Source organism: Dermacentor andersoni, chromosome 7 (assembly GCF_023375885.2).
Source record: "Dermacentor andersoni chromosome 7, qqDerAnde1_hic_scaffold, whole genome shotgun sequence".
In the NCBI taxonomy this organism is placed as follows: domain Eukaryota; kingdom Metazoa; phylum Arthropoda; class Arachnida; order Ixodida; family Ixodidae; genus Dermacentor; species Dermacentor andersoni.
This window is the reverse complement of record NC_092820.1, coordinates 103,907,909-103,979,997: the sequence shown is the minus strand read 5'-3', so window position 1 is coordinate 103,979,997 and position 72,089 is coordinate 103,907,909. Positions and strand designations below refer to the sequence as shown.

The 72,089-nt window shown below is 47.1% G+C and overlaps 2 protein-coding genes across 3 annotated transcripts; one reads left to right on the top strand and one right to left on the bottom strand.

Moving 5' to 3' along the window:
- Positions 1–39,067: 39,067 nt before the first annotated feature.
- LOC140219589 (uncharacterized) lies at positions 39,068–40,527 on the top strand. Its single transcript, XM_072289491.1, has 2 exons — positions 39,068–39,082; positions 39,343–40,527. The coding sequence occupies exons 1-2, from the start codon at positions 39,068–39,070 to the stop codon at positions 40,525–40,527; spliced, it is 1,200 nt and encodes a 399-aa protein (XP_072145592.1).
- On the bottom strand, positions 40,508–50,620 carry LOC140219480 (uncharacterized). 2 transcript variants are annotated; one of them, XM_072289288.1, is made up of 5 exons: positions 50,159–50,620; positions 49,696–49,897; positions 48,478–48,611; positions 46,803–46,867; positions 40,508–42,817 (listed from the first exon to the last, which is right to left on the bottom strand). In XM_072289288.1, exons 1-3 carry the CDS (start codon positions 50,369–50,371, stop codon positions 48,589–48,591), a joined length of 438 nt encoding a protein of 145 aa, XP_072145389.1. In that variant the 5' UTR covers positions 50,372–50,620; the 3' UTR covers positions 40,508–42,817; positions 46,803–46,867; positions 48,478–48,588. The 2 variants fall into 2 exon arrangements, with proteins under 2 accessions (XP_072145389.1, XP_072145390.1); XM_072289289.1 differs by lacking the exon at positions 46,803–46,867.
- Between the last annotated feature and the right edge of the window lie 21,469 nt (positions 50,621–72,089).

Sequence of the window (72,089 nt, the reverse complement as noted above, 5' to 3'; positions counted from 1 at the left end):
TACGTCACGGGCGCCACCTTAATTTTTTTTCTCCTGGATAGATGGATGCAAAACTGCAGTGAAAGCCCTGAGGTACGCGACTTAGCGCGCTGCGGGCGGCCCCCACGTTGGGACAGTCAGGCCATGCCCGACCGCCGCATCGTGGGCCCTCTGCACATCCCATAGTTGCGCCCCGGCATCGGGGCTCTTGATAGCGGAGAACCACTTGTCCTCATCGATTTGTTCTGTGCCTCGTAACGAGGGACAACGCCACAGCATATGGTCTAGGCTAGCGAAGTCATTGCAGTGCCTGCAAGAACTAGTGGCATAAGCATCGGGATAAAGCTTGTGGAACAATGCCGGGCTGGGATACGCGTCTGTTTGCAATAATCGGAGAGTCAGTGCCTGCGCTCTATTTAACTTCTCGTGAGGAAGGGGAAAGTCTTTCTTGCCGAAATAAAAGTGGTGCGTCATTTCATTGTATGTGATCAGTTGATCTATGTTCTCCACCACTGCGGACCGGCGTTGGAGTTCTCCGTGGTCGCGGAAAGCGAGAACTCGCGCCTTGGAGCCAGCTCGTTGAGGCTTGTGGGGCCTCCCATGATGGATCCCATGTGAGCGGGGAAACACGTTAGAGTGTGGGTGGCGATGCTTTTGCCGTCGAGGATACGACAAGCTTCCTTACACACTGCGCCGACGCTGAAGGCGCGGATGGCTGCCCTGGAGTCGCTGAAGATATTGACATGTTTGTCGTCCAGGAGGGCCAAGGCAATGGCCACTTGCTCGGCCGCACGCGACGACGTGCTTCGTACCGAAGCGGCGTTAATGGTCGAACCCCTGTGGTTGATCGACGCTACCGTGAAATTGTTGCTGTTGCCATACTGGGCCGCGTCAACGAAGCAGGTGCCGCCAGGGAGTTCTGTCACGCGGGCGATGGTGCATATGCTTAATCACAAAGGTTGAAATTTACCGCCAGGCTGTGCAAAGTGTCTGGGTTCTATGTGAATTGTCCTTAAAGCAATACCACTACATTTCCCCCATTGTGGGCTGCTTTTTGAGAGCTGAAACGCCATTTCAGTTGTTCTTTAGTAGGAGCTGTTTCATTTGCCACCATATACCTTCCTTACAAGACGGGTTTCTATGGAACTCCTGATTTCGAGCCATGAAAAGAAATTGCTTGCCTGAATGTTAACGAAAGTAACTATTTCTTGAATTCCATAATGGCAGCTAGCCAATCAGTGCCATAGCAAAGATATTTGGTTTGCATGATGGAAGGTCTCAGAACAGTTTCAACTAACATTTCAGCAAAGCGCACTGCAGTGCATTTTCCTGTCAGATTTGTGGGTGGGGTTCACAGAGGCCTTAAACTGCTCCTCAAGTCACTTGAAAATGCTTCTCATGAAGTTCTTTTCAGTGTGTCACAAGTTTGAATTAAGGGACAGGCATTTTTTAAAATTAATTTTCTCAGCAATGAATGTATCTTTTGCTGCCACACAAACGTCAATGAATTGGGAATGTGCCACAAAATGGGCTTCTCCTGAGAACAACAATATGGATGGAGTTGATTTCAGTATCCCTTTAACACCCTGTGATTGGGTTCAGTGAAGTTTTCATCCAAGTAACAAAACACTAGGCTTGTTAAAACCTGATACATGTGATCATTTAGAAAAGGCTTGGTAGTTGCTTGCTTTGCACTGAACATGCACTGAAGATCACTGAAATGCGGGCCGTAAAGGAATAGAGAGAGAGAGAGAGAGAAGGGAAGACAGAAAGGCAGGGAGGTTAACTAGACTGAGTCCAGTTTGCTACCCTACACGTGGGGAGGGGAATGGGGAGTGAAAGAGGGAGAGAGAGAACTTAGGTATAGGATGTCTACAGTCTGGCACTCAAGTCTGTTTCCCTCAGGTAGCGAAAAAGCGCTCGAACTGCTTTCTGGGCCATTGAACTATGAGGCCAGGCCCCCAAGATCTTCGCTTCCGTAAATGGCCTGTCATCCAGTCTATTTAAGGCACACTGGAGAGTCTCGCGTTGATTATCGAAGCGAGAACAGTGGCACAGAAGGTGACTGATAGTCTCTTCACACTTGCACTTCGCGCACATTGGTGAATCCGCCATTCCAATACGATAGCTGTAGGAGTTGGTGAATGCTACTCCTACCCACAGCCGACACAGCAGTGTTGCGTCACGTCGTGGAAGGTTCACTGGTAATGTAAGTTTCAGTGATGGGTCGAGGCTGTGTAAACGACACTTAGAGTTCTGAGGTGTATGCCAGCAACCTAACGTGATTGTACGAGCGAGACTGCGAAGCTCTCTTGCAGCGTCGACTCTGGATAAAGGTATAAGGAGTGTCGGTGAGCCAGCCTGGGCACGTCGGGCAGCGTCATCGGCGAGGTGATTACCAACGATGCCACAATGTCCCGGCAGCCACTGAAATATGATATTATGTCCTCTTTCAGAAGCGCAATGGCAGGTTTCGTGGATTTGTGACACCAGCTGTTCATAATTGCCACGTCGTAAACTTCTCAAGCTCTGGAGGGCTGCTTTCGAGTCACAAAATATTGCCCATTTGTTGGGCGGTTCTTTTTCAATGTATTCGACAGCAGCGCGAAGAGCGGCCAGTTCAGAGCCTGTAGATGTCGTTACGTGTGATGTCGTAAACTTGATGACGACCGATTGAGATGGTAGAACAACGGCGCCCGTAGAATTTTCCGAGACGGAACCATCCGTGTAAACATGAATTCGGTTAGAGTATGAACAATGCAGAAGTTCCAGTGTGATCTGCTTGAGAGCCGCGGTGGTCAGGCTAGCTTTCTTCACTATTCCTGGAACAGCAAGGTACACAGGAGGCTTCTTCAAGCACCACATAGGGGATGGCGTTCTTGTTGCGGGTGAGTGCCTCAAAGACAAAGAGTGCCGGTTAGCCGCAATTGATCTGGAGAACGCTGCCCTGGGTCTTTTCTCAGGCAATCGAGCGAGATGGTGGTCAGGGACTCGGGATATATGGCGAACATGCACCCGGAGCGCGTCGATATCTATATAGGTCCTTATTGGGTGGTCTCTAGCGGTGGCAATTGTTGCCACGGTTGAAGCACTTCGAGGTAGCCCCAGACATGTTCGAAGGGCTTGGCCTTGAATGCTCTGTAGGACATGGATGTTAGTTTTGTTAGCATTGGACAGCACTGGTGTGCTGTATCGCAAGTATCCCAGGAAGAGCGTCCTGTATAGTTGAAGCATAGATGCCACGGATGTGCCCCACGTTTTACCGGCGAGAAACCTTAGTATGTGGGAGATAGAAGTAAGCCTCTTCTTCAAATATGTGATGTGGGGGCTCCATGAAAGGTCTCTGTCTATAATAACGCCTAGGAATCGGTGAGTTTTTGCGTAGGAAATTGGTTGGTGGTCAATAGAAATGGGGGTACCAGGTCATGGGCTTGTGGGTAAAGGCGACTAAGGCGCACTTCTCGGTCGAAATGCTGAGGCCTTGCGCACGCAGGTACGATGATGTTAGGGTCACTGCTTTTTGGAGCCGTGCACGCACCTGGAGACGTGTAACTGCCGAGGCCCATATGCATATGTCGTCAGCATATATAGAAAGGTTTACTGTATGTGGTAGAACGTCGGCAAGGCCAAGGATTGCAAGGTTGAACAAAGTGGGGCTAAGAACCCCACCCTGAGGGACGCCACGGTAAGTGTAATGGTCAGCAGTTCGGCCATCTGCACTGTGCACAAAGAAGGATCTTTTGAATAGATAGCTCCGAATCCACCGAAACATGCGTCCACCTATTCCATTATTTTCCAGGGCATCAAGGATGGCTTCATGCGTTACATTATCATAGGCGCTTTTCACGTCGAGGAATAGTGCAATCGATATACGCTTGTGGTGTTTTTCCTGTTGTACAGACGAGACTAGGTCGATGACGTTGTCAATAGAGGAACGGCCTCTTCTAAAACCAGCCATGGCATCGGGGAATACGTTGTGGCGCTCAAGATACCATTCTAGGCGGGTGAGAATCATTCTTTCCATGACCTTCCCAACACAGCTGGACAGCGCAATGGGTCGGTAGGACGCTAGGTCAAGTGGCGACTTTCCAGGCTTCAGGAGTGGTATCAAGCGGCTGGACTTCCACCGCTCAGGAACGACGCCATCATTCCATGACTGGTTATAACATTCCAGCAGTCTGCTTCGGCCATCTTCACCTAGGTGGCATAAAGCAGCGTAGGTGATGCCATCTGGTCCTGGCGACGATGAGCGCCTGCATGAGGCCAGAGCAGCGTCCAATTCCTCAAGTGAGAAGGAGACATTCAATTCTGGGAAGCGTGTCGCAGGAACTTCACCCAGAATTTCACTATTGATGGTGACCACACTGCCCGCAATCTTCACACAGAAATCTTCGGCTATATCGACCTGTGAGCGGCCTTGATGGAGGGCTAGGGCTGAGAATGGGTGTCGTTGCTGTGGAGACGAGCCAAGGCCGCGCACCGTCCTCCATATGATAGACAGAGGCTTGCGGGGGTCAAGTGATTCGCAGAACGTCTTCCACCGTTGTTCCTCCAACCTGTCCATACGACGTTGGATTTTCTTCTGTATACGTCGAGCGACTCTAAGGTCATTAATTGACTTCGTGCGCCTGTATCGCCTCTCGGCTCTTCTGCGAATCGTTCGAAGTCGCTCAAGTTCCATGTCAAAATCCGTACGTTTTTTCGCAGATGTAAATGTGTACTTAGACGATTCCAGTACACTTGTAATAAGGTTTTCAATGGTGCCGGTAAATCCTTCTTTGCATGCCTCTTCCACCTTTGTCTTATACGTTGACCACCTTATACATGCTTGTCGGGAAGTACAAGAGGAGAAGCTTCCAAATCCATTGATAATTAAGTAGGTGGGAATATGGTCACTACCATGAGTCTCGATGTCAGAGAACCATCGAACATTTTGACCAAGTTGCCGTGACACCAAGGTCAAGTCTAGGCAACTGCTATAGTTCGCACCACGCAAGTACGTCGGACTGCCATCGTTCATAATGCAAAGTTCATGGTCGGAAGCAAATTCCACAAGTTTCCGGCCCCTGGAATCTATTCTGGAGCTTCCCCAAGCCAAGTGATGAGCATTAAAATCTCCTGTGATAATCCAGGGTCCAGTAGTTGCCGTCAGGATGTCTCGCAATCGGTCGCCGTCGAACCGACTATATGGGGATATGTAGGCGCCGATAAGGGTGAAGGCCACTTTATTCTTTGTAATGCGGAGACACACGTATTGGTTTCCATCATGAGGCTGCACTGAGTGGGGGATGTAAGTAAGTTCTGTACGGATGTAAACAATTACTTTGCTGGGTTGCCCGCACGTTGACGCCATGAAGGCTTCGTATCCAGAGAGTCTTAGCGCTTTCGACACGTTCGGTTCACATATTACCACTACAGGAAATCGGTTCGTGAAAACGTATTGGCGGAAACATGAAATCCGTGATTTAAGTCCTCTGGCATTCCACTGGAAAATTGTCGCGCTACGCACTTCATCACGGAGTGAAGGCAGTGGAAGAGCCATTGTGCTTATGCAAGATTTGCAAGCACTGGGCTCAGGGCATCCAACACTTGAACTGCGCTTCGAGCTGTTGGCGTATTCGAGTTGCCCACAAGCGTGCGAATCGCATTTATCAAAGACTTGAGCATTGTTACAATTCGGCGGTCATGCTCTGTCAGCTCATCTGAGTGAGGGGTGGAGCATCGTGGTGCCTTTCCTTGTTGGGGTTTTTCCACAGGGCTTATCCTTGGCAGTGGTGGCCATTCCTCATTCACAGCAGTCTTTTCAGATGCTCCGTTATCTATACACGGTTTGGAAACATTCTGCACTGAGGTCGGAGCAGATTCAACAGCAAGAGGGTGTGCGGCACGCGTATTCTTTGTGCGGAGAGCAGAATTCCTTGATGAGCGTCTGCGACGAGAACGACGTCGCCTGACGTCAGCAGCTGCTTCACGATGGGTCGACCGGTCCCTAACCATTTTCTTCAAGATGGAGAGTTCTCGCCTAACTCTAGGACAATCCTTTGATGAGGCATCGTGGGGCCCTTGACAGTTCGGACACTTATAAGTTTTTGCCTGGCAGTTGCCTGCAGAGTGTTGTGCTGCACAGCGGGAACATATAGCAGACTTTCCACAGACGGCGCTCACGTGGCCGAATTTCTGACAGTTTCTGCACTGAAGCGGCTTGGGAACAAAGGGCCGGACAGCATGTCGAAAATGACCTACCTTCACATGCGATGGAAGGCAGTCACCTTTAAAGACAATTTTCACGCATCTGGAAGTTCCGAGACGGGCCACCTGTAGTATGTGGGTCCCATGATTGGCAGGCTTTATCAAAAGTGGTAAATCCTCGCCTGAAATGGCCGCATCAATGTCATATATGACGCCTGTAGTAGTCTCTTTTCCCATTGGGATGATGGTACGGACGTTCATGCCACCGAGAACAGTGACAGCTCGCAGAGAATCTAACGCCGACGCTTGGGCGACGTCTACCGCGACAATATTCTTCCGAGGGTTGACTCGTACGTCCTCAATGCCATTTGGCAACAGTCTCTCGAGTTCAACCGATGCAACTTGCCTGTTGAGGAACCTCATGTTGTCGGAGGGTAGCACAGGTAAGAAAAGGATGGTGTACTTTGGCGAACTTTGCGGAGTCCTCATAGTAGATGTGTCCACAGAGGCCCCAAGCATCCGCCGCTTTGCTTTCTTACTCAGGACAGTCACGTAGTTGTCGTCGGAGCTGTCGTCGCCCTCGGTCGAGTCTATCAGGGTAGCCTCGCTGTCGCTCGAGAGGCTGTTCCGCTTCCTTGAGGCTGCCGACGCGGGCGCCGCTACATCAGGTCGGAGTGCGGGTGGCTCCACTTCCATTCCCGTCGGGCAGGGAACAGTGTTCCCCGGAAGAAAGCGAAAATTACCACAAAATACTGGTGACGGAGAACAAACACTCAGCAATAGGATCACTTCGTCGTCGTCCCTCCCCGCCGTAAAGGAATAAAATTTCGGGGTGGTTGGCGGGCAGCAATCTTGCTATTTCTTTGAAGAAAATACAGATATTTTCACTGCACCAAGTGTAACGACATTCTATCGTTGCTTTAGAAACAGTGCAGGTGCGAATACTGACAGGGGAACAAAGATAGAGTGCACCAAGAAAAAGCAGTATTGCCTCTCTCCAAAAGTTGCTGCCCTCATCACATCGTTGCCAGACTTCGACTTTTAACTGTTCTGAAACATTAAAACTTTCTATATCAATGTTTTATGGTCACATTGATAATGCAACTAGCCTGTTTCATGTCTTTTGACTTGTTGCTTGTATTTTACTGCTTCATGCAGTACTAGTGTCAAGCAAGGCACAATTTGGTAATCTGCACAATTTTCTTTTGCATATACTTGGCATTAAAGCTTCGTGACTGGTTATATTCATCGTATTAATACTTTCTATACTGTATTTATGGCATTGTAACACTATTTTGATATTTATTCTTATTACAGTCTCAAATTGAACATACTAAGTCGAGTGCATCTATGTTTTATGGTTACACTGTGATAATACAACAACTTGTGGCATGCCTTATGCCTTGTTTGTATCTCGCTGCTTAATGCAGGACTAGTCTCAAGCAAGGCACAGTTTGCCCAAGTCAGTTTTCTTATACATATACTTGCCGTTACAGTTTAGTGACTGGTTGTATACATTGTAGTACTGCTGTCTCTATCCTATTAATATTATAATACCGAGACCGATCAAGTTGTCCAGCGCTGTTTATTCCACCAAAGGCAACGCCCCCAGCTCACGCGCGAAGAAGTCGAAGAACAGTGAAGATGATGATGGCTATGTACAAATGAAAACGACGAAGTACGTTAATAGTGCTTACACTAACTTCCCCCCGTCATGGAAGCGGCCAGCCTGGCCGCAGATTAGAGATTATCTAAACGGGGAGTGAAGGGCTTCATCCGCGAGACGTGAACAATTTCAGCATTCCGGCGGCGCCGGTCAGTGACGGAGTGTACTGGGCGAACGAGATAGTTCACTGCAGATGTTTGCTGCACAACGGTGTATGGGCCAATGTAGCGTGGAAGGAACTTCTCACAGAGGCCTGGGGTGCGGACTGGAGTCCAAAGCAGGACTTGGTCTCCAGGGTGAAAACGTAGGTCACGGCGTTTGTTGTCGCAGTAACGCTTGCGCTCAGCTTGGGTAGCTTCTGTGCTTTGCCGGGCGATTTGACGGCAATGTGCAACTCGGGCAGCGAAATCTTCCGGAAGCGACGCGTTAGGCGAAGAAGGTGCGAAAAATAGTTCTCGGTCGAATATGGTGGAAGGAGATCGTCCATACACAAGGAAGAAAGGGCTGTAGCCGGTAGTTCGTTGAATAGCAGTGTTATATGCGAATGTCACAAAAGGAAGAATTTTATCCCAGTCAGTGTGGTCAGGACGGATGTACATGGAAATCATGTCAGACAGCGTACGGTGGAAGCGCTCAGTAAGGCCATTGGTTTGCGGATGATAAGTGGACGTAGATTTGTGGACGGTATTAGTGGCTCGAAGAACTTCCTCGAGGACTTGTGAAATGAACGCCTTGCCACGGTCACTGAGAAGAACGCGAGGAGCCCCATGGCGCAAGACGATGGCGCGCAAGAAAAAGTCGGCGACCTCAGAAGCGGTGCCGGATCGCAGAGGGGCAGTCTCGGCATATCTTGTTAAATGGTCGACCGAAGTGACAATCCAACGGTGACCGGAGGGTGTCAACGGCAAGGGACCATATAAATCAATGCCAACAAATTCAAAAGGTGCGTCCGGGCAAGGGAGAGGTTGTAGTAAACCGGCAGGAGGGGATGTCGAGCGTTTGCGGTGCTGACATGACGCACAAGAGGCAATGTATTTGGCCACCGTTGAGGATAGGCCAGGCCAGAAGCAGCGGGTCTTTATGCGGTCGTATGTCTTGTGGAAGCCTAAGTGGCCAGCCGATACATCGTCGTGAAGTGCCTCTAATACCCGCAAACGAAGGCAGCGAGGTAGAACTGGGACCCACCGGTGACCTGTTGGGTGGTAAATGTAGCGGTGTAGCACGCCACCTTGAAGGCGGAATTGTCGAAGTTGGCGTCGCAAGCGGCTGTTGGGCGGTTCGGCGAACCCACTAAGGCGATCCATGAGAGCTCGACAGTAGGAGTCGGCCCGCTGAAGCGAGACGAAATCAGAGCGTGATGAAAGCGTAACTTGGTCCAGGGATGTTATCGAGAGTTGGTGAGAGGCAGGCGTAGCATCGGAACGACGTGGTTGGGAAGACGACGGCGCGTTACCTGGAGAGAGTGAGAGTGGGCAGCGAGACAATGCGTCTGCATCATGATGGTGTTTTCCAGACTTGTACGTTATAGTGAAGTCATATTCCTGCAAGCGGAGTATCCAGCGTCCTAAGCGTCCTGACATGTTTTTCATTGATGACAGCCAACACAGAGCATGATGGTCGGTGACGATGGTGAAGTGGCGGCCGTAAAGGTATGGGCGAAATTTCTGAATCGACCAAACGATAGCCAGGCACTCTTGCTCTGTAATGGTGTAGTTCCGCTCAGCTGGAGAAAGTGTTCGGCTGGCATATGCTATGACTTGCTCTTTAGATGCTGTATTACGTTGCAGAAGTACTGCGCCAATACCTTGTGCGCTTGCGTCAGTATGGAGTATGGTGGGGGCACGATTATCGAAGTGGCGAAGCACTGGTCCGGAAGTAAGATGCCGCTTAAGAGCTTGAAAAGCCGACTCGCAGTCGCTAGTCCACGTGAAAGAGGCACCGGTAACCAGTAGCTTGTGTAGAGGAGCTGCTATTGCTGCGAAGTTGCGTATAAACCTACGAAAATATGACGCCAAGCCGAGGAAACTACGTAGATCTTTCTGTTGCTGGGGGCGAGGAAACTGAAGAACGGCACTAATCTTGTCGGGGTCAGGCTGGATGCCATCTTTTGAGACGACGTGACCCAATACTTTTATTGTTTTGGTTGCAAATTTGCATTTTTTTGTATTGATCTGGAGACCAGCATTCGCAAGGCACTTGAGAACTTCGTCTAATCGTTGAAGATGTTGGCTGAAGTCAGACGAAAAGATGACAATATCGTCCAGATAACAGAGGCATGTCTTCCATTTTAGACCACGAAGTACGTTGTCTATCATGCGCTCAAATGTGGCAGGAGCATTGCAAAGGCCAAAAGGCATCACGTTAAATTCATAAAGGCCATCCGGTGTAGCGAATGCGGTCTTTTCTTTGTCAGTCTCGTTCATCGGAATTTGCCAATATCCTGATCGAAGATCAATGCTGGAGAAATACTCCGCCCCTTGTAGTGTGTCCAAAGCGTCGTCAATTCGAGGTATTGGATATACGTCCTTGCGTGTGATCTTATTGAGCGCTCGATAATCCACGCAAAAGCGAACTGAGCCATCTTTCTTCTTTACCAGGACCACGGGAGACGCCCATGGGCTAGATGAAGGTCGTATTATCTTCCGCGCAAGCATGTCAGCGACCTGTTGTTCAATGACCTTTCGTTCGGACGGCGATACACGATAGGGGCGTCGTCGTATTATAGCGGAACCTTCGGTTTCGATACGGTGTGTAGCCGCAGGAGTTTGGCTCAACACAGAGGAACAGCTATCGAAACAGGCTTTGTGTTTTGCCAAGACCACCATTAAGGCTTCGGACTGCGCGGCTGTTAGGTCAGAACCAAGAACGGCTGGAGGAGGGAAAGAATCATCCAAACCTGAGGTTGGTGCTGGCGATGAAGAAGGGCAAAGCGTGACTAGAGAGATTGGTTGAGTGTCGGCGAGGGTTGCCACAGTCATCCCTTTGGGCAGCATCACAGGATCTGGGGTCGTGTTGCAAGCAGACAGAAGGGCGCGGCCGCGTGAAAACCGGACGAGACAGGTGGCAATGAGAATTCCGCGAGAAGTACAGCGGGAAGAAGGGGCGACTAGGGCGTCTCCGTCGGCGATCTGACTGGACGTTACGGCTACAACGTCTTCGTGACCAGGACGCAGGACGTAGTCTGAAGCGAGGACCAAGTTCACGCATGAAAGTGAAGAGTCCGCAACAGGTTCAAGCTCTGTATCTGTGATGTGGACAACTTCTTCTCTACATGAAATGACGGCTGAAGCAGAATGTAGGAAGTCCCAACCAAGTATAAGTTCATGGATACACGTTGGAAGGATGATAAACTCGATGTGGTGGCGTATGCCGTCGATGAGAACACGAGCAGTACACTGTCCGTCAGGGTGAATGAATGCATTATTAGCGCCACGCAAAATAGGTCCAAGATAAGGCGTTTTTACTTTACGGAGCCGGGAACACAGATCACTCCGAAGAACAGAAACGGCGGCACCGGTATCGATGAGAGCTGATGCGGGAACACCTTCGACAGTCACAGAAAGCATGTTGGCCGGGCGAACAGGAGGAATTTTTGAAGACCGATAAGAAGCAGTTTCCCCTCCAAAAACTGCAACAGTTAGTTTTCCGAGTGCTGGTCGACAAAATGGGAAGTGGGACGAAGTGGTGATGTAGAGCGCCGGTAAGGGGATGGAGAACGACGTCTGGCCGAACGGGAACTATGAGGCAGATTGGGAGCAGCTGGTGGAGACGGAGAACGCTGTTGAGGGAATGAGTGCGGTCCGGGATAGTAGTCGTCTGATCGGCGAGTGCGGTCTCTTTCGTGCTCAGCATAGCCTCGCCTTTCATCCTGCTGGCGCCGGCGGCAGAAGCGAGATATATGGCCGCGTATGCCACAGTAAAAACAAACCGGACGAGGTGGACGCCACTGAGGGTACGATGGCGCAGCAAGTGCTCTGGTTCCCATCGAAGCCAAATGGTCATAGGAAACGCCAGTAGGCACGGAAGTCACGGTAGGGGTGGGTAGCGAAACAACATCCGCGTAGGTAGGGGTGGAGCGCGCTACCGGAGCAAGATGCGTCGTGGGTGTAGTCATCGCTGTCAACTCCTGCTTTACGACCTCGCGCAAGTCGAAGGTGGGGGTTGGTGCGCAGGCAGCAGGGGGACGCTTTAGGTCTTGTAGTTGAAGCTCCTCGCGGATGATGGTGCGGATAAGAGCACGTAGATCTGGAGAATGAGCAACCTGAGGATCGCTGCTCTCATGTGGAAGACGAATAGACTGCAGCTCGTCGAGGCGTTGACACGTTGAAGTGATGTCTTGGACAGAAGCCGGATTTTGCACGATTAAGGCGTTGAACGCGACAGGCCCAATGCCTTTTAAGATGTGGCGAACGCGTTCGGCTTCCGTCATGCTAGGATTCGCACGGCGGCACAGAGCCAAGACATCCTCTATGTATGAGGTGTAAGACTCTTGGGGAAGTTGGCGGCGCGTTCCCAGCTTCTGTTTGGCGACTTCTGCACGGCCAGACGAGGAAGCGAAGATTTGCCGCAGCTTCGAGGTAAACGTGGTCCAATCCGCGATGTCGGTTTCGTGGTTGAAATACCACGTCTTTGCAACACCGGTCAAGTAGAAAGCGACGTGCCTCAATTTCTGGGTGTCGTTCCACTTGTTACAAGAACTCACGCGGTCGTAGTGGTCGATCCAATCGTCTACGTCATCACCGCGGAGTCCCGCAAAGACAGGGGGATCGCGCTGAGGGCTCGTCACAGTCCAAGAGGGCGCCGCAGGTGGGGTCGTCTGTGTGGTAGGGTTTGAGGCGCCGGAAGGGCCGGGGTCGGAAGTGTCCATTGTTGTAGGGGTAGTTGGGTGCAGGCGGCGACCGGAACGGAGCTCCAGGGAGGACGGGAACGCGAGAGGACGTCGGGATCTTGACGTACCTCCACCACTTTATAATACCGAGACCGATCAAGTTGTCCAGCGCTGTTTATTCCACCAAAGGCAACGCCCCCAGCTCACGCGCGAAGAAGTCGAAGAACAGTGAAGATGATGATGGCTATGTACAAATGAAAACGACGAAGTACGTTAATAGTGCTTACAATATTTAAATTTCTATATTGTAGTTGCAATGTTCGGCATACTAAATTATGGGGTTTTACGTGTCAAAACCACTTTCTTATTATGAGGCACGCCGTAGTGGAGGACTCCGGAAACTTCGACCACCTGGGGTACACCACGTGTACCTAAATCTAAGTACACGGGTGTTTTCGCATTTCGCCCCCCCCCCCCCCCCAAAGTTGTTCGACATACTAAGTGAGGTGAATCAATGTTTTATGGTCACACTGTGGAAATGCGAACACTGTTTCATGCCTTATGTCTTGTTTATTTGTACCTCGCTCCTTAAAACTGTACTAGTCTCAAGCAAGGTACAATTTGCCCAGGACACTTTACCTATGCATATACTTGCCGTTACAGTTTGGTGACTCGTTCTATACACTGCAGTAACGCTTTCGCTATTCTATTCATATTTTACTTTTTATATTGTAGGTGCAGGGTTGGACCAACTAAGTGGAGTGAATCAATGTTTTATGGTTACACATTGAATATGCAAAAAATGCTTCATGTCTTGTGTCTTGTTGCTTATATCTCACTGCTTAATGCAGTAATAGTGGCCGGCAGAATTGATGCTTGTTGGGCGAGTAGGTGGTTTGAACGTGCTAAAACAGAGCGAAACAAGATGGGACAAGAAAGAGTCCACAGCACGAGCACTCACTTTCAACTGTTCGTTTCTTGCTGTTTTCATCTATAAATACACGCATGAACCATCAGCACGAAACTGAAAAACACAATCCATACAACTCAACCCTTTGCTGATTGCCAACGCTCCGAAACATGGCCTCTTTTGTCATAGTTCCAGTGACACCATATTCACACACGTAACTTGCATATGCAGTATTCATTGCCTCGATAAGCTCCCTAACTCGTTTTTCCTTGTGACGGTTGGTAATCTGATTGTTCAAACAAAGGCACGCATGGCCTAGAACAGCCCCATCGCCTAGACTGAGTCCTGCATTAACGGCAGGGTAGGCTGCATTGATTACAATATTAATGAGAGCAACCAGGGCCACCTCAGCCTGCACTGCCATCAATGCGGGACGCAATGTAGGTGACGGAGCCGTTCTAAGCCAGAAGAAGTAAGGGTTAGCGCGACTACCAAGGCAATGAATATTGCACATGCAGGTAACAGGTGTGTGATCGTGTCATCGGTGGCACTATCAAGAAAAGAGCCGAGTTGTACCGGCGTTGGGTCAGTCACCTTTGTTCTTCTTTTCAGTTTCGTGCTGGCAGTTTATGTGTGTATTTATACATGGCAACATCAAGGTTGCAGGTCTGCACTCATGTCGTCATCGGCTCTTTCTTGTCCCATCTTGTTTTGCGCTGTTTCAGCAGTTAGTGTGAAGCAAGGCACATTTTGCCGATATGCACAATTTTCCTTATGCATATGCTTGCCATTACTGTTTCTTGGCCGTATGTATTTGTTGTTTGCTATTTTGATTTTTATATTTACTGTAGTCTTCAGATTGGACTTACCAATTAGGACCCAGTTGGTAGCTTTATGGTTACACTGTGATAAGGCGAACAGCCTGTTCAACGCCTTATCACTTGTTGCTCGTATCTCACTGCTTCATGCAGTGCTAGTGTCAAGGAAGGCATCATTTGCGAATTAGCACAATGTTTCTAATGCATATACTTGCCGTTACAGTTTATTGACCAGTTGTATATTCATTGTATTGTACTGTTTTCATTTGTATAACTACTTTATTTGACAAGATTGATTCACCCTACTTAGTATGTCCAATGTTTTGATTATACTGCAATTATGCAAAAATGCCGTGGATGCCTCATGTTCTGTTGATTGTATCTCACTAGCTGCTGCATTCTGTACTAGTGTCGAGCAAGGCACATTTGCCCGAGACACTCTCCTTATGCATATACTTGCCATCACACTTTAGTGACTGGTTATCTTCATTGTACAGGTATTACTACTTTCTGTGTTGCATTCACTGTATTGTATTGCCATTTTAGAGTGAATCATGTGTACTCCTGTATACTTACCACTACTGCATATTGTGGGTGCTTTTACTGCATACCTTATTTAGCAGCTGTCCCATATAGGCAGTGCAGGGAGGGCAATCTCATTGCCTTTTACCTTCGGTCACGCATCTACCATTTACCTTAATTACATTATGCTGACAGGCAGTAAATTACTAGTCTAGATATTTTGCATTTAATTTTGCATCCGCATTTAACGCTATTGTTCAATACTTAAACGTGCCATTTCTATCAGTCTCATAGAAGCAGTGAAATATCTCATTGCGTTGAGAGACAGAGAATAAACATTTTTATTGAGTGAATGTAGCTTTTTATTTTTTTTAGAGGCGTCCTCATTCCAGAATGCCTTGAGCTCGGGCCGCGTCCTGGGCCCTCGCAATCAGCCGTTGCTGATCCTCGAGGTCGGAGCTGGCCAAGGGTCTCTCCCAAAGCTCGTTGGTGTGGTGAGGGTTCGGAGGATTTAATGGTGCCGCTCTGTAGCCCCCTACTATGTGCCTGAGGGACTATTGCTCTGCGCAAAAGTGGCATTGCGGAGGGAATTGTGTAGTGGCTATGAGGTGATTTCTGGTTGGGTGGTGTAATGTATTACCCTGTAGAGCGCGGAGCAATCGCTCTAGCTCTCTAGGTAGTGACTTGTGTGGCGGTGCATATGTTCTGCGGGTTAGCTTGTAGTGTTGTGTGATGTCTTGGTACGAGACTAGAGGGTGCATGCGCTCTGGTTCAGATTCCTCGGCGTCGGCTCAGCGGGTCCAATCTCGAGCCGCGTGTTTGGCGACCTCGTTGTCAGGAATGTCGTGATGTGCTGGCGCCCAGATGATCATGAATGATCTCGTTGGCGGCTTTTAATTGGTGATCTGGAGCGTAGTGGTATGAATTCTGCCGCTAGCAAAGTTGCAGCACGCCTCTTGGGAGTAGGTCACTAGGTCTTTAACCTCTGTTTGGGAGAGTTGAAGATGGAAGCAGTTGTAATGTTCTGTTATGTATGTTTACATAATATTCTGTATTATGCATTATGTATAATAAATGGTCGTGTGGAAGAAAGTGTAAAGTGGCAGAAAACTTGCTGACGGAAAGCGGAGCTTAACAGAATTTTTCTGTTATTTGTCGACAGAAAAACTTGTGAAATAACAGAAAAACAAACAGAGAAAACTGACCTTTACAGACATTTTCTGTTAGTCGCAAACAGAAAAACCTGTGCAATCGAAAAATGTTGAAACAGAAAGCATGACGTAAAAGAAACTTTCTGTCAATTTCACAGAAATTATCTGTTAGCTGCAAACAGAAAAAATCTGTGAATTGACAGAAAGAAGGAACTACAGAAAACATAGCATAACAGAAATTTTCTGGCAGGCCAGCTGCCAGAAAATTTTTTTTCAATAAAAATTTCTTACAGTGTATGATGATGACTACGTGACAAGAAAACAATGAGATGGATGGCACGGCAACGGTACGATGACTATCAGATGACGACGCCTCTATGACGACAATGGTAAACCGCTTACTGTATCACGAAGCTCATATTACAACGATGGGCTGATGACGATGAGGTGCCGATTACGTCATGGCGAAAGGTGATTGACGAAGCTAGAAAGACGACGACAGAAGAACCTCGATGGCATCACCACAACGAGGATATGTATGCCTAGTGGCCCATACTATTAGACAACTTGGCCTACTGGGCCGGTGTGAAAGGCGTGACGACGATCGCATGACGATAGTCAGATGAGAAAGCTGGAATTGGCGACGTTGAAACGACGATGGCGGCATGACGACCACGAGCACGCGAGCACGCGTGAACCTAGTAGCCCAATTTGTTAGACAACTCGGGCACTGGGTTTGCACAAGACAGACAGACAGACAGACAGACAGACAGACAGACAGACAGACAGACAGACAGACAGACAGACAGACAGACAGACAGACAGACAGACAGACAGACAGACAGACAGACAGACAGACACACACACAGACAGACAGACAGACAGACAGACAGACAGACAGACAGACAGACAGACAGACAGACAGACAGACAGACAGACAGACAGACAGACAGACAGACAGATAGATAGATAGATAGATAGATAGCCAAATCGCACATGGCACCCATGTTACGTCCACGTTGTTGCTGGCGACGGGCTGTGCCGGCGCGGCTGTACAGGTGCGTTCATGATTGAGATTGCGGATGTCACGAAAGTGTACAGTGCTTAAAAACTTCTCTAATACGGTGTAACTTGTTTTCAACAGGCAGAAAGTGAACTGCCGCATTTAGGCAGAATTTTTCTGTCCTCTGTCGGGCGCGCACTATTACCTTCTGATTTCTAACGACAAACGCAGACTTTCTTTACTCAACGCTCCCTTTGACTACGCCTCCTTCGATGCGCCCGTATGACAGCGCCAGTCCTCCCTTGAACTAAACGATCTCTGGGTCAAAGATCTGAAACTCGGTGGTAGCTACATGGTTCACATTTCGGAATGTTTATCAAAATAAATTTGAGCTGGCTTTCACTGTCGTGCATCCCTCTTTCTATGTCATGGTCTTTCCTCATTACACCTCATCACGCCCTTTCGCACTCTTCCTCTGCAGAGGAGCAGTCTAAAGCGCGCTAGTTCACGCTGATCTGCCTGCTTTCTTTCAATTATATTCTTGCTCTCTGTCTTGGTTTAAAGGACTTTGAAAGTTCCCGTGTGACTGAGGTGTAAGAAGTATGAAACCAAGCTTATGAGAGTGTGTGTGCGCTGAACACGCCCACAGAGTATGTATCCCTAAAACGAAATACACGAATAAAATACCGGCAAATCTACCTTAAAAGTCTGATCGTCTTGTCGAAGGTACGTCTTAAGAGAAGCGATTCACTAAACTCAAAATTCTGCTATTCATCTGCGCAACCTAATTAGCGATTCATGTTACGCGATTTTTTGTTCTATTTAGTCTAAAGCAAATCAACGTAACGTTCACACATTGTTAGCTGCTAAGGAAAATATGTAGTAAAATCCTAGGCAACAAACTTATGGCACATGACGCATTTAATATGATGAGTTGGCAAGTCATTTCTGTTTAAAACGAAGTGTAACTATAACAACAATCAGTTGACCTAGATTAGAGCTAACGAAACAAGCAGCCGTGAAAAAGTGTTGTCTTAGATTTACAGCTTCGATGCGTGCGACTGGTTTTCGTGTCTTAGTTTTCGGGACTGTGTTCTGGTTTGTTTGTTTCTTTGTTTCTTTGTTTATTTATTTGTTCTTTAGAAGCAACTGTGTCCGCCAGCTCGAGGTGTATATTAGCGCTATAAAGTATCGGCGAATATTAGCAATTCTGCCCATATTAAAAAAAAGTTCACTCATAAACTCATCTGGGAGTTGTCTAAGTTTGCATGAGCATTGTGCCACTCGATCGTCTCCACGCATCCCGGTGTAATTATCGATGTTAAGGAACTTGATCCGACTAGTCTAAACCCTTATAAGTCCTCATCGGTCACTGGCTTATCATGTTCGATGGCTAAAATGGTAAGCCAGGCTTAAGGTAGAGTTCATTGCGGTTCTCAAACCCTCGGTCATTGGTGTTAAATAGGGTGAAGTTAATTAGCCACAGTTAATTAGGGTAGAGTGATTGAAGGCCCTCGAACCCTTGACTTTTGGTGAGAGCCGTACCACTAACTTTTGATGTTAAATAAGGTGAATTAAGATTAATTTATTGAAGCTGTTGCAAAACTACCACTGCATTTGCTGAGGGGGTATGCAATGCTTTATTGATGGTTCAGGTGTTCTTTATGGAAACGCATGCTGCTCTCTGTGTTGTATGGGTGATTTCAATGAATGTAAGCACTGTTCGCTTCATTTTGCTGAACGTTTGTAGCCTCTGTCTTACGTGGGTATGAGTCATTGTATTTTCTGCTTGCTCATCGTCACCCATCGTGCGGCTCTTCCTTCCCTCTTTCGTTCCCCCTTCCCTTCCCCCAGCGCAGAGTAGCTGGCTAGAGGAATATACCTCAAGCCGACCTCTCTGCATTTCGTATCATTAAACTTCTCTCTCGCTCTCTCTCTTACTCTCTCTACGGGGTTATGAGCCATTCATCGTCTTACGATAAGGAACAATTTCTTGTTGGTAGGCATAGAAATGCTTACGCATTTAACAGGAAAAATCTTTCTCCATTTCTGCATTCGCGTTATTCAATCAGGCATTGAAAATTTGCCGAGTTCAAAAAGTTCTGCTGCGCATCACATTCTCCACTCTCTCTCAATGCGTACATGCCCTTCCGTGTCGCAGCAACCTCGCTTCTCGTGAACGCTTCTCAGAGTCCGCGTTCCGTCGAAGACGTGGGATTTCGAGCACATGGATGAAGACAATCGTCAAAATTAACTTCATTCCATTTTTTACGAACTAAAAAAAAACCATCGTGATTATAAGGCACGCCGTAGTGGGGGACTGCGGATTATTATGACAACCTAGGGTTTCTTAACGTACACCTAGTTTAAACACACGAGGGTTTGTCCGTGTCGCTTCCTTCGTAACGCGGCCGCCATTCCCAGGATGGAGCTGGCGACCTCGAACTCGGTGGCGCAACGCCATATCCTCTGGGCTACGGCGGCGGGTTGAGAATCCTGAAGAATGCGGGGTCAGGCTTAATGTGGAGTGTCACGAATGCTTTTCCCGCACGCGGAACCTTGCTGCTCCGGCTCTCCGTCCACGAAGGAGAGCTGCCCCGATGGTTTAGAAATAACGAGCACGCCGACGTCTAGAACTACTACACACTCAAAAACAGCCCAGCTCAGCGATGGAGTTCGCTACGAAAGATGCCATTCGTAGTAGAAAAACTTCCAGACAGTGGGCAAGAGAGAGAAACAGTTTGCTTTGAGTGGATGTTGCCACTATTTACCGCCCATAGCATTCTACTCTACATGGCGAGGGGGACCATTAAGTGGCGCACTCATATACATAGAAGTCCACGCACATGGCCGAGCTGAGACCGAATGGTAACAAAGACGAAGAAGGCAAGAGGGTGTAGGAGACAAGACATAAGAGAGCACGAGGAAAGGGCAGAAATCGTGGCGAATAACGTTGCCTTTACTAAAGAATCGAAGGCGCACTGCTTTCATAGGTTCTTACAATACATATCATACACGTACACAATATACACAAGCAAACGTAGCAACAAGTAACTAAAGTGTGTTGTCGAGACCACTGTCAACTGGAAAGGCTAAGAGCACCTCCTCTGTTGCACGTAAACCACTACCAGAGCTTCTCCGAGATACGACATCTCGCTTCCAGAAAATCCCTTTGCGTACCTACGATTGATTATTTGAGTGAGTGAGTGCGTGAATGAGTGACTCAGTGAGTGAGTAAGCGATTTATTAAATGAGTGGCACTTAGTCCTACTTCGGTAAAAGGGAGAGCCAGGCCGGCAGAAGTATATGCGACGAGTCAGCCTGGTTTCAGCGGCCAAGGTCATCATTCACTGCAGCCTTGCATTGCGACTGGCCGAGTCTCCATGGAGCCTAGCTGACGGGTATGAGATTCACAAATGCTGACAACGAGGGTTTTTAACGTGCGCCCAAATCTAGGCGAACGAACGTTTTCTCATTTCGTCCCCATCGAAGGGTGGCCGCCGTGGCCGGGATTCGAACGCACGGCCTTTTGCTCGGCAGCAGAACACTACGTGTACGTTGGGCCACTGCAGCAGGTAGTTGGAATGACGACCTAGTGCATAGAAGAAGCTAAGTATAGTAATAGGCGCTCTGCTGTGGGTTTATACACATGTACTCGACCTTTCGTGGGGAAGTGCGCAGCTGTGTCATCTATAAAGTATGAACAGCAGCAGGAGAAGATGTGCACGGCCGGTCTATAGGGTAGGCTCGCGAGAGGAAGCCCTGCCACGAGAAAAACAAAAATGACAAGAGCGACGGGAAGCTTGTTGTGCGCGGACAATACCCACGTGTTCTCTTCAACGAGCTTTCGTAGCTTCATTATTGACTTATTCTTCATTCTTGGCTTTCTTTGGCTTTTTAGCCAGATGTCATGATCGGTGATTGATAGCCGGAGGTCGGACTTCGACCGCCGATACGAAGGCACTGACGCAAAGGGTGCACGTGCTCGTGCAACAGAGGGGCGGTCCGCGTTCGTTGCCGAACGCGAACAATTGTAGTTCGTTCAAATGCACGCGCTTTCGACCCATACTAACGCTAGATATTTGCTAGTAATGTAACGTCTCAGTTCTCTACGGAATCGCACAATGAAACAGTGAACGCGACCTAACCTCCTCACTCCAACAAATGCACACCGACGAGCGCACTATTCCTTTAATAAACCGAGTATAGCTTCCTCGAAGCCTTCGGCTTCTCGCGTACGTTCAGAATCACCGCCGATTGTTTATCCACAATCACAGCTCTGCCCGCATCACCCTACTTCTTTCCAAACATGTTGACAAATGACCTTCACTTGAAGGGCATTCACTAATTGGAAACTAAAGTTATCATCAAGTTATCGCGGTCATCGCGAAATTGGTTCCTCGGTGCTATGTACAAAAGGCAACAATCACCGGCCGTGCGAAAGTTGTTAGCACGTTGTGTTACTTTGGAAAATTTCTGTTGTAAATAATTAGGTGCGCCTAACGCCGTTCAGGCACTCTTCTCGCGTACATTTGATCATAAGTAGGCAGAATAAATGGCAGCTGACACCAATACGAACAAGAGGGGAACACGCTCAGGCTCGTGCCTGAAAAGGAACAGCAGCTACCTTTCTAGCGAGCAACAGCACATGCTTGCGTGAGCAGCATAACGCAGACTTCATTAAATGGAAGGGAGATGTCCCAGTGGTTTCAATAACAAGAAATACCGGTGCCGTTGTGTGTTCCTTCCTTGCGTGTTGTGTTTGTGAGATGTATTCTGCTCCAGGCATAACCCGACCAGCTCAAACACGTACGCTTCTACTAAAATTCTGTTCACTTGCATTCGAACAAGCACAGCCTCTATCAGGGTTTGATCGACGAAAGACTCGCATGTCGGCTCGAATCACTTCTTTACTTCTTTTCATAGGGAAACTTCTAAGATCCGTCATTCGAACTGATTTTGTTTTTGTTTTTTTACTTCGAAGAGTATTTTTGTTACCGCTTCCAGCACCACGTTCTCGAATCTCGCTGGAGCTACACGCTTAACGCGTGTCTGGAAATTGCGCCGCGCACCATTTAACTCGCGGGAAAGGCAGCGTCCCGGACGAAGCATGAAGAAAATGCTTCGGCAGTTTTCGCAAAGGCCGACGATCGAAAGTTTGAAACATTAACGTCGAAATCCTGCGATTACATGCAGGGGTTTGCACACACGCACACAAACAAAAATAACCAACGACTTCCAAGCGTTTAATTATTTTGGTGCTTACGGCCTCCAGAAACCTTATATTGGTCTTTGCCGTGATGCAGTGATGTCGTAATGCAAAAATGGCTTAAACTTCGTGCAGATGTTGCGTATGCTTCTCGTTGTACAACGACTGTTGCTCCAGTATCGCAAGTTAGTACGGGCTCTTTAATTAAGTATTCTTATTGATTTCAGCGTATCCAGCTCAACAATGCATCTATCAGAAAACTTGTACAGCGTGCTTAATCAGTACTTTCGCAAGCACACAAATAATGACAACCCAAATGCATGCCAGTGGAATACAGGAAGATGTTTACAAACAGCATATATACGAAAAGTATTGATTGAGCGCTAATATAGCTTAGCGAGAGTGTAAAATGCAGTCGACGAAAACACAACAGCAATAAAAGTCGTAGCTATCAACAGTAATATCGCTTGCTAAGGTACGCAAACTTTCCGGCTACCCGCCGCGATAGCTTCGTGTCAATCGCGTTGCGCTGCCGAGTTCGAAGGAATGCATTCGATTGTGGCCTCGGCGGCCGCATCTCCTAGATTGTGCCATACAACGACGCTCGGTGGACTTCAATTTAGGTTCATGGTAAAGAGCCCAAGCTGGTCAAAGTTATTCCGCAGTCCCCATTCAGCGGTGTGCCTCATAATAAGATAGTGGTTGTGGCACTTAAAGCTACAGAATTGATTTTTTTAGAAATTAACTGCCATCTTCTGTTCACCTGGTGTGGTATTCTACAGTTCCAATCTGGAACACTGCGCTGTATGAATAATCACTCGCGGCGAGTATTTCGAATAGGTAGCAATATTGATACAGGAAAGAGGCAGGCGCACAGATGTAAATGTGTGTGTATATGTAGGAGATAGAAATGGCGCCCGAGTAGCAGCCATAGTCTTCGTCCTTCTTCTATCGAGGCACCTTCATCGCTCTCTTCTCCGGAACACCAGCCTCCCGGCGGGGTAGCTCCGTCCCGGTGCAGCTTATTCATTTAATTTTTTATTTATTCATATTGCCCACGGCGCCTAGGGAGCATTACAGCGGTAGGGGTGGGGGGGGGGGGGTTGCATAGATATTATAACGAACAAGAAATGTTTGAGAATGGCATATATAGGTAAGAGGGAAGTATTTGCCCTCAATGCAAAACAAGCGAGTGTACACACTCAAAGCGCCGCAGCGAGGTTGGCATTATCAGTGCTTATTATGCTTTGCAACAGTCATGCTAAGCTGTCTGCTGTTATGATCTAAAACATATCGGGCTCCGAGATTTTGCACTTTCACAATTTTATCCTTGTCAGTGTTTGTTGCAGGATCCCATACTGTACAACCATAATCTAGGATAGACCTTATATATAGTTTATATAACATATCACGAGCTTGTTTCGGAAAGAGCTTGGTGTTCCGTCGCAAGAAACCAAACGTTTTTCATGCTTTCCCCGTGATGTGGTCAATGTAATAATCCCAAAACATGAACCGTGCAGGATATATTCCTAAATACTTGAATTCTAGAACACTGCCCATGCAAAATTCGTATATGTCGTAGGTCGTGCTCTGTACAGTTTGTTTTTTATTAACGCGATAGCGTTAAGGAGCTCGTGTAGCAGAAACGTTGGTGTCGTCCACGTCGGCGGCGTTGGCCGTGAGCGAAAAATTCCGGAAGGCAATTCATAAATAAAAACAACTTGCAAGATGGGCAGGGTGGGAATCGAAAGAGGGTCTGCGGAGTGTGAGACGGAGATGATACCACTCAGCCATGAGTTCGATGGTTCAAAGCGTGACAAAAGCGCCTACAGTGAATGTTGTGTTGCCTTAGAAACGTGCCGTAGAAAGTTATACTGTGGTGTATATCGGTAATTATGAGCATGTAAATTAGAGACGTCGCAGTTAAACGAGTAGCGAAGTACGTTTCCGCTACATTTCTTCTGCGCTTGGCGCACACGCAGAGCCATCTTGCGGCAAACACAGAAGACCCCCTTCTCGCAATGTACGGTGCTGCCCCGACAGGTGGCGCGCCACTCGCCCGCTTCTCCCGTTCGTCTCGTTCGAGCGCATTGGGGCCGTGCGGGGACCGGTGCGAGGATGCCCCGATACCCTTGTGGTTTAATAAGTTTTCTCGCTCTCTCCCCTTCCAACTTCTAGCGTGCTTCACTCGAACCCTCGTGTTTAGGCGACGCGGCTCCTCTTTCCGCTCACAGCGCGATTCCTAGGTACAGCGTCCGATGCGGGACGCCTCTGACGTGATCGCTGCGCCGTAGCGCGTCTGGTGGGAAAGCGTAGCCTGCGATGTGTGTCGTGTTGCTGGCGAGGAGTCATGCGTCTGCGTGGTGCCCCCAAGCGAGATAGAGGACGATCCCATCGAGGCGTCCGCCTCATGATCGCGTCCGCCTTCATGGCGCGTTGCGGCCCGGCTGCCCGTGCTGATCACGACGTTTGGCTCGCGTAGGTCGTTTCTCCCTCCGAGACACCGAGTTCTTTGGTTCGTTCTGCTTGCTCAGGCTCAAGTTTCGTTGCCGCGCCGAACGTTGCGTTGCTCGGCGCTCACCGCGTGATTGGTGGGTGCAAAGTCCGATGCGGGGCGCCTCGTAAGTGATCGCTGCGCCGTAGCGCATTGTCTTACACCCCTTGGCGCGTCGACGGTAACGTTATCGCGTTCCACTCTTGAAGGCGAAGCTTAAGCGTCATCCAATATTTTTATTGTTAAATGCATGTGAACCGTCTTCTGAGTGTTTAGTTGCATGTGCCATTTTTGCACCATGTATACATACTATCTAAAAAATTTTGCATATTTTTAGTATCATCGGAACAAGTCATTTCGCAGTACACAACACAATCGTCAGCAAATAATCTCATTGGGGAAGAACATTTGTAGACACATCATTTATAAAAATTAAATATAACGAAGGGCCCAGCATCGACTCCTGAGGTACGCCGGAGGTTACACCAATAACATCCGCGGTCGCTCCATTCAGCAGTCCGTATTGTGATCGCAGTGTAAGGTACTCCTTTATCCAAGCGATTGCTTGAGAATTAATGTTAAAACAATGCAGTTTGCAAACTAATAAATCATGATTCACAACGTCAAAGGCTTTTCTGAAGTCAATAAACACAGAATCTACACAATTCTCTCGATCCAGTACTTCACACACATCGTGAGCAATTTCAAATAATTGCGTGACACAAGAGACACCATGCTTAAAACCATGTTGTTTAGGGTTAATAAACGAATTAGTGTTAATGTGCTTCTTAGTGCTAGTGTATAAAATGTGTTCCAGGGTCTTTTACATGATATGCTTGCTAGTGATATGGGCCTATGAATGCATACATCCTGCCGAGGCCCCAATTTATGAACGGGCACAACACAGGCCTGTTTCCAGTCACTTGGAAGGCAACCTGCGAGTAGTGATTTCGCATACAGCACTCTTAAATATAGATAAATTAACTGCGCGCACGGCTTCAGGAAGCCGTATCATCCATCCAGGCTGCTTCCATCCAATCCATCTGGACCGCTGCTTTGGAGGGTTCCAACCGTTCTAGCAGTGCTCTAGTACCCCTTTCTTCAATCACTACGTCTTCCATCTCTTGTATGTTTACATGTTTAGGGTAATGTGGTAGCTCATTCGATAATATTGAGGAAAAAACTGAGGCAAAGAAGTTATTGAAGAAATTGGCTTTATTGAGGTTATCTTCTGTTATTTACCCATTTAGATCCAGCGGTGGAATAGAGACCCTATCTTTCCCGTTACATCTGGCATAATTCGAGAGCGCCTTCGAATTTATTTGCAACCGCGTGTTAAAAGACTCAAAAAAGATCCGCTTTGCTTCTCTCGTTTTCTTTTGTAATTCCTTGGTAATAGCGTGAAGTCTTTCTTTCAATAAGGAAGTTTCTTTCTTCTTGAACTCAGCATATATTCTTTGTCGTTTATTTAACAGAAAACGTAATGCTCCATTGAACCAGTGCTTACTTTTAGAATGTCGGGCGGTCTGAACCCATGAGGGTACATATTGGTCCGTTAGTTCCAAAATTTTTGTTTTAAATAATACCCATAAATTCTTCACACTGAAAGCTGCTGAAAGCAATTCAAACTCTGTTTTATATTCTTGTAGCGCAGAAGCTGTGCTTGTAACATTGGCTTGTGCGTAATCTCTCTTTCGCTACATCTCTCGGTCGGTGTTGAATGCTTTTTTTGGCATAGTTTATGTTAATTTCACATTGCACCACTTCATGGTCACCACTTCATGGTCGCTCGATGTTACCCAATCGGGCTGATTTGTGAGGAATAAGTCCAAAATGTTACTTTTTCTTGGTGGCTGAGTCACTATTTTTGTTAGATGAAATGTTTTTGCTATATTCATCACTTCTGTTGGTGGCCCCGAAAGGTGAGAAGTTTGACAAACTCTCTGTCTATAACTGAATCTGGGAAAATTAAAATCCCCGCCAATTACGAAGTAGTCTGTTCGGACTGTCTCTATTGTTTTCGCGAATTCAAGCATAATATCAATTGAGCTGTTGGGAGGCCTGTAAAACGTGCAGACTGTTGTTGCATCACGTGCTTTGGACAACCTGCCCAGCTGCGCCATCATAGACACTGCTTACGGTCACAGCTTATCGAGCATCAATTATGGCGGGTACATAGGGCTTGAGTCTAGCAAAGTGAACAAAATCACTGCTTATGTCGGGAGTCATTGAAGGCTCGACTGCGGCCCAATCATGCACGCCACGCCAGAGAGTGGACGCAACATCTTGTACGGACCACAGTAACGCGATAGGAGTTTTACGCACACTCCGAAACGACGTGAAGGTGTCCAGAGGAGCACAAGATCACCAGGGGAAAATGGGCTTCTCGGTACCAACGGTCGCAACGGCACTTTTGGGAACCTTGCGAGCCAATAAGGCCATCACGAACGATTTGTCGGGACTGGGCGGCCAGGGCAATAGCATCACGGGCGAGCGGTTGTGGTCTGTAACTTGTAGGGAAGGGACGTACGTGTCCATACGTAATGCAGTGTCACATCCAAACGAAAGGTAGAATGGTGAAAATCCGGCGGTGTCATGACAAGACGAATTGTAAGCAACGGTGATGTATGGCTGAGCGACGTCCAAGTCACGGTGATCGTCGGGAACGTACACGGCAAGCATTTCAGTTAGCGTGTGGTCGAGGCGTTAGGTGAGGCCATTCGTTTGAGGGTGGTACGCGGCAGCGACTTTGTTCTAGGTAGCGCAGAAGCGTAGCAGATCATCGACAATATTCAACAGGAAGTAACGGCCGCGATGCGTAAGTAACTGGCGAGGGCCACATTGGCATAGGATTACATCGTGGAGCAGAACGTTGGCGACATCTGTCGCGCAGCTGGTTGGAATTGCTCGCGTGATGGCACATCTTGTTGCAGAATTTGCTGGCACTGCAATCTACTTGTTTCCTGTGCTAGAAATAAGAAAAGGGCCAAGCACGTCGAGCCCCACACGAAAAACATACATCCGTGGGGGCGTCAATAGGTTGAATGAAACCAGTAGGACGTGATGCAGTCGTGTTCCAGCGCTGACATAGATCGCAAGCAGCGACATAACAGCACGCACAACGATAAATCCCATGCCAGAAGAAGCGGCGTCTCACGCGGTCATACGTGCGAGTGACACCTAGGTTTCCAGTTTCTCGCTCACCTAGATTCTCAAGAACGATGTGTCTTCTTCTTGGGGAGCATAGCAAGCCCAAGCCTTTGCTACCCTTATTGAGCGGTTAACAACTTCTTCGATTCTGCCTCATTTTGACCCCTCGGGCACAAGCTAGAAGCGTCGTGTAGATGTTGGAGCACGGCGAATCGGAGGTGCCTTGGAACGATAGCAGGAACTTGGGACCGTGAGGGTGGACGCAGCGACGATATAAAGACCCATCGTCCAGGGTGAATATCCAGAGGCAACGAACACTTGGCGCGGAGGTTAGGCGGTTCATCACGGTGCGAAGGACAGGGTGGCGTCGTTACTCGTTACTGACATGGAGCATGTCGGAGATCGACAGAATGCAAATGTCCGAATCAGCAACTGCGACATCCGGTGGTTTCACAGGATGGCGGGACATGCAGTCATTGTCTTGATGCAGACGTCCAGATTTATACACGATGGAGAAGGTGTATTCCAGCAGACGTAAGGCCCAACGAGCGAGTAGTCCTATTGAGTCTTTCAAAGAGGAGAGCCAACAAAGGGCGTGATGATCAGTTACAACGCAGAAAGTGCGAAGGAACAGGTATGGTCTAAATTTAGCGACCGCCCATACGAGCGCTAGGCATTCCCGCTCAGTGATTGAGTGATTTCGTTCGGGCGCAGGAAGAAGGCGGCTGGCGTAAGCGATGACGCAGTCTTGACCCCGTTGACTCTGGCTGAGCACGGCACCGACGCCGTGGCTGCTCGCGTCTGTGCGGACTTCAGTACGAGGCGAAGGTTCCAAATTCGTCAGAATCGGTGAAGTTGTTAGCCGCTCAATAAAGGTATCAAAGGCGTGGGCTTACTGTGGTTCCCAAGAAAAAGGCGCATCATTTTTGATAAGGTTGATGAGCGGATGAGCGATATCGGTAAATCCTTTAACAAAGCGGCGGAAATACGAGCACAATCCCATAAAACTTCAGACATCTCTTGCTGAACATGGGACAGGAAAATTGCGGACAGCGCGAACTTTCTGCGGGTCAGGTTGCTTTCTCGCAGCGTTTACAAGATGTCCAAATACAGTAATTTCGCGGCGGCCAAAATGGCACTTTGATGAGTTCAGCTGAAGGCCAGCACCGCGAAAGACAGAGAGGACAGTATGGAGGCGTTGAAGGTGACTCTTAAAGTCGGTGAAAACACAATCACATCGTCAAGATAACAAAGACGTGTTGACCACTTCAAGCCACGCGGAAGAGAGTCCATCACGCGCTGGCATGCAGCTGGGGCATTGCATAAACCAAGGGCCTTGACCTTGAATTGGTAAAGACCATCTAGTGTAATGAAGGCGGTCTTTTCACGGTCCATCTCATCTACGCCAATCTGCCAATAGCCAGAACGGAGGTCAATTGACGAAAATAATTGTGATCCGCGAAGACAGTCAAGGGCATCGCCTATGCGAGGCAGTGGGTACCCATCGTTCTTTTTTTGTTATGTTGTTAAGGTGACGGGAGTCAACGCAGAAGCGCCAAGAGTTGTCTTTTTTCCTTACTAAGACAACCGAGGATGGCCACGGACTGCTAGAAGGCTCAATAATGTCCATGTGCATCAGCTTGTCGACCTCTTTCTGTACGATGGCCCATTCCGCTGCGGACACGCGATAAGGTCGCCTATGAATGGAGCTGGCAACACCGGTGTTGATGCGATGGGTGAATACAGATGTCTGTCCGAGAAGGTGGTCATCCAAGTCAAAAATATATTTACAAGACGTGAAAAGGCGAGAAAGAGCTTTTGTGTGCTCAGAAGAAGATCAGGAGCAATGTCCTCAGTCGGCGAAGACAATGAAAGAGCGAATGGCAGGGGCCCGCTGGTGCGGGGAAGGGCTGCTTCAGGGGACAAAGAAGAAATCTGGAATTTTTCTCTTGGCGTCATGTGCGCCAAGACAATGTCGTGGGGTAGAACGTGCGTTGAAAATAAAAAATTGAGGATGGGTATAAGCAAGTACAATTCTCGAGGATTCGGATGATGGTGTTCGGGAGCGCAGTATTGCGTAAAAAAAACACGTTATTGATGGGGGATACGACGTGTTCGCCATCAGTTACTGAAGTACAAGTGGTCGGGAGAATAATTGTAGCGGCCTGTGGAGACAAATGGGTGAACTCAGCAGAACATAAGCGGTGTGCCATACTAGAAGCGGCGTCGGTAGAAAACGGGATCCAAGTGTACAATACCAGAGGAATGCTCAATTTGGGTGAGTGTTTCGAAAGAAAATTAAGGCCGAGAATCAAGTGATGCGGGCACTGCTTGAGTACAATAAATAAAACAATAGTGTAGTGGTCTCCAATGGTCACACGTGCAGTGCACATCCCCATGACACGTGAAGTGCTGCCGTCGGCGGCTCGTACTGTGCAGAGCACGGCTGGTGTCAGAACTTTCCTGAGTCTTCGGCAAAGAGCGGCACTCATAACTAACAGCTGCGTTCCGATGTCAACGAGAGATGCAACGGGAACACTATCTACTTCGACGTCCAGTAGGCTTCCACGTGTAGGCAGGGACAAAAGAGGATTTGTAGGTCGGGTCGTAGTTGCAGCCTCACCTGCGAGAGCTGCTCCGCCTAGCTTCCTGAAGTGTAGCCACCAGTTGCAGATGTGTACGAAGAGCGGCGAACGGGACCATCGACTTTTCGGAGATTTGGAGTGGCTGGGTCTTGGCCAAGCGCTGTCGGTGTTATGAGGTGGCATGTAAGGCGAGGGAGTACGAGGGCCTAGTGCTTGACAGTAGTCGCTCTGTGATGGTCACCGAGGAGACGACGACCAGTGGCTGCGGCAGTGACGGACGATATGTCCAATTCGGGAAGAATGAAGACATATGGGCTTATCATCCTCTATTCGCCAATCAGCCAGGTTGGGACGGAGTGGGAGATAGGTTTGCGTGTGAAAACAAGCAGCCGGAGGAACCTGATAAGCATTGGATGAGCGAACCGGGCAGAGATATGGTAGCCCAAAACTTAATATCTCCTCGCGAACAACCGCTTACATTAATGCGATGGAGGACAGGCTCTCCGATAGGTCAGACCAAACTGGAGCCGGAGACATGGCCTCTAGCTCGCGGCGAAGAATGCGTGTTTGTCTTGCGACTCCGGTAACGGTGTTAACCGTGGTGGGTCTTCGCACGATATTGTCGAGGCGGTATTGGGAAGTCTGTCGAACGCTTGTACCATTTGGCGACCCTTCGCTTGTTCAAAGCAGTGACAGTTTTTGATAAGTGTATCCACTGTCGCACAGTTCCTGCACATGAGAAGATTGAAGGCAGCATCTGCTATGCCTTTTAAGATGTAGCCAAGTTTTTGTGCCTCTATCGTGTTGCTGTCGGCGTTGCGGCGGAGCGCTATCACTTCTTGTATGTATGCAACATACGATTCTGTACACGCCTGAGCGCAGCATCCAAGCTCCTTTTTCGCGGCCAACTGACAACGAACAGGTCAACCAAACAGGTCTCGCAGTTTCTCTTTACAGACGTCCCAGCTAGTTAGGCAAACTTCATGCGTCTCATACAATTTCCGCGCGGTTCCTCGAAGATATAATATGAGGTTCACTAGCATCACCATCTGATCTCAGGTGTCGTGTTTGCAGACTCGCTCGTACATTTCAAGCCAGTCATCGATGTCATAACTATCCGTGACACAAAACGTTCCCGGGTCTCATGAAGGGGCCAGGATGACTGTAGACACAGACTGCTGAGACGTTGTCGCTTCGTCGGCCATCGTGCCGGCAGGCAGGCGACGTCCGCGGCGAAGTTCTGTGCTTGTGCTTCTCAGCTCCACCAAAATGATACAGGAAAGAGGCAGGTACACAGATTCAGACGGGTGTGCATTTACAAGAGATATAAATGGCGCCCAAGCAGCAGCCAGAGACTTCGTCCTTCTTCTCTCGAGACACCTTCATCGTTCTCTTCGTCGAAACAATATAACACTTATGTTACTTGCAGATTCAGTGTTACGAGTTAGAATAATAATTACAGTCATACGTAACGAGGCGTAAACAAGAAATATGCACGTGGCCCATGGCAGCGCGGAAATCTTGCCCGCTGTTTCAGGGGATGTCGCTTATCAGGTACACACTAGCGAGCCCCCTTGCTATTTAGTTGAAAAACTAAATTTACAAATTTATAAGATATTGCAGTGAAATAATGCAGCTGTAGGTAATATGCTCTCATTAGGAACTTTGATTGAAAAACAGTCACTACGTTAGAAACCTATACACGTACGTTAACTATTGTCACCTTGCTGGGGGGCCACGTGTTGAACCAACTCCACAGGACTATTAACATTGCAGAAAAAAAAAAGCGGGAAGACGTCGCTGGAGATACGTGCACTGCGCATACCCAGTATGCACTATGTCGTACAACATTCTACGTAGAGGTATTACAAATACTGTTTGCATTGTGAATTTGCTCCACTATACATTGGAGATTTCGCTTTAAACAACCGGCCGAGAAGAAATTCCCGGCGCGAGAAGAAATTAAGAGAAGCAACACGCTTCAAGGTCTATCTGGCAAGCTCTGTTGATTCAATGTGACAAGCACTGTGACATTGAATAACCACAAAAAAAATAAAGAAACAATGCCTCCTCGGCTGCCGGAGGACGTGGGTACAAAACCACTCTGCCGCCGTTTACCCACCGATTACACAAATAACCGTGGACATGCCCCGACCAGCGGGTAGTTACCCTAGGGGAGGAGCCGGTGCCATGGAAATCCAGTCAAATCGTGTGGAAGAAGCAAAAGCTTGTAAAAGAGTTTTGTGCCCTAGTTTGACGGGACGTTCGAAGCACAAAGGCCTCGCTACCGAAAATATGCAAACCTAAACAAGAGAATAGTCCGCTTCTAAGAAACTATGCAAGTGCAGCCCGCGCGCGCTGATATGAATAACAAGAGTTCTCTTTCAGCCGTTCATCGTCTCTTTCGCACCTACTCGGTGATGCGCGACGCACACAAAATCCTGAGATTCTCAAATCCTGAGTCCGGAAATGCAAAAATCTTGAATATCTGAGAGGGAATAATTGAGAGGGCACGGCACCTGGCCTAGCGACAACATGCCTAAGCGGACGTTACTGCTGTTGCAGGTTTTGCCATGGATTTTCGTGAACGCTACATCGGTCTGCAGTCCGCACGAGGCACCGCTTTTCTTCACGCCTTATCAGGACTTTGGGATTGATGGCATCCGGCTCGTGGATCGTCTTTCGTCGATGACGGTGACGTCATCAGTAGACCGGCTATAAAAGGAACCAAGCAGCGAGGGAGGCTCCAGAGGGCACGGCACCTGGCCTAGCGACAACATGCCTAAGCGGACGTTACTGCTGTTGCAGGTTTTGCCATGGATTTTCGTGAACGCTACATCGGTTTGCAGTCCGCACGAGGCACCGCTTTTCTTCACGCCTTATCAGGACTTTGGGATTGATGGCATTCGGCTCGTGGATCGTCTTTCGTCGATGACGGTGACGTCACCAGTGGACCGGCTACAAAAGGAGCCAAGCAGCGAGGGAGGCTCCAGAGGGCACGGCACCTGGCCTAGCGACAACATGCCTAAGCGGACGTTACTACTGTTGCAGGTTCGTTATTTGCTTAATGCTATAACTTTTAGAAGCGACAACCGCTTTTTGTTAGCACTGCCGTGCCCTCGCAGTTACCTGAATTTTTTGGTTGACTCTTGGTCTATGATGATGACACTGTTGGTTTCAGGAGATGTTGAAGAAAATCCTGGGCCCGAAACCGTAGAAATGTTGCAATTAATCATTGATAATCAGGCTTCATCAGATGCTAAAATAGATGCATTAAGAGCTGAAATGACCGAAATGAATGAAAAATGCGAAAAAATGACCACTGCACTTAACGTGATTGCAGAATTGAACAAGCGAGTACAAACCCTAGAATCCCTTGTTCGTCATCAGGCGGAGAAGTTAGTAGAATATGAAAATAGAAGCCGATCCAATAATCTCTCGGTTTTCGGTATCGATGAGGACAAGGGTGAATCAGACAGCGACCTGAAACAAGCTGTTATTCAGAATGTCTTTAAAGGAAGCCTTGGAGTGCAAGTGAACACGATCGACAAAATTCATCGCATTGGCAAGAAAAAAGACGGTAGTAATCGGCCGGCAATCATGCATTTTTATGATTCACAAGAAAAACAGTCTGTGATGCAGAACTGCATCAATCTGAAAGGCAGCTCCATAAGCATAAGTCAAGACTACGCTAAAGAAACTGTAGAAGTACGGAAAAAAACTATGGCAAAGCAGTGAAAAGGAACGAGCAAACGGCAAAAAGGTAAAACTGGTACATGACAAGCTTAAGATCAATAATCATATCTACGTCTGGGATCGTGAAAAGAATAAACGGTGTCTGTATCGTACTGAGCAAGATAAGGTTCCTCAATTCAAAAAGAGGGGAAATACTGCTGGCCAGACATTGCTTCAGTTGCAAACTTTATACAAGGCTTCTGACACGGATAGCGATTCTTCTCGGTCATAGCTCAAAATCGTACTTGTAAACGCCCGCAGCATAGCAAATAAAGTAACTCGTTTAGAGTATCTACTCATTTCTCAGAATCCTGATGTATTGATGTTGACTGAAACATGGCTTCATAGTGCAATTAGTGACAGTAGTATTTTTCCTCCTGACTACAAGGTATTTAGATGCGACAGGGATTCCAGAGGTGGTGGCGTGGCTATTGTTGTGAAAAGTACTATAAACACAGTCGCTCTTGATTGAAGTCTCCCTGAAATGGCTTGGTGCAAGATACGCTGTGCAGACATGTGGTATATATTAGGGACTGTGTACGGACCACCAGCCACTCCGCCAGAATTTTTGGATGGCTTGAATGAATTTCTTCGCTCCCATGTAAATGAAAACACAAGACTAATGATGGCTGGTGACTTTAATTTACGGCATATTAACTGGGAAAATCTATCAACGGGTAATGTAGAAATAAGGAGCGCCAATAAAATGATCCAGATCATGTTTGCACATAACCTTAAGCAAATAGTTAGACTTCACAAGAGTTACACCAAAGTCCCAGTCATTGTTGGACGTCGTTTTCATATTCAGTAGAATACCTGACTATACTGTATCAGTTGAGAATGGTTTGTCAGATCATAAGATGGTTTGCTTGAATGTACCGCTGCACACAAGAATCTGTAAGCAAGCATATGTCGTGATGCATGTTAAGGATTATGGCCGTGCGAATGACACGTCTATCTTAGACGTTTTGGAAGAAAAGTTTAGTGAATTTGCAATAGCATCCAACCGCGAAATGGTAGAAGAACGATGGGACCGACTTAAAGGCATAATCAAATACGGCATAGATCATTTTGTCCCCACACGTATAAAGAAATCAAAGCAAAGAAATCCATGGATTACTAGGAACATCATACATCTTAATCGTAAGATAAAAAGATTAAGGAAGAAAAAAAACAGGGCAACAGAACTTTTATTAACCAAACAAATGCTGAAATCTGCATTGGTGGAGTCTAAGAAAACATTCTTCAATAAAACGCTTACAAAGTTCCTCAAATGCTCGCCACAAAAGTTTAGGCGATATTTCACAGACAGAAAGGATGAAATAGAACAGGTAGCGGATGGCGACGTAGTCGTGACAGAAAAAAAAGATATTGCAAACGTACTTAATCAGTTCTTCCAATCAGTTTTCACCAAGGATAGATGTGATAGTGACGATGATCCTTTAGTCTGCGCAATACAATACCCAATGGAAGACCAACGCGTCACAAGGGAGGGCGTGTTCCAACATTTGCTTACGTTCGACGCAAAAAAAAAAAAACATGTGGCCCGGATGAAATACCGACGGCATTTGTCCAACGGTACGCTGAATGGATGTCGTATTATTTGCAGCTTTTATTCGAAAAATCTTTGCGGGATCATTCAGTACCCCAAGACTGGCGCGATGCCACCGTCATTCCGATATTTAAAGGTGGCAATAGGCTATGTGCAAACAACTATAGACCAGTCTCGCTCACATCTGTGTGCTGTAAAGTCCTAGAGCATGCAATAGCCAGACATATTCTGTATTTTTTAGAAAAAAAAAACTATTTATTAAGCCCAGTTCAGCACGGTTTCCGATCTGGCCTTTCGACAGTGACACAGTTAATCGAAACTGTACATGGCCTTTGTAAAGCTATAGATGAATGCCAACAGATAGATGTTGTATGTATGGACTTTGCGAAGGCATTTGATAAAGTTGCACATCATAAACTGCTTTCCAAATTGAGAAGCCTAGGAATTAGTGAAAATATAGTATTGTGGATTCAGGCATATTTAACAAACCGTTAACAAAGGGTCAGAGTCGGTAAAAGTGAATCGGGGAAGTGTGAAGTTGTGTCTGGAGTGCCGCAGGGGTCTGTTTTAGGTCCGCTATTGTTTTTATTGTATATTAATGATATTCCTTCTAATGTTGATCCGCCTGTAAAAATTAAACTATTTGCCCAGGATTGTTTAATTTACACGCGTGTAACCTGCGTGGAAGATAAGATTAAACTAAACAGATGCCTGGAATCGTTAAACTCGTGGTGCCAAAGTTGGGGCATGGTAATTAATTTTTAGAAATCTACATACACTCACGTAAGTAAAAAACAGAACTTTATCAGATTTGAATATAATATAGGAGAAAATGCCTTGGTCGAGGTACAGAGTTTCCGATATTTAGGGGTGACAGTGACGCATAATCTAGACTGGCGTATTCACATTGAGAATATCTGTTCGAAGGCTTACCAAAAGCTCTGCTTTCTTAGGAGAAAGCTTCCAGATGCGACTAAAGAAATTAAATTGGTCACCTACAAAACGTTTAATTATACGACCAGTTCAGGAATATGCGAATGCTGTGTGGAGCCCTCACCAAAAATGCTTAAAAAAGAAGGTAGGAAGGATTCAGCGGATTTCAGCACGCTTTATATGCTCCAAGTATCGCCGTACTGACTCGGTTACAGAGATGATGCAGCAGTGTGAATTAGAAACGCTGGAAATGAGAAGAATAAAACATCGACTCAAACTTTTTTTCCAGATGCTGCAAGGTGCATTAAAAATAAATAAAGAACATTATGTGAAAGCGCCTCTAAAACGTGGTTCACGAAAAAACCACAGCAGGGTACTACAACCCATTAACACACGTACGGATGTATATCGCTATTCCTTTTTTCCTGATGTAATTGAACTATGCAACAAACTGCCAAGTGATGTTGTGGAGAGTGCGAACGTGCAACAATTTGAGCTGGGTGTTGATATGTTTTTGAGAAATGGTGCACAAATTTGGAATTCTGATTCATGATTGCTCATTGAAGTGCTTATGAAATGTATATGTTCTTCTTCCCTCCCTGTAACGACCCTCATAGAGGGTTAACAGTATGACCAAATACATAAATAAATAAATAAATAAATAAATAGGAAAGCAGAGAAAGTACTGTTCTTTCCTGACTTTGAAGAAAAGCACAGAGATATATGCAGACAGTACCCGAAATGTGAATGCTATGCTTCAATAAAAGCATTATCGACGTACGGTGTAATAATGAGCCAGTACGATGCATCTTGGACGATTCTATAGAAAAAAGATATTTGCAGGAGTTACCGTGACAGGGCATCCTTTATCAACACGTCTGAAAAACAACGGTCTTTTATGTACAGGTGAAGTCTATCGTTTCCCAGCCAAAGCTCAATGAGAAAGACTTGCAGTGTTTGCAGTGATACGAACTTAACTGAGCATAACACGGATCATCACCTGGACAACAAGTCTTGACGACGGTGGCAAGGAAGACGAACGCCACGGCGACCATGGTAGGACGACTGATTGTTTCGACTCCGCCAACAAGCCGTTACAGTATGTCCCGTTACAACTTTGCCCAATGGGGAACCAGCGCTGGAGTTTCGACAAACATGCAGCGCCGCCCTCTTGGACGCGGCCGGAAGTTTTCAGTAATACAAACAAATAGAAATGGCAGCAAACGTCAACGACACCGCGGTGCGTGAAAGTGAAACCATAGGTGAAACGCGGAAAAAGAAACTTCGAGGCCGGCGGTATTGCTGTGTTTTTAAGTGCCACAACCAAGAAGGCTATGATAGCAGCGTGTCTTTTTACACATTCCCTTCAAAGCCGTACGAGTTAGAGCGGCGGCAACGTTGGATACAAGCTGTTCGACGTGCTGGGTGAGTGTGCTGAATTTTAAAGCGCGACACTTAAACAGGTGGGACTACGCTTGAACTTATATGCTTAATTTGTTCGACAGGCCTGACGGCAAGCCATGGCAGCCGAATGCGAACACCAGAATATGCAGCCGGCACTTCTTCGGCAATGCAAAGAGTAATTGCATGCACCATCCCGCTTACGTGCCAACAATTTTTCCTTCAGCATACCGCTGCACGGTTCCATGCGACCCTTCAGCACCAACAGAGCGTTACCACCGGTAAGGTTTTTTAAAGCAAAACTACGTGTCATCGTTGTGGGTTGTGTTAAATTAGGCATCGAGCGATCGCGCCTCGAGAAAGCCGCTCCGTCAACTTGTTGCCGAGAGGAGCGGAACTTACACGACGCGCGCGTAAGGGCCCGTCGGGCGGTTGGAAATTTGCGCTGTGTTCGGCTACTGTGCCAGTGAGCAGGTGTTTGACAACCATAAAGGCCAAACTGTTCGTTTTATGCCACTCGTCATCCACCGTTCAAGGCCGGCTGATCCCGTTGATAACGCGGACGATCGGACGTCGCCCGGGCCACGAACGATCGCGGCCGCCTTCATTATTTCTTGGGCTATTTCTGCATTGCAGTAGAAACGATGCAAACTGTTGATTTATAGTAAAAGCCTCCATGTACGCTTCGACATCTCAATACACCACTGCTGCTTGGTACGTTCGCATACCCCAGTCGCTTAATTGTACGCAGCCGACGGTTTTGTTACCGGGCTATCGCGACACCAAACTCCATTTTATAGTTTATTGGTTTCAACGGTGCAAAGACTGTAGCGGCTGACGAGGTGTTAGTTAGCTTTCAAAGTCCAAGAGTCGCCTTCCGACTAATCTTAAACGTCTTCTTCATCAACCTATCACATTAATGTCGCGTTGATGCAGTGGGGGATGTCGTTAAAAACCGTACATACAAGTGCACCGATTCTATGTTTTTTTTTTCTTACCAGATGGGCAGAGCGAGCTCGAGTACGTGCGAAATCACCTACGAATTGCCAGGAGCCATCACAACAAAGTGAAAGGAGGGCAAGTGGAAAACAATGTTGCATTTTGGTTCAGAAATCATAGAAAAATTTACTTTTTCCGTTTACACAGGACAAGGACACTCACAGTTTGGTTGGAGGCTCCAATCAGCAGCAGTTAATTGACTTTTTCCATTTATACAGGACAATGACATTCACAGTTTGGCTGGAGGCTTGTATCAGCAGCAGTCATGCCTTGAACCGCCAAATGGACACAGTAGCCTGGAGCTGGTACGTTCACCGTTTGCTGGAGCTCGATTCATATTCTCTCTCATTTGCGACTTTCAGGTTGAATACAATCTTGAAGAGGAGCACATTGAGGCATTAGACCTTACAGTGCAAAAGGTGTGCCAGAAAGAAGAATCAGCCACACCATGCTTCACAACACCAGCAGGAAATTTGCCATGCCTATTGCACCGTGCCGCAGGACCAGACTCTAGGGTTTGCTTTTTTGGGGGATTCGACACAGTTTCCTTAACACCTGGCGCAGTGAGAGACCTCTGTGGCGTTTCTGACAATGTTTTCTCGCTCCTGTTAAGTCTCCTGCCTCACACGAGAGATAAGGGTACTGATGTCAGTCTTCCGAACAAACTTTTAATATTTCTATTCAAAATGAAGCACGGAGTGCCTTTTAGTGCAATTGCAGTAATTTTTGGCATTCATGAAACAACAGCAGCACGAACGTTTCATGCAGTTCTGGGCACGCTTGCGGGTGCTACAAGAAAGTGGATATATAAGCCACATATGCAAGTGATACGGGATACACGTCCAGAGTGTTTTAAGGTCAACTATCCTGACTGCACACTCATTGTCGATTGCACTGAGGTGCGCACAGAAACACCATCAGAGGTGAGGCAACAACATGTCCTCTACTCCACGTACAAAAGTGGCTTTACATTGAAATTTTTAGTTGCGATTGCCCCCTCTGGCCTCATTGTATTCAAGTCCAAATCCTATGGTGGGCGTTGCTCAGACACACAAATCGTGCTAGAATCAGGATTCCTTGAAATAATTGGTCAGCATGATGTTATTCTTGCTGATAAGGGTTTTCCTGGAATACTAGCAGGTGTAGCAGGTAAAAGTGCCGTACTGATTATGCCACCATTCTCAACTGGCAACCAGCCTTTCTCACCTGCAGAACTGCAAGAAACATACAATGTTGCTCAAGTGCGCGTGCATGTAGAGAGAGTGATACAGCGCATAAAAACTCATGGAATTTTGGAGCACCGTATTCCTGTCAGTTTGATTCCTGCCATGAGTGAGATTTTTCATATGTGCTGCATTTTGGCAAATCTGCAAAGTCCAATAATTCAAAACAACACAAAGTAAGGTGCTTTATTTTCACTGTGATACACAAGCACAGAGTATCAAACATATTTTTGGCATAAGCACTGCTACCACCTTTTACAAAATTGTAATATTTAAAGGCCAACTTCCCCACAGAGATTTTGAAAAATATTCCGGTCATGTATGTTTTTCATCATTTTTGGCAATAATAAAAAGTGGACCAATCCATTCGTGTAAACATGTGTAGACTTATGTGCCCAGCTTGTAAACACAATACTGCTGTTTTGCAGGCAAGCACCATACAGAAACAAATTACTATGCTTTATTTTTAGAACATTAAGCGCAGTATGACACTGAAGAAACTGCTCGTAGCAGTGATATTTTAGCCAGCTAACATAGTAGTGCCCAGGTCACCAGGAAAGCTAGCAGCTTTATCTGCGACTCTGAAATTATAAACTTGGATGAGAAATTGTAAAGCAAGGGGACAGCACTAGGCTGAACAAATTTGCAAACATATCTAAGAAGCTATGGTGCGGCTCTCAACCACCATACACACACAAAAAAAAATGGGAGACATCAATTAAAATTAAAGGAGACGTGATCAGGTCGACGGTGATCAGACCTCTGGTCTGATATAGATGCCTTGAATGGATGGGCCTCAAGGCTACATTCACTACAGGCATCAAAAATGGCTTAAACACTGCAACTGTGAACTAGCCTTAACTGTGCAACAGCAGAGGCTCTCAATAAGGAAATACAGTGCAAGCTTACAGATGCAACTGAAAGAATCACTGCAACTCCTTCAGTGACAGAATGGACATGTAAAAGCCATGGCAGACGTTCGGGATCTTTTTGATGCAGTCTTTCATGTTGCAGTTATAAAGCGACAATAAGCAAAGAAATTGGTGGTAATAAAGCATTGCTGTTCACTTGCAAGTTCCTGAAAGCCAGGCAATTTCAGAGGAAGATTTCAGACTAAAACCAGCTTTTGCCATCAGGTAGCTCAACAGTGTTTAACACTCCAGCAACTTCCTTAAAGGGCCAACAAGTGCAAAGAATGTGTCATGAAATGGTGCAAAGGAAAAGACCATGATTTATATTGATAGAAACAAGGATGCTGTACATGTTTTAAGTAGCAATTATAATTTTAAATTGGCACAGAAATCAAAAAACACTTTGTCACTCACTGGAGGTGAAACCTTGATACCAACATACTGTAGGTAATTGAGCTGTTAATAAGTGCAGCATAATTTACAAATCAGCCTTTATATCACACAGACCTAGGGTCTGTATCCAAGCTAGCTGGTACAGTGGAAGATCGAGACAGTAACATGTTTTGGTAAGGCAGGTATGGCAATCACAATGTATTTTCTCATTCTTTCCGCTGTCTGTTTTATATTTGTGCTTTACCTGCCTTAAAATCACAGGCGCTTTAATCTGTGAGTATTACAAGGTAAAAAAGGCATGCATAATGGTACACATGGATGCTTTTGTACACAGGCGAATTTGCATGCAAGTAACCCAAGTTCTGTGGTCCCCCCTATGAGATACAATATGACATCAACTATGCCACAAGTGGGCCAACTCTGCACACTGTAATCTGTAAATCTGCACACTGTAAGTCAGGAAAAACGTGTAATAGAAACTATACTGCATTTCAGTACTAATAAAAAGACCAGTAACCGCGTACACTAGTAGATGGTCACGTGGCAGAGCTCTTATGCAGCTTCATGTGTGTGCCACGTGGTGCGCGAAAGGTCATTTTTCGCGACTTTTAGTAATGGATTAAAAACTAAATTTCCAAATTTAATGAGAAAAACATGGCTTGTTTTAGCCACTATGATAGGGAATCATTCCATAAGCAGGGTTATCTGATTTCATGTGCTGAGCGGCTGTATGTACCTTTAAGAGCAAACTTACTTCCTGCAAGCAGGAATCTGGTCTAACGCATGAGCTGCTTAATGTAGTATGAATAATAAAACGCCTCCAACCGAGGAATGTTTCGAGCAAGGAAGTCTTCATCTCTGTCAACAACTATAGTAATATCTTGCTTGCTTGTATAAACAAAAAAGAAACATTCTGTAGTGTTAGTGACATACATGGCAACCTGAACCTGTGAATAATATGGGTGGCTGCGAGGCAACTGAAGAATTCCATCATGATATGTCACATAGCTAACGTAGCTTTGGCACAGAGCATGATCTATGATTATGTCATCTTTACGACTGTAGGGGCACTTGATTTCAAGCAAAACGACACCACTGGTTGTTTGGAAAAGCCCATCGGGACTTGCACAAAGCCATGGCTGACAGGGGTGAATCACAACGCCAACCTGCAAAGCATATTTTGTAAAGTTAGCAAATAATATGTACAACATGCACGAACACCATATTCAATATGTTTTGTCCAACAGTCATGCTTTCAAATATCAGTAGCAATCACCGTGTGTGCAGCAGTGGCTGTGACAGTTTCAGTATGTGTGAGCCAGCCTCAGTGTACAAGCACTTCGATGAAAATGCATTACGCTGATCTATAAATGTGCTCAGGGGAAAAATAATCAGTTTTACTTTTATTCCAGTAATGCATAGTGGAGAGGGAGATAGAGAGACAAGGGCAACGCTGCCAAGCTCTACTAATGACCCACTCTTGCAGTGTATATTCTTTCAGCTGTGCTGAGTAACGTGCACTTGTGGATGAAATTCAAACTTGCCCTTATCCATTATGAACTCGCTTAGCAGTTCCTATAAAAGCACTACAAAAAACAACTTGATGTCTGTATTAGTAAACTGATAGATTAGTTAGTTGTACAATATTAAAATGCATTATGTGACAACGTAGTTACCACCAGAGCAGCAATTGGCCTCCCTGGTGCAGTATTCGGCCACAACCTCACTGATGATATCTACAATTAATAGCCCTCAGTCCCCAACAGCTGCGGAGCACCTGACCAAGGCGGCGGTCAGACCTGTAACGCAGCAGAGGGTGCTAAGAATCTCTGGGTCCGAACAGGCTGCCAATGGAAACTGACCCTGTCAACCTTTAACAGCCGAACTCTGTCGAGCGAGGCTAGCTTAGCAAAACTCTTTGAGGAACTATCAGACGTTGTTAGGGATATTATCGGCCTTAGCAAAATTAGAAGAACTGTTGAGGCTTATACATTGCTAAATACCGGCCATGTCCTCTGCTATAAAGGTCTCCCTGATAAGAAGCAATATGGGGTAGGATTCCTAATCCACAAGGACATAGCGGGCAACACTGACGAATTCTACAGCATTAACGAGAGGGTAGCACACTTGACATAAAAATTGTAACAGCACCAACACATGCATCCACAATGGACGAGACACAAGCGCTTGTTACTTAGCGGATGCATGCATTGGCGCTGTTACAATTTTTATGTCAAGTATGCACCAACTCACCCAGAAAGAAGTTTTAATGAAGAGGGTAGCAGTAGTCGTAGCAGTAGAGGTATAGATTAAAGGTAGCACAAGCCTACACTCCAGCATCCAGCCACGACGATGAGGAAGTAGATCAGTTTTATGAAGATGTTGAATGAGCGATGAGAAAAGTGTAGACTCGGTATACAGTAGTAATGGGTGACTTCAATGCAAAAGTGGGGGAAAAGCAGGCAGGTGAGCAGGCAATTGGCAACTACGGCGTCGATTCTAGAAACGCTAGAGGAGAGGTGCTGGTAGACTTCGCCGAAAGCAATAAGCTGAGAATAATGAACACCTTTTTCAGGAAACGTAGCAACAAAAAGTGGACCTGGAAAAGCCATAATGGTGAAACAAGAAATGAAATTGATTGCATACTTTCTGCCGATCCCAGCATACTGCAGAATGTAGATGTGATAGGTAGGGTAAAGTGCAATAATCATAGGTTAGTGAGGGCTAGGATTCACCTCAGTTTGAACAGAAAAAAAGAGTACAATCGCTCAAGAAAAAACAGGTCAACTTAGAGGCAGGAAGGGTAAAAGCAGACAAATTTAGGCTGGTACTTGCAAAGAAATATGCTGCCTTAGAACAGAGATGATGATGATGACATAGAGGCAATGAATGAAACCGTAACGAAGCTGGCGCCAGAGGCAGGAATTAAAGTGGGAGGCAAGGCACCAAGGCAACCAATAGGCAAGTTCTCCCAAGTAACAAAGGACCGAATAAAGAAACGACAAAGAATGAAAGTGTCCAACTCAAGAGATCAGATAGAATTCGTGGGACTGTCAAAACTGATCAACAAAACGAAAATAAGTGATATTTGAAATTATAACGTGAGAAAGACTGAAGAAGCCGTAAAAAATGGACACAGCCTGAAATCAGTGAGAAAGAAACTTGGCATAGCACAGACCAAGATGTATGCACTGAAAGATAAGTAGGGTAATATCATCAGCAATCTCGAAGGTATAATGAAAGCAGCGTAAGAATTCTATACTGACCTGTACAGTACCCAGAAGACTCAGGAGTACTCTACTCGAAACAATACTGAACAGTATACAGAAACTCCTATATCTAGAGATGAGGTCAGAAGGGCCTTGCAAGGCATGAAATGCAGAAAAGCGGCAGGAGAAGATGAAATAACAGTCTATTTAATAAAAGATGGAGGAGACATAATGCTTGGAAAAATGGCGGCTCTCAATATGAAGTGTCTATCGACTGCAAGAGTCCCAGAAAACTGGAAGGACCGTAAAAGAGAGAGTGTAAGAGTGGGGTTTAAGGTTAATACGTAGAAGACAAAGATAATGATGAATAGCTGGACAGCGTTATTACAATTGCTAGTAGTTGCAGTGGTGCTGGACGTTTCTGCGCAGGCGCGAGTATGAGCAGGTGCGAGAGAAAATCTGGGGGCCTTTGCTCCTTGAATATGTGAGTCTGCCTAGGCACTACGGAGGAGGTTTCTTAGCGTGTGTTGTATGCGTTTGTCCCCTAGGCATGCCGGCATTAAGAAATGCGGTCCAGTTTGTTTACGCTCCGCCGCTGGCTGCTGGCACGGTGAGGCAGTGGACACGGACGCCCCATTTGGTGATCGCTGTGTCTGAAGGGGAAAGGTTCTGACTGGTGTTGTATGAGTCATGGTGTTTTTTCGTCAGGACGATAGATTGCATTTTTTACAAGCACTGCTCCAGGAGGGCACATGTAACTGGCAAACGGAGGCCTCAGGAGAGCACCTGAGGTTACAATAAAGCAGGCGGCACAGGTCTCCAGGGCACCCAAGGGGTAGCGGGGGGATCAAAGCTGGAAGCAGGGTGGCCCATGGATAACTCGGCGAGCCCCAACCCACAGACCAGTCTGGGTTCCAGCTTTGATGTCCTCGTTGCCGCTTTGGTGTCCTGGAGGTGCAGCCAATAATGCAAAATAATGGCACGTTGTTTCAATTAGTACAAAAGACGATTGAATAAATGTAATTACGTCCAGTCACCAATTTGCGACGCTAAGTTCAGCACTACCACACCCCGCAACTTCTGCCGGCATGCCTAGGGACAAACATAGAACACGCGCTAAGAAACTCCTCCGTAGTGCCTAGGCAGAGTCGCATTTTCAAGAAGCAAAAGTCCCCGCATTTCCTCTCTTGTAACCGCTCTTACTCGCACATGCGTGCAAACATCCGTCATCTGCGCAAGTGCCACGCCCCGCTATACCTACGAGCAATTGTAAATATGCAGCCGAGCAAGGGAACAAGAGTTCAGGTTCGCCATTCAGCCTCTACAGTCTGTGAAGGAGTACGTTTACCTAGGTCAACTAATCACAGGGAACCCTAACCATGAGAAGGAAATTCACAGAATAAAAATGGGTTGGATCGCATACAGCAGACATCATGAGCTCCTGACTGGGAGCTTACTGTTATCACTGAAAAGAAAAGTATACAATCAGCACATTTTACCGGTGCTGACATATGGGGCAGAGACATGGAGACTGACAAAGAAGCTTGAGAACAAGGTAAGCAACGCGCAAAGAGCGATGCAATGAAGAATGCTAGGCATAACTTTAAGAGACAGAAAGAGATTGGTTTGGATCAGAGAGGAAATAGGTATAGACAATATTCTAATAGACATTAAGAGAAAAAAATGGCGCTGGGCAGGTCACGTAATGCGCAGATTAGATAACCGTTGGACCATTAGGGTGACAGAATAGGTCCCAAGAGAAGGGAAGCGCAGTAGTAGGGGACGGTAGAAGACTAGGTGGTGCGACGAAATTTGGAAATTTGCAGGTGCTAGTAGGAATCTGTTGGCGCAGGACAGAGGTAATTGGAGATCGCAGGGAGAGGCTTTCGGCCTGCTGTGGACATAAAGTAGGCTGATGATGATGATGAACGTTGTTACAAACCTGGGTTACTTTGGCACCAATTTTTTTCTCGAATGTTGCCCTTGCTGTTGGTTCCATAGCAGTACCTTCAGAAAAGTAGAAAAAAAAAATGCAGATGCTATGTGCACAAGCTTCCATCGCACGAGTTCAATGTAGAAATACTTGGAGAGCCTCATGCTCATTAATGATATCATGGATTTTGCTCTGAAATCCTTCCATAAATCACTTGTCAGTAGCAGTGTTGAACATTTTTAGTGTGCTAAGCAGTTATGAGTGTATCCCATTTACATCATGGCCCCTGGTAACATCAAACTTGGAAGTGTCAGAAGTGAAAAGGAAGAAAAGGTTCATGAATTTTCGTTGGCTCGAACAAAGAACCTCATGACTGCCAAGCAGGTCAACACAGCTAGTTGGGCGAGTTGAGAATTGCAATCGTGCATGTTCATGTGCTTACCAGACATTACAGAAGAGATGACGAGACACGCGTAACACACCAGCTGTGCGCATCTCATTCTTTCTTTTGTCGTCTACTAAGCACATCTACACATTAGCAAAACTCTGAAACAAGTGCCCTACCAGTACACCACAGCTACTTTTCATTCCAGGTGAAATACAATTATACAGACAGGACTGAAGGAATACTACATGATACACAAGCATTGGCTTACAACTCAAAATTTGATGAAAACCCAGTGGAGTACAGTGCATGCACAAGGCCAGCCATAATCACTCTTGCGAACATGGTAATCAAACACTACATGCAAAGCCAGCATCAGATATACAAGAAAAATAATTCGCAAAAACTGTGTATTGCGCATGCCCAAAGGGCCATATCTGCTTCTCAAGACTTTATTTTTCTGTCAGTGAAACGATGGCATGCTAACACGGACATCCAAGCCCCAACCCAAGCATTGCTGCCACTTCAACCTCTAGTTGCTTCTTTTCCTTAGCACGCCCGAGTAATGAACATATTTTAATTCACTACAGCAGCCACATGCCTTGTGGTGCACTGATAATCGGCCCCACCAGCAGAGAAATGCGACATTGCATGCCTCCTTAGCTGGTATTCAGGACAATGACCTGGCTAATGAATGTCACCATGATGTTCCATGTATGACTGTATCTTGGTGTATATATATTGTTGTTTGTGTACTGCACTATCATCAATTGTTGCTTTCATGCTGCCAGTATGCAGCACGAAAAATAAAACAATTTCTTGAAGCCAACGTCTCCGTGTGTGAATACAACAGACACCAATATGTTGGTTGCCTAGATGCTTACAGGCTCACAGGGTGTATGTAGGCACATGGCATTCAAGTTCAAATACCTGCACAAGAATCTACGGCTGTCATAATCCTTGCTGTATGTTCCCTTGTTAAAATGTGCATTTCTAGAGGAACTGTTCCTCACTCATGCACTTATCGGAACACAGAGCTACAAATTTTACTGTCACTGATAACCTTATCCACGTTGCAGGAGTATTCAAGCAAAGACCAATCTTTAGCAGTGCATATGTAAACATTTGTTCAGTTGCATGATTGAGGTGTTCCTAAGTGATGTAAAGTGGTATATTACAGTGGATTAAGTGCTTAGTGCCGTCACTGGCTCAGGGCTGCTGCTTTAAACCAAAATTTATTAATTTCTATTACATGTCTTAAGTCCATCAAGTCATTTATAAAAAAAATTGGGTGCCTACCATACATCAGCGCCGGAACAAGTGGTGTTTTGGAGTTCTGCAGCTGCTCGGCCAGGGACTCGAAGGCCTTTTGCCTAGTCAGGATGCGGTGTGCAATGGAGCTGGATATCCTTACCGACCTTTCTTTGTGCCAACTGCAACACAAAAAGGATCAGTTAAATTTCATGGCCAGTAATAAAACGTAGGGCACATTCTGAAAGCATGCATCCATGCATGCACCAAGAAAGAGTATAGTGTACTACATGTTCTCATGCAGCAGAAAAGGTAAGAAAAGGAAAACATGCGAAATTTCAGAAATGTGCAGTGCTTTGCTACAAACCGGGGGCATTTTCCCTGCATTATAGTTTCAGCAGCTGTCGCGGTTGCCTGGGAGCCTGTACATGCCACTTTTGTGGCAATAAATTGCTGCTCAATTGCAGTAAGTGAGGCACACTGTCCTGCTGTATAGTGAGGTAGACTACATTCCCAGATCAACACCTCTTCTACAGATAATACGTCAGCATGGAGTGCTGCCTTTGAAATAAGGTCTTCTAAGACGTCTTGCACGTCTCGTTCATTTCGCCCTTGCTCCTCACTTATCAAAGCTGAATTCATTACACAGTTTATGTCGGGGAAATGGTGCAGAACATAGGATGGTGGTTCTTCTTTTGGGCACTTGCCACCAACATACAGGGGCTTGTACTCTGCAAGAGATAACAGCTGTGAACTACATGTTCAATAAACTAAAAGCAAAGAAATTGCAGTGACGACAGCTGCAGATGCAAAAGTATGATCAGTATTTAGTGCAACAATATAAAACATGATTGTGATTGAGTACAGACATAGCCAAACTTGTGCTAGGCATACACACATACCGACTCCATGCTCAGAAAATGCATGCTAATTAGATATGGCACTGTTGCATTGTCAATGCAGGGGCGTCCCTACGCAAGCGACAGGACCAGCAGCTTAGTGCTGCTGACCCCCCCCCCCCCCCCCTTCCTGCATACCCACACATACACAAGCTTCCACATGCACATAGCTTCCTTCCACATATGCTTAACATCAGCATGCCCAAAACCAGCTAGACACCACTTTGACCACGTTAATGTCGACTTGTCAAACAGGCATATAAATACGAATATGAAATCGTGTTTCCAAAAGGCTTTCAATTTCCGCTGTACCGAGAACCAGTAGTTCTCCAAGCCACATCTTTGCAAGACAGAATGTACAGTGTACCTCCAAAAAGCTCTTCGATGGACTCCCTTCGAGAAGTGTCCGGCTTAGAGGACGGCCGACCCCACCCTTGAGGGCGATCAGTCGAAGACGGCGCGTCGGCCTCGTTGACAAACAGGACGACGGCAGCTACATGTTTGCAACCGCCACCAAGGCCGGCCTTGCACGTGCACTGCGCACCCAGTATTCGCCGCTGCGATGACAGCTGCCGACGCAAAAATATGATTTTTTAGTCAAACAACTGAAAACGTGATTCTTACCGCGCACGGACATAGCGAAATTTGCGCTAGGCATACACGAGATAAGCAGCGCTCGAAATTGTTTAGTTTGTGAGGCTTCGCTACGCCGCATAAAACTTAAAATTAATAAGGATATGAAGTCCGTAAACGCTGGTCAAACTACGCAAGACACCTATCTTCGCGGTCATGGTGAAATAAGAAAAAGCTTAACGAATATGCACGCTTACCTGAATGTTGACGTCGTACGTAGCTTGACGCACTTGCGAGTGACATTTCGCCGCCACTTGTGAATCGCCATCAAAGCGTTCCAGGGTCTCCTCGACGTCGTAAGCGTACTTCGCAGCGCACAACTTTCGGCCCTTCTCAAGCGCACTAGCACGGAAATATTCGTCGATCCCGGCCACTTTTCTAAAACCGTAGCGCAGCACTACGGGTGCCATGCTGCAGCCGCGGAGGTGGCGTCGTAGTTTTTGAAACTTGTGAAAATGTTGCAACGCACCACGACACAACAACAGAAACAAGCGACAAAAACGTGCTCGCGGTGAGGCCCACAACACTTACGTCGCCGTGGCGGGCAGCGGATATGACAGCATTGCTCGCACAGTGTGTGTTACTGAAAAATGCATTTCCGTCACTACAGACGGCGCTATCCCGTTATTTTTGGGGCGCCATCTGTCGAGAGCTGGTTCCCCATAGCAAAGGAACTTCGCTGGTTAAAGTTAATCGCTCCATTGAATAGGGGGTGCGTGCGTGCGTGCGTGCGCGCGTGTGCGCGTGTGTGTGCGTGCGTGCGTGCGTGCGTGTGCGTGCGTGTGTGTGTGTGTGTGTGTGTGTGTGTGTGTGTGTGTGTGCGTGTATGTGTGTGTGTGTGTTTTTAAAGGCGAAACTGAAGAGAAAAGTACAGCGCCGTGGGGAAGGAATAAACAGAGTAGGAGAGCAAGAGTGGTGGGGAGAGGGGAGAGGAGCCGAGCGGTAAGGCACGTCAAGGAGGGCGGGGCGGCTACAGCCGTTCGCGCAGGTCGGCGCCGTCCAAGTAATCGAGCAACGTCGAGAAGGCGCGCCCGACCACCGAGGAATGCGCAGACGGGAATAGTAGTGCCTCCGTGCTGACGCACGGGAGGCCGAGACGGGGGCAGGCGGCCGTGAGCAGGTCACGTCCAGCAGCGTACGCGGGGCACGACAAGAGTACGTGCTCGAGGGTCTCCACATCGACATACTTGACGCAAAAGGGGCTGCCTGTACCTTGGAGGCCATGTATGCTTTCCGCGGTGTGGTGGAAGCAGATGCGGTAGCGGGGTAGTAGCGCTCGTTCACGGCGACCGAGGCCCTTGCGCAGTAGCAACTTCGGTGGATTGCCTCCAGCGACACTAGCATTGGGGTGGCACGACTGCAGCATACTGTCGACGGTGTGGCAGGCCGAAGCAATCCGGCACCGTTACTTGTGGATTACCTAACCATCCCAAAGATCAGGTGCATGCAGGATAAGTTTGGCTTGCCTCCATTTCCCGGCAGGGCAAGGTTTGGTAATTTTATTAGTTGTCATTTATCTATGTATTCTTTGTTGTAGAACAAAGATAAGAGGGGTAGCCAATGTGGATTTTGCTTTCTCTCTCTCCAGAGCATGTCTATGGTTAACTGAGTTCTTTATTAACACAGTCATTTGTATCTTCTCTGTCGCAGTGAACATGACCAGTAGCGAGAGATCCTTCGCAGTCGTCTTGACGCTTTAGATAGGCGTCCTTTCTCCGTGCCTGCAAGAGCTGAGAGCCTAGTCGTGCCACAACAAACTCAGATTAGTTAAGTTGCTACATAATTTTCACGTGTACATTGACTAGATCAATATTGTATTACCAGTAGTATGTGGACATTTTGAGTTTTCTCTACGTTTCTTAATAAGAAAGACATTCAAATTGGCAGTACGATCCACTGCGTCAACAGAAAAACTGCTGGAGCTAGGAGTACATAATTCTTCGGAACAATTGGCGGAGGCTTACAGGACCAGCCAAATTGAAAGACTAAAACTTATCAGTGCCGGTAGAACTCAGACGACCTGGATATCCTCTCGTGGAGGAACACAATGGTCCACAACGCGTACCCCCGACTCTGAGACCTAGGATATACGTAGGATCCATACAAAGAAGCATGCACCCAGAATACAACAGAAAGAATACAAGGGAGAGCCACCGCACGATAAAAAATGCTAAACAACAAAAGCAACAAAGAATAAATAACGTAGACGAGCACCCCCAGATATAAGGCCGGGAGATATCTCAACTACGTAATCAAAAATCAAAAAGAAAAGAAAGTAGCTGCATCATTAGTTGCTAGGGGCGTTGAGGTGGCTGAACAGGTCACCGTAGCTTTAGCCACATGGCCATGCCGATGGAACGTGCAGGTCATCGTTATCACAGACTCGCAGGTGGCCTGTCGCCATTTTTGGGCCGGAAGAATTGGCAAGACCGCACTAAACATGACCAAGAAGCAAGCTATCCCTAAAACGTGCACTCTCTGGACCCCGGGGCACGAAGCTTTGGTGGGAAACCAGGCTGCTCAAGCCACCACCCGATAACACCTACTGCAGGCAACCCCTCCAAGACACGGTCTACCACCAAACCAAAACGAAAGAATGCAAATCAAATACTGCAACACTGTAGAAGATTATATGATGAACAGCAGGGAATGCCCGCCACCACACTGCAAGCTTGGAAGAGAAGTCGTCACACTGCGCCAACTTAGCATGGGTCGTTAAATCCAAGGCACCTACACACACTATATGCAAGAGACTGCCAATTCTGCAATACGCGAAACACCCTTTTCCACACGCTACGGGCATGCAAAACCAGCCCGCGGACAGCGCTCGTCCAAGCACCAACAGAAGACCAGGGGGAGGCCCAGCTGAGAAGCACAAGTCCTACGGCTGCTAAACCCGCCGCGGTGGCTTAGCAGGTATGGTGTTGCGCTGCTAAGCACGAGCTCCTGGGATCAAATGCTGGCCCCGGCGGCCGCACTTCGATGGGGGCGAAACGTAAGAATGCCCGTGTCCCGTGAATTGTGGGCACGTTAAAGATCCCCAGGTGGTCGAAATTGATCCGGAGCCCGCCACTATACGCCGTGCCTCATTTCGAAATAATGGTTTTCGCGCGTAAAACCCAAGAATTATTTCGTTCGAACAGGTATAAGCTATCAGCGCAGGGACACGCCTACCTGGAGTAGGGTGGCCGCCCGTGCACCTCCGGACATCAGCAGCTTGGTCTCTCAAATAAATGTTCTTCCCTCACTCGCTCTCATGACCTGTTGAAGCTTGTGTTGTTCCTGTATTCGTATAACCTTGGTTTCGCTGCGTTTTCTGCGTGAACCATAGAATTGCTCTGCTAGCGTTATGTTTCTTTTTTTTTTTTTTGTTATCAATGTAGTTTCAGGGTTTTTTTGTGTCTTCTTTGTTGCATAAAAATATTATGCACACTCGAGGCACGTTTTCGACGCAGTTGTGTCAAGCTACCAATGGTGCATGCGCAGCCTGAAGTTGTAGGTCTATAAGGTCTCTAGAGGCCCGAGAGAGGCGCACTCTCCTTGGCTGCAAAAACGAAGAAGCCTAGAGCACGCACCGCCACGTACCGCTTAGTCGGATTCGAAATTGAATAAAGGGAAAATCAGACATCCACCCGTTCGTAGCAATTGCTACAAAGGAAACCCGTACGGGTTCCTCGAAAGAAAAGTCTCATAGTTGAAGAAAAATTCGTCCTGCTCCGGGACTCGAACACGGGACCACCGCCTTTCCGGGGCAGCCGCTCCATAATCTGAGCTAACCTTCTAAATTGATCTATGGCAGCGTTCTGGCCTCCCACGACTGGCATGAGCGTTTCGCGAACAAACACTACAATTAACGCTACACGGTTCAACTAAGACGTCCTAAGCTTGAATGGCGAAAATTGCGTCGAAGAGGATAATGATGGCCCTTGATAATTGCGCTTTCAGCATCGAAAAGTTACGTGGGCTATGGGATAACGCATCATAACAGCGATGAGCTCTGAAAGCTTGAATAACCTCCAGAAGAACAGACTGGTGGGCTGGTTGGTGCTCCATAACATGAAGTGTAGCGCAAATGGACATGCAGGATGAACACAGCGATTGTCGCTGTCTTCATCTCTTGTGTTGTCTTGCCCGTGCCCGTTTCTGCTATATATCACGTTTGTAAGTTTCTTTACTGAAAGTTGCATTGTATATTTCTATTGAAGCTTTCTGTACTTGACATTGTACGTTATTTTTACGTCGGAGCACCTTTGCGAGTTATAGAATAATTTGGGTTTAATTGCAGAAAGTGCAGAATGCGCCACTTTCTTTTACTGTTTTCACTGTTTAGGCATGTTTATGAAATGTGATTTACTGCGGGAACGTTGTTGTTTTTCATATCATGAAGTTATAACCCTTTGCTAATAAGACAATTATTCGTTTTGGAGAAGTCGCCGACACAACAGTTGCGAACGTTTCCAGTTTTCTGAGAATAAATCACACCGCATATCACACTGTGGTGTACACAATGGTCTGAGCGTAACAGTCAACGCACTTCACGCTACAAACGCTGACGGTTTTGTTTGGTATCATCTCGCGCGCCGTCTAAGTGTTACCACTACGATATGGGTGGCGGCGGTTCTCATCACGACACCGTTGCGAAGCGCGTAATAGCTGCCATCGAGAGCAGTGTTTCTGCGGCTCAGCAGCAGTTTCCTCGCGTACTGCTTCGCGTCGACATGTCAATAAGGCTGGTTCTTACGATGACGTTTGGGAGTTTCAGGGCAAAATTAGACCAAGAGCTGAAACTTGCCATCACTAGCAATGATTCCTTCTTCGGGGGAAACGGCCCAGTTATGTTGTTATTGCGTAAAAAATGTTTTGAGAAAGCCCATCCTTTTAATGGCAGTATTTGCCTTATTTCACAGCTGACTTGCTTTCTTCAGTTCTTTGTAGTTGTGGCAAGGACGAATTGAATTACTACAAATGCGTAAAGGTGAAAAGAGAATGACAAGGAAAACAATAGAGAGAGAAAGCAAGGAGACGAAATGCAGGGAGGTCAACCAGACGACCGTCCTGTTTGTTACGTACGCGGGAGGAATAGAGAAGGGGGAAAAGGGAGAAATATAAAGAGGAAGAGAGTAGTGCTGAGTGCACGCAGGAGGATGCCCTGGAGCACTATAAGCAGTCACTCATGCTGTGCACTTCAAGTACTACACTAGTGCACGAATCATTTTTTCTGCCACTGAGGCCACAGTCCGAGTACCTTTGACTCGCGAGAAGGGTCTCGAGTCCAGTTGGTTTAAAGCTGTCTGGAGAGAAAGGCGGCGGACGTCGTAGCGATGGCAGATGCAAAACAGGTGCTCAATAGTTTCCACGCACCTACAGTAGTCGCACGTTGGCTTATCGGCTCTTCCAGTGCGGTAGGAGTAAGCATTCGTAAACGCCACAAGCGGTGCAGTAATGTTGCGTGGCAGCGGGAATGGCTAGACGGCAGTAGTAGCCAGCCCAGTTTTCGTAGTCGGCAATTAAAGATACTGAGGCAACTCCAGAAAACTTGTGTCCTTTCACAGGCAAACAGGACGAAGTTCCCTGGTAGCGTCCGTCCTCGCCAAAGGCATTGGAAGCTTCCAGGTGTCTTCATGGGCAGACCAGTAAGCCTTGTCGGCCGTTGCCGACGATGCCAGAGTGAGCCGGGAGGTACTCAAGGCTCAAGGCTGTATGCTGTTTCCACTGCATGATGGTGTTTTTCGCTAATGCCGAATGCCATTAGCTCGTATGTTCTCTGACGTAAGGCAGAGTGGAGGGTGTGAAGAGCTGCTTTAAAGTCACAAAATATGACTCATTTCTGTGCCGCTTCATCTGTGACGCAGTTAAAAGCGGCCAGTAGGGTTGCAAGTTATCCCGCCGCAGATATAGTCATGTGTGCCACTTTCCGTTGAAATGTAATCGCTGGAACGACGAACGTGGCTGCCGAGCTCGCAGGTGGGGTTAGACCATGGGCAGGGGCGTAGCCAAGGGGCGGGGGGGGGGGGGGGGTTATGGGGCTTCAGCAACACCCGAAATTTTGTCGTGGTGTCATGCATTACCAACCAAAACAACCCCTGGCCCCGGAAATCATTGTGGATTTTGCTGGAATGCCTTATCCATGCTCAAAAAGATATTTTGGCATGAACATTGAGAACTCGGGCTCGATTTCGTGGCAACGCCCATACACCGGGAGTCGCATGATGCAAGGAGCCCCATCCTAGCACTAAGCATCAAGGACGATACGGTAGCGATCGGGTTCGTCGTGACATCTCGCGGAGGGCGCGGAACCTACACAGTGCATTGATTTCAATTCCGAAAGCTTTATGGGTATAAAGTTCTCAGAAACTTTTGATGCGAACGGTGCCTCGACATTTCCAAAGTCGTACTTCAGATTTTCGATTTCGGAACTTTATGGTTTGAATGTTCTTACAAACATTTGATGCCAAAAGTGCATTTACTTTTCTGAAGCCCTACGTCAGACCATACAACGTGATAAGCGAAATCAACACACTATCAGACAACATGAGAAAGCACGCAGTGAGGTCCGATGAGACGAACCGTTGTGGTGATTCATTTGTGCAGTCATGTCACAGCAAAGAATATCCACATTTATTTCACCTGGGCCAAATTAAGCAACCATGTGAAGGCACTTAATCCAGCAAAAGTAACTACGTTCTCATTTTTTTTCATTGGACCTTTATTCGCGAGCACACATTGAGCCTTTTCAATTTTCTTGTTCTCGCTACGCGCGCGCTAGCAGAGCCAGCCAGAGCGCATGCATTTCTGTCGTGTTGCCTGGACCACCACGCGGCGCACTTTAGAGCACGTTCGTTTTTCTCTGGCCGAGTCGATTTTGGCCTGGCAGAGTTTTGGACGCTTTCTGGACACCAGACAAGAAAAAAAAAAAAACGGTTACCCGCAGTCATCACTTCTGGGACTCGACGGATTCCAACGCGTTTACTTGAGGGTATCCCCATCACTTGGATGTTACCGCAACATCTCCGGAAAATCTTTTGTTTCGCCGGTGTAGGATACCGAGCAGTATGCGTATGGTTCTCTTTGCACCAAGGGTCTCACATTTTCTTCGGTATCTCATCGGTAGCTACAGCAGGTGCCCAACATAGGCATTAGATTATGGCCAACATGCTTTCCTTCGCGTTTTTTTTTTTTCAATTTTGTGGCCTCACCCCCACAAAACAAATAAAAATACATTGTTGCGGCGCACCGAATTCGCATGGCTAAATTTCGATTTTGCTACTTCTTTTGCGGAAGGCAATGGGTCACGGGACTTTTCAGTTGCCGGATGCTCTAATTATATTATTGCGATAACAAATATATGGACACTCAAGGTGCATTCCCGCCGTCACCGTCATGTTCCGTTAAAAGTCCAAGGGTGACAACATGGCAGAGGTGGGCCTCCTGAGCCGATTGCGCCAGTTTGATACACACGCAAATTCCTGCGCCAAATTGCGCCAAACCCACAGAATTGACCGAAATTGCGCCACACTGCGCCAGAACGGCTTCGACATGTGTGCTTCGGCAGTGGCCGCGAACAGCGAGCGGATTCGTTCACCGAAAAAGTGTGCAGTGGTTCACATTCCACACACCGCGCGACGGCGCCACCCCCACAGTTTCTCGCAATTTTCGCGCTTATGAGGCAGGACTTTGCGGCGCTTCAGGCAAGGAGCCGGTGCGCGCGCGGCCACCTTCAGCTGTTGTCGCTGCTGTCGGAACGGTCAAGGCTCCTGTAAGCGTATTAGAAAACTAATAAAGGGAGAATTAGACATCCACCCAATCGTAGCAATTGCTACAAAGGAAACGCATACGTTGTTGATGAATTCGACTTCACCGCGCGGTCTGGTAGCCGCCAGGTTAGCTTAGATAGTGGTGCGGCTGCGCCGGAAAGGTGGTGGTCCCCGGTTCGAAACCTGGACCAGGACGAATTTTTCTTCAACGGCGAATCTTTTCTTTCGAGGAACCCGTATAGCTTTCCTTTGTAACAATTGCTACGATTGGGTCGATGTCTCTCTCTCTCATACGCATCAGGACTCTCGACCCCACTCCATGAAAAGTCTCCGCTTTTAATACCGTCGTCTTCCCTGAACGAGTCGGCGAAGGTATCTGAAGACTGTCTAGCAGCAAATCACAATCATTGAATCCGTTGCGATACCACGCCCATGCTATCACAACGATCCACGGTAACCCCGCCTCCGAAGCCCGATTGTATGGAATGTGTGGCAGGATGCAAACCTGCGAATCCAAGGTCGCCGTCGTTCTTCGGTAGCATTTCGTGTTGGCTCCCTCAACATTAGTTCAGGCAGTCAGGTAGTGGTGGGGGTCGTGGCCTGTTCTGGACCCGTCAACAGTCGGCGTCCAGAGAGAGAGAGAGAGAGAGCGATGAACAATATTAAAAGAATAATCCGAATAGTCGCTAATGGTCGGGGCCCCTAGTCCGGGGCTCCCCTGGCTGTTGCTATTTTCTCAGCTCTCTGTATCAGCTTGAGCTGGTCGTCGAGGGGCAGAATGGACAGCAGTGCCTCCCACGGCCCCCTCGTGGCGTTCGCGTCGTGGTGTTCTATGTTGTGTAGCGCGCACTCCCGCGTAATGTGGCAAAGGGTTGGTGTGGCCCCACACCACGGGCATTCGTGCCTGAAGGCCTTGTGGGGTGTATGCGATGTAATATGTGCAGGCTCGTGAAAGTGCCTGTCTGGAGCCTCCGCCAGGAAGTGGCATACTCTCTCTTCAGATTTCGATGGGGTGGTGGATATCGCAAGTGACTCCCTCTGGGGTAGATTACAATGGCTGAATACTCGGGATCGACAGGGTCCGGGTCTTCTGCAGCCGGGGTGATGAGTGCTCGGTTATGCACGAATCCTCGAGCAGCTCTGTCGGCCTGCATGTTACTCGGGATGCCAGTGTGGCCCGCTACCAGATGATGGTTTGGCTGGTGATGTCCTCAGGGTCCACCTTGGGTATTTGGGCTAGAGCTTGTGCAGTACGTGGATAGGCGCTGATAGATGAGTGGGGGTTTGCCTCATGGCGAACGTCTAATGAACGCCTTTGTGCTGTTGAGACGTAACACAAACCTTCGATGAAGCGTCATCAGACCCGAAGCAATAGGGCATTTGAGGACTATGGCTGCACAGCTGTCTGCAGCATGGCGCTCAGCACAACGTGAACAAACTGTCGAGTTCTTGCGCCCGGCGTTCACGTTCCACAGCTTCATACACTTGCGCTATTGAAACGGTCTTGGGACGAATGGTCGGACGGAGTGTCTAAAGTGGCCTACGTTGACGTGTGAAGGAAAAAACGTTTTATTGTATTAGTGGTAAAAAACGATAATCAACGCTGTGAAGAAGGATAAGGAAAGCAGTGTACTAGATGAGCGCGGTCTCAAAACTGAAATTTTAATCGAATCTAGCCATAATATATTCACATACTACCGAAGAATAACAAGAACAACAATAATTTAAAACGCAGCGAAAAGGTCAATAAAATCAGACGTGACACAATGTTAAGCAGCCTTTGCTTGGAGCGATTTATCATCGTAAGCATATTAAGCATAACGTGAGGCTGGCGATTTTCGGCTGATGCATACGCTTGTGTACTAGCTAATCACAAAACTCTTCTGTTACGTCACGATCAGTTTGATCTCTGCACTTTTACAAAATTATGTGCGTGCGAAAGCCCGCTATTTTGGCACATTTTTTAAATGTGAAGGTTCACCACTTTCTTGCTTTTCCTATATATTCTGGGTATATACAGAGTGTCCCAACTGTCGTGCACCAATATTAAAATATGCAAATGCCCCGTAGCTGGACAGTACCAAGGTAATGTTGCTTGCCGTCGCTTGGAGATACTCAGATTATTACTTGCATTCCACCAAATTACATAATTAGTCTTAAGTAATTAATTAGTCTTAGGTAAATAATCAGCTTTTCATATATCATAATTAGGCGAAAAGTGTCGATGAGAAAATTGTAGCGCAACATGAAAATATCCCGATATAGCTTTCTGTTGCTGAATACGTGCTACATAACATAAAGGTTTTTCCGAGCGTGAAAGAAACTTGCGAACACACGAAAAATTGGCGCGCGACTGGACGCTCGTTGTACTTTGCATGAATGACGTTTTAATGTCATTCGAATCGAGTGGCATTTGCATCGAATGACATTATTCGGTTGCTTCAAAGCGATGTTTAATGCCATTAGAACCGAATGACTTCTGCAATCGATTGATTTCGAGAAACTCGTTCGGCTTCGCACTCGAAGCGAATTTATACCCTCTTACCCAGAGACAAGGCAAAATATGACATCGAGTTTCGTCACTTGAGAAGCATTCTAGCAAAGAGATACGTAATTTTGCGTGGTTTAAGTAAGGCATCCGTTATTTCAACTGGAGACAAGCTGTACAGCAAGCTGTCACAAAATGTTTTTACTCTCGAGATCAGTCCAAATCCCAAATCAGTCCTAATCCCAAAGCCTGGCAAACCATCTAGCCTCAATCACCTAAGGCCCATCTCCCTGACTTCATGCGTAGGCAAGGTAATGGAACACGCCTTCTTAGCACGAATCAACAATCACTTCGAAGACAACTCTCTCTATCCCCACACCATCATTGGATTTCGACCTCACCTTTCAACTCAAGATGCTATGTTGCTGCTCAAACATCAAGTGCTAAACGACCGTAACATGAAAGTCATCCTCGGACTCGACCTCATTCAAGCCTTCGACAACATTTGCCATACAGCTATCCTTGACCAGGTCTCCCACCGCCACCTGGGAGAGTGAGCCTACAATTACATTCGTGACTTTCTCCGCAATCGCACGGCCACCCTCTAGGCCGGGGATTTACAATCGGACCAGCTTCCCTTTGGCAGCAAAGACACCCCGCAAGGTTCAGTTATCTCTCCCATGCTCTTTAACTTAGTCATGATTAGCCTTGCCCAGCAACTACAGCAAGTCGACAATATCAGCCATACCATCTAAGCCGACGACATCACCATCTGGGCGTACCGAGGCAGTGTTGGTCAAGTGGAGTCAGCCCTCCAAACGGCAACTGACACGGTTGAAGCCTACCTCCAAGGAACCGGACTGCGCTGTTCACAGGCTAAATCGGAGCTTCTTCTCCACGCGCCCATTCAGCGGGGTCGCCGTCCCAAACACCAATCTGATCACCGACCTTGTGACGCCATCACCCTACACCTTCAAGATGGCAGTCCTATCCCACACGTCCCTAGTTTCCGGGTCCTCGGTCTCACCATCTCTACCAACGGCTCCAACGCCTTGGCTTTCAGCAACATCTGTGCCCAATCTCAAAACACCCTACGCCTTCTTAAACGTATCTCTAACCGACGAGGGGGACTCAAAGAAGAAAGCCTTCTCCTCCTCGTGCAGTCCTTTGTCATATGTCACATTACCTACGTTGCTGCGTACCTCCACTGGTACCGGGCTGAGCAAACCAACCTCGACACCCTCATACGAGGGGTCTACAAGCAAGCACTTGGCCTCCCGCATTACACCGGCACTGAGCTCTTCAAGAAACTGGGAGTTCACAACACCCTTGCCGAACTCATTGAAGCCCAACAACGCTCTCAGCTTGAACGGCTCACCCTCAGTGAAATGGGACGCTTTATACTATCCCCGCTTGGCTTCACTTGACATCAGCAAGAGGGCCCAAAACAATCGATACCGACTGACATCCGTAGCTGGATCAACATAGAACCTATCCCTAGAAACATGCACCCTGAATATAACAGGGCCCGGCACCAAGCTCGGGCCGGAGCTATCATCAAAGCCCTTGCTCACGTACCTGGCGTCACATTTGTTGATGCAGCCCAATATTCCCATGGAACACAATTTGTGGCCGTTGCCACACGCGATGGAGTCCTACACCACGCCTCCAGGGTCACTTCGCCCCCCCCCCCCTGCCGAGACGGCTGATGAAGTGGCCATCGCCCGGGCCACTCTAGATCCCACCTGTCACACCATCGTATGTGACTCTCGCTAAGCCGTCACTAACTTCAGCAAAGGCCGTATTTCTCCCCAAGCTCTTCGCATCATCTGCCAGTCACCACACTCTAAAGACAGCATGATCTCCTTGACATGCATCCCGGTCCGTGCTGGCCTTGTCCACTCACACCTCCCCAATCTCAACGAGGTCACCCACTTCATTGCGCGAGGTCTAGTCAACCGCGCCGGAGTCACTGGAGACGAGTTGGACACCAGGGACCATCTGACCACTTATAACGATCTCGTTAAGGCCTTTTACTTCAGTCGCCGAACTTTCCCTCCACCTCACCCCAAGTCCAGCCGGGCGCAGGCTGCCACCCTGCGGCTGCTACACACAAACACGTGCCCTTCACCCGCCCGCCTCCACCTTATATTCCCAGACGTTTACACTACCGCCAACTGCCCGTGCGGTGGCATTCACCCGGTTACGCTTCCCCATATGCTGTGCGAGTGCCCAGCACAGTACACACACATTAACACCACGCCCCTATCGTCGAGGTTGCATGAGGCTCTGCGGAGCTCCGCCCTCGACGACCAAACCTGGGCGACCCACCACGCCCGCGAGGCAGCGGCGAGGCAAGCCCTCGACGTGCCCCGATAGGAGGCTTAGGCCCGTCATGGAAGGCTTAGGCCCGGCCATAATAAAGTGCTAGTTCTACAATAAAAGTTTATTCCCCCCTCCCCCCCGCTCGACATCAGTGGCGTGTGGCGGCCGTCGCTTTTCTAGTCGGCCATATGCAAATGCCATACTTCAAACAATCGGGCGTCTGTATGTGCGTGTTTTCAGCGTCTCGAATGGCATCTGCGTCTATTTGATGACCGAGCCTCTTCCTCTGATAACTATGCGTTGCTCGCGATGCAAAGCACGCATCAACTAACCGCTTCACCTACTGCAACTGAGCGTCGTCCTTCAGTGCGGCCATGTCAGTAATGTTTGTGTGTAAGTTATCGGCTATGGCTACTAAACTTGATCAGCCTCGTTTTTGCTTATAGCGGCCAGACATTCTGGAATTAGAAATTTTGTACGCGTGTTACTTCAATGAAGCGACGTCCCATATCTATAATAAAATAATTAAATGGACTGTTCAGATATTCTACACATGCCTTGCTCTGCTTTTCTCGGCATTTTTTTTTTTTTGCAATGATCGCCGTTGATATCATGACCGAATGACAATAATTTCTCCTGTGTAGCACTACCACGGGTCGAATAGCATTCGTTGCAGCGAATATCAATCGAATCTAATTACATTTGAATGCCTGTTGTGACAGGGGTATAAGACAATCGAATCCGCCACATGAATTTCGCCAGCCGAGCTCTGTGACTGCGGAGTCACCTAGTTGGGTGGACGCCGTCCCGGATCCAATTCATACAAAGTAGTTTCGTAGGTCAGCTTTATTCAACAGAACTTCCTCCCAGTCGACGCCGCGCGCATTGTTATGCACCAGACTACAGCGCCAGTTACGTAGGCGATATACAAAGTGCCGATTTCTAAAGACTGCAGACCCCGTTGTCACTGAGAACGTGCCGGCACGAAGGAAGGCAGCCATTGTACGGACGTCAATTCATTCGCCCGCCCAAGACGAACGAGCCCGCACAATGGTACCCACTGAAAACAGGCTTGCCTTTCATGCGTGCAGTTAACGTCTCACCACCGGCAGTAGCGGAGGCCTACGCTTATGACGGCTAACAGTGTCCAGCTACTGAGAAAGGCTGCAGCTGTGAAAACGTTTGCACATGTTTGTTTCGTAATTTTTGTCATTGTAATCAATAAAGTTCTCGTTCTAGTTTTTTTTACTCACTGAAATTGTAACGATCTCTTTATGTCCTGCATTGGGTAAACTGCAGTTCACATAAAACAGACAGACAGACAGACAGACAGACAGACAGACAGACAGACAGACAGACAGACAGACAGACAGACAGACAGACAGACAGACAGACAGACAGACAGACAGACAGACAGACAGACAGACGGAAGGACGGACACACACACAGACATACACACACACATTCACGCACGCGCACGCACACACGCACACACACAGAGACAGACAGACAGACAGACAGACAGACAGACAGACAGACAGACAGACAGACAGACAGACAGACAGACAGACAGACGGACAGACAACACTTTGCGATCAGTAAAATAGCTTACAATGAATATGCTTCCGCTGCTCCTTTTTCACTTGAATATGGGCTGAGATGCCAAAAGCTATTAAAATACTAAAATACACTCAATAACAAAAAAAATGACAAATAATTAAATGATGGATGCCCTAATGCCACTTGAATGCCTAGCCGCCACCGACGACGAACGCGCGTGACGTCACTGTGCTGACCCTTTAAAACTAACATGCCGAGGATTACAAGGCCGCCTTTGACGAAGATAGGTACTCCTATCCAAAAGTGGGCCATCCTTTCTGAGGCACCTTATCCCTGTTTACAAAATTTATCCCACAGTGTGCTATTCCATCTGTCAGCCCCTTTCTTGATTTCGGTTGGAAAAAGAAACTCTATGCGCACGCACACTGTCGATACTTTTGGGCTAGGTTGCCCGGGGAAAAAATGGAAGTTTGCACAGCCGATGATGCCCTCCTTGCAATGTTGGTGCAAGACTGTGGTCCAAGAGCAGTCTCTATTAGAGCGCAGGACTCTGGATTGTTTAAACTGGAAGGTACAGTTCTCGCCTCTGGTGGACATAAAGCGCAAACCTTAGCGCGCGAACTTACGTGTATAGTTCGCCAATGAAACCTCACTTCACCTCTGAAGCTTTCTTGCAGCCTCCTCATTGCCGAATCGTGGATGGCTAAACGAGGATGGCAATCTTCAAGTACTCTTAACAGCGTACATTGTAAACTCGCGGATAATAAAGCAGGGGCGCTTTGGCCACAATCAAGAGTTCGAAACACTGTAACATTGCCTTGCTCCATGCATAAGACAATCTAAACGCTACGCACTCATATTTCTGCATGAATTTTTACAAACCACTTCTTTGTGTATCGCATCTTTTTCGGACATATTCCTTTTCATATCACCTGTAGAGGCACTGTTCCGCTTTTTCATGTTGATATCGGGAAAACACAAAAATTTTGTAAATAACTAAATCACATTTTGGGCTTTTAAATGCCAAAACCACTCTCTTATCGTCAGGCGCGCCGTAGTGGTCGGCTTCGAAATAATGTTTACCACCTTGAGCTCTATAGTTTAACGTGCGCCTAAATCTATGGCTCACCGACACTCCTTATACCTTTATCGAGAGTCGACGCAGCAAGAGAGCTTCGTAGTCTCGCTCGTACCATCACGTTAAGTTACTGACATACACCACAGAACTCTAAGTGTCGTTTATACAGCCTCGACCCATCACTGAAACTTAAATTACCAGCGAATCTTCTACGACGTGACGCAACACTGCTGTGTCAGCTGTGGGTAGGAGTAGCATTCACCAACTCCTACAGCTATCGTGTCGGAATGGCGGATTCACCAATGTGCGCTAAGTGCAAGTGTGAAGAGACCATCAGTCACCTTCTGTGCCACTGTTCTCGCTTCGATAATCAACGTGAGACTCTCCAGTGTGCCTTGAATAGACTGGATAACAGGCAATTTACGGAAGCGAAGATCTTGGGAGCCTGGCCTCACAGTTCATTAGCGCAGAAAGCAGTTCGAGCGCTTTTTCACTACCTGAAGGCAACAGACTTGAGTGCCCGACTATAGACATCCTACACCTAAGTTCTCTCTCTCTCGCTCTTTCACTCCCCATTCCCCTCCCCACGTGTAGGGTAGCAAACTGGACTCAGACTGGTTAACCTCCCTGCCTTTCCTTCTTCCCTTCTCTCTCTCTCTCTCTCTCTAAATCTATGTACCCGAGAGTTTTTACGTGCCCCCACCGCTGCCGACAATAAAACCCGTAGTCTCGAGCTCCGTGGCGCAATGCAGGTGGAAATTACCTACACGGGAAATCACAATGTTATGATATACCTAACTAAAGATATTCAGTTATTCGAGATACAAGTCATCAGGTATACAGAGAAAAATTATGTTATGTACGTTTCGTGATTTCTTTCTTCCTTGTAGTGAAATCAGTAGTGAAATCACAGTAGTGAAATCACAGTAGTGAAATCCGGTCGGCTCAGCAGAAATCCTAAGACTAATCCTAATCTGCCTTTGATAAAATCGTTCTTGATATGGGCAGCGGAATGGCTTTAGGATTCCATTAACGTTTTCATTCCCGAGCCCTCCCTGTAGTTCATCAGAACGAACCAAACTGGAGCGCGCCAATCACATTTAGGCCACTGTGGCGACGGCTATATCAAAAATGGTGCTAGTCCGCCTAATATTTCGACAAAGGGTCAGGTAAACGAGATTCTGCATACGTTAATACAGATTTTTAGATTGGGGGGACTCAAGGCTTTGGGGCCCCCTAGCGATTGGGACCACGGTACTGCGCATGCGTAGACTCTGTAGTAATTAAAGAGAGCGCGACGGGCAGAAGACCGGGCAGAGACGACACAAAGGAAGCCGGCGATGTTCCAACTTTATAGACATTAATTATTGCGTTGTTTCAAGATAACGCACCAACTTCTATACATATATTTCTTGTGCAACCTAGAACATCCACGTTTCTTTTTCATTTCTTTATATATTTTTTATGTTTATTTACTATCTTTATTGATTTCTTTCTTTTTTTTTTTGCACAAACGTGCGCATATAGAAAGGTCGATCAAAGCATTCAGCCATTTAATGCAATAGCGCACGAAAAGCAGGCTTCAACATCTACGCTTAACTGCTTGTCGCTATCGCGAGTTCATTTTCTCGAACTTCGTTCTTTCTCGCTCAAACGCGAGGCGATGAGCCACGGGCAAACACTGTGGCTCTTGAAGCGCATTCAAATTCAGTGCGCGCCCTTCTGGCAAAGTGAGTCCCGCATAACCGCGGCGTGCTCCGCTTCATTTCATACACTGTTTTCTCACGCAAACATTGCTCCACGCGGTCGCTACAACGCGACACATCTGGGACTGCCACGCGGACCAGCAACGTTACCAGAAAAAAAAGAAAAGAAAGAAGAAACTCGTCAGACCGACCTAACCTGAAAAGAAAAAAGCGCGTATAAAAGACAGCAACACTCTCTTTCGCTACGCTAGGAAAAGGACAATTAAGCGACCGATGTCAGGAAGCAAGTCCGGCCTGCCTCCGGCCGCAAAAGCGCGTGACGCCGACGCGACCGAAAGCGGCGCGGTTTGTCGGCGCGGCGTCGCCCCCCATTTGTCTTTGCCGGGCGCGCCGAGACCTGACAGTGACGGACGCGTCCCGCGAGCGCGTCCGGTACACGCTAGCCCCTCTGGCCGCGCGTAATTAAAGGGATAATTTACGCTGTCAGAGAGAGAGAGAGAGAGAGAGAGCCGCGTGTGAGTGGTGCTGGCAGCGAAGCGTTTCACCGAGCTAGCCGGCCGACCGCACCGCTCGCGCTATGCAAACGCTAACCAATCACCAGAGCGGCTTTTGTGCCGGACATCGCCGCCTCCTTCGAGGCGCCTAGTGCCGCATTCACAGCCTCACGCACGGACGCTTACGTACTCCGTGCCGGTTCGCTCTTTTTTTTTTTTTTTTGAAAGTGACAGCCGGTATAAAAGGGCTTACGTGAGCCACTCGAGTGAAGCACGAATATCATTAGCAAGGTTGAAACGACTTCGGGGCACCAGCTTCTGCCGCAGCGATATCGAAGGCACGAAGATTCCCAGCGTTGCGCATACTCCTTGCTACCGTTTCTCTCTCTCTCTCTTTTCTGCAAGGACAGCGAAGAAGCTGCTTTTTATTTTGTCAGAAACGATGCCTTTACCGTATGTTCCGGTCTGTAGTGCACCCGCTTCGATTAAAGTCGAAAGTGAAAAATTTTGGCCGAGAGACTGCCCGCGCCGATAGAAGGTGGTTTCAGAACTGCTTGACGCGTAAAATATTGCATGTGGCCGATCAAACTACAGCCTTAAAAGGAGCCTACAGATGAAACTACTTTTATTTTATTTATTTATTTATTTACAAATACTGCAGCCCAGAAGGGCTATTGCAGGAGTGGGTGAATACAAATGCGAGAAAGAAAATCACTATACAAAGAAGCATGCGTGAGTAACATGACTAAGGGGAGCATTCAATGGCATCCCCAAATTCTCTATGTGGTAAAGAACGGATGGAACCAGGCAGGTCATTCCAGAGTTCAATTGTCCGAGGAAAAAAACTGTATTTAAAAGTGTTGGTGCGAGCAAAAAAGACGGATAAGTTTAAGTCATTGCTGCTTCTCGTGATTAGGGGCTTTGCACGGGTCAGATATGTGTTAGGGGAAGCATAATGTGGAGAGTAAAATAGAGAGTGTAGAAGTTTCAGAGAATTAATGTGACGACGGTGGGAAAGAGGGGTTAAACCAAGCATATTCAGATGAGATGACGGTGAAAACATTCTATCATAACGGCTGTATATGAAACGAACCGCCTTTTTCTGAACAGATTCAATTTTGTGGATGTCCGAAATTTTGTAAGGGTTCCATATGGTAGACGCATATTCAAGAATAGGTCTTACAAGTGTTTTGTATGTAATAAGTTTAGTTTCTTTGGGGGCAGCACGTAGAGTTCGGGTTAGATAACCAAGTTTTTTTAGTCCTTTGTTGCAAGTTGTTAGAATATGTTCTGACCAGGATAATCTTGGAGTGAAAAGGAGGCCTAAATACTTATATTCGTATGCGCGCTGCAGAAAAGTGGATTTATAGGAATAATTGAAATATGAGCAATTAGCATGCTTGTGAAAGGACATGGCGACTGTTTTCTTGAAGTTAATGTTCATTTGCCAGAGTTCGCACCATTCACAAAAACTTATAAAAGATTGATTCAGAGTGTTATGATCGTTAGGTGAAGAAATGACATTGTAGAGAACGCAGTCGTCAGCGTAAAGCCGAATTTTTACTGAAACAGAGCTTGGAATGTCGTTAATATAAAGCAAAAAAAGCAATGGCCCTAAAATAGAACCCTGGGGCACACCGGAAGATACTGATGCGTCAGGAGAGTTGAATGAATTAAAAGAAACATACTGTGAACGATCATAAAGAAAACTACGGATCCAGTCAATGAGAAGCGGGTTATTAAGGATAAAGTTTAGTTTATGTAATAGTTTAGGATGTGGTACAGTATCAAATGCTTTCGAGAAATCAATGAAGAGTGCATCTAATTGATGACCTAAATCAAGAGCAAAAGCGATGTCATGTGTAAATTCAGTTAATTGAGTCACTGTGCTAAAACCGCTACGAAATCCATGCTGAGCGCTGCATAAAATGTTATTAGACTCGAGAAAAGTGATAATGTGTTTATAAATTATGTGTTCAAGACGTTTGCATGCATGAGAAGTTAACGAAATGGGTCTATAATTTAGAAGAGATTGTTTCTGCCCAGATTTGAACAATGGAATGACTCTAGCCCGTTTCCATGAACAAGGAACTGTACAAGTAGATACAGATTTCTCAAAAATCAATGTGAGGTATTGACACGTCCAAAGCGCATAACGATGAAGGAACACATTGTTAACATTGTCTGGACTGCAGCCTTTTTTGGTGTCAAGATTTAAAATAAGGTTCAGGACTCCTTGCTTACATATTGTAACATTGTTAATTGCACAGGACATGTTAGTTGTCGTGGAGTAGGGAGGAATTACGCCATTGTCCTGTGTGAATACAGACTGAAAGTATTCATTGAATGCTTTAGCAATTGGTCCAGGATCGCTTATTTCGGAATCGCCTAATAGAAATGTCTGGGTGGTGTTCTTCATTGGCGAAATTGAGCTCCAAAATTTTCGTGGGTTATTTTTAACTAAATTAGGTAGAGTGAACTGATAATAAAAGTTCTTAGCTGCGTCCATTTTTTGACGGAGTTCTTCCTTCATAAAGCGGAACTGGTCATTTGTTTCTGCATTCATGTGGCGCTTCCCACGTGCTCTGGCTACTCGACGCTTCAAATGCAGTATTTCCCTTGTCATCCAAGGAAGGTCTAGATTATTCTTTTTTGTTTTTAATGGCACATAGCGCTCTATGCAAGTATGGACAATGTTTTCAAAATGGGATACTATAGCATTGATATCACTGGTAGTGCATAACTGGGAGAAACTGTCGAATGAAATGCTTAATGTATTTCATTCGACAGTTTCTCCCAGTTATGCACTACCAGTGATATCAATGCTATAGTATCCCATTTTGAAAACATTGTCCATACTTGCATAGAGCGCTATGTGCCATTAAAAACAAAAAAGAATAATCTAGACCTTCCTTGGATGACAAGGGAAATACTGCATTTGAAGTTCTATTAGTACCATACGCTGCTACAATACTGAAAAAGCCACTCTTTAGCTCATGGACACCGGCTGTAGTTGAGGAGGTCGTGCAACCGATTGCGACTCGAGGCGACCGACGTTCGTACAGGCAAGTACGACCGTGGCCCGTCGCTACGCCTAAATGTCTCGCGATTGATGCCATGAACGTCTGAGACACGAAACAATGTGGACGAACGCGCTTCTTATGCAATGTAAAAGCATTTTTAGGCTGTAAGGATTGTATATGAGATGCCGGAGCAGGACGAATTTCCTCAACTGCAAAGCGTTCTTTCTGAAATGCCGAATGATTTGTAGCTTCGTGATACATTTGGGTGGATGACAATTGTAAAACGAAAGCTTTACTGGCAGCAAACTTGCGATTTCGCCGTGGCCGTGCTCCGAGGAGGCACATGACGTCACACGTGTTCCTCGTCGTTGCGCTCACCTCCGCTCGCTTCGTCAGCTGCGTCGCATGCCCGATAACATGTCGGAGGATTGAAAAGGAGAGCTTGCGTGCGCCGCAACCACAGTTAAGGCGGCAGTATGGATGGCGACAATTCTGACAAGCAGGAGGAGGCCTGGAATCGACATCGGAACGAGATGAAGAGGAAACGAATCGCCCAGGAAACAGACGAACAGCGCCTCGACGACTGGCTGAACGCCGCAATATAGCTAGACAACCAGACTAACCTGGACTTGCAATCAAGATTAATCAAGGCTAACCATGCTATGCCTTAGCTTTCGCTAAGTATATCCTGGCATAGCCGAGCTAAGCCACTGCCATTTTTTTTTTCCTTTCCTGTTTCCTTTTGAGTTCGCGAACCATCCCCGATGTCATCCCTCCGGGCCAGCCGTCGAGCCCAAGATCGTTGGGCGCCTGTGTGGGGTCGCATGCTTCCCGGACTCAGCCGCAGTCCACTCGAAAGTCACCGAGACCACAAACAGCCTTTGGTTTAATTACCTTCCGGTGCGGCAAGGCCAGCTATACCTCTGACTTCTAGCTATTTCGAACGCGTGCACCACAGCTCGGGCTGTCGCTCACCACAGGCATTCGTTTCTTCAGCAGCCGCTGAAACGTTGCTTTTAGCGTAAAACAGCAATATTCTCAACAGGATGAGGCTTGCGCCTCCAGCAGATGAAATCAGCAGAGGACTCCTATACATTGTATTGGAATACCAAGATTTTACCTCAGTGAGGACCCTATAAGGAACGTCAACCTACCGGGAGCGCTGGGATTCAACGGAGAGAGAGGTAAGCACGAGACATTTATAGTATTAGCGGGGAAAAAAGCATGGAAGATAACATCATCATCATCAACATCATCGTCATCAGCCTATTTTATGTCTGCTGTAGGAAGAAGGCCTCTCCCTGCGATAGGGAGATAGGGCCGCCATTTTCACAGGCGTACATGTAGGTAAGTTTACGAGATAGAGCAGATAGACCAAGTGGTAGATTACGATGAGATAGCAGGTAAATGCTGTTTGACATGGTGCGACTGGGGCGAACGGAATCTGTGCAGTTGCATGTGTCGTAATGAGATTTTTAAAGCGATCATTTCACATGATTGCTATTTCAAAAATGCGGCTAGTGCGACGCCCAGCGTCACTTGCTGCCTGATGTTGTGGCACACGCAGCGCAATTATTTAAATTTATCGAAAAAAAAAAGACTGTGCGTTGCGATGTTATTGCTTTGCGAAAAGGAGCAAATATTATGCGCGTTTTGTAATTTAAAATGCTTCGAAGTTTAAATTTGTTTTCAAAGCATAT

Bases quoted from the DNA above. Each gene is read 5' to 3' on its own strand.
- LOC140219480 (XM_072289288.1), bottom strand. From the start codon at position 50,371: ATGGCACCCGTAGTGCTGCGCTACGGTTTTAGAAAAGTGGCCGGGATC. The intron at 49,898-50,158 runs GTAAGCGTGCAT...TTGCGTCGGCAG, and splicing joins CGTACGACGTCAACATTCAG to CTGTCATCGCAGCGGCGAAT. The intron at 48,612-49,695 runs GTACACTGTACA...TTTGTGTTGCAG, and splicing joins CATCGAAGAGCTTTTTGGAG to TTGGCACAAAGAAAGGTCGG.